Source organism: Agelaius tricolor, unplaced genomic scaffold, assembly GCF_023055355.1.
Source record: "Agelaius tricolor isolate 1412-34295 unplaced genomic scaffold, bAgeTri1.0.p SCAF_46, whole genome shotgun sequence".
NCBI lineage: Eukaryota > Metazoa > Chordata > Aves > Passeriformes > Icteridae > Agelaius > Agelaius tricolor.
Genome location: NW_027269306.1, coordinates 3,302,520 through 3,374,608, shown reverse-complemented (window position 1 = coordinate 3,374,608; position 72,089 = coordinate 3,302,520).

The following is a 72,089-nucleotide window of genomic DNA, read 5'->3' as shown; positions in this document are numbered from 1 at the left end:
TTAGGTCAGGATGTGCTCTGGCACAGATCTTAATGACATATTAGAGGCATAAAATATGATAGATAGATAGTAGCAAATTTTGTAAAAGTAAAGAAAGCGAAAATCTAAAGCAGAAAAGTGACTTCATTGCTGAAGAAATAGCCAAGATATTCTCCCAGCTATAAGTACTCCTAATCTCAGAGATCTCCAAAATCATAATTGTATTTTCCTAAGAAATATCATATATATTCTTAGTGATGTGTAAAAACTGCTTGTTAACCACCTGCAACTTTCCCATTGACTGTGGAACCACAATGCCATAACCTCCCCCAAGTGTTTTGCAAAGTCACTTAGTGCCCAATGGAATGAAAACCAATGGAAGATTTTGAAATTCATAAGACTTCATCCACACAAGATTTCAAAACAAAGAAAATTCTGTGGAATTCTTTGGAATTCTGGGGAATTTCTGTGTTCCTTGGTGGAACACAGAAAAGAACACTCCAGGTAGGGGCTCCTTTCTGTATTGCCCAATAATGATTACACAGCTGTGAAGGGAAAAGAAGAATGTCAGCACTAATAATCCACCTCCTATCAAATGTAAAAATCAGCATAAACTTCCCTACAGCAGAGGAAGAGCACTGATTAAATATCAATATTAATACCAAATATTGGGCCATTCACCCCCCCTCAAGACAGGAGGTTAGGGAATGTGTTCTAGCAGACACTGGCAGCAGTTGGAACATTCCCTTCATCTCAAAAAAGATCTCAGGCACCCACTACTGTCATCTTTACATTTATAGTAACCTGCCAGTTTCTACTTTTATTTAAAGTAAGTCCTAATTGTACATGGGATTTTAGGTCTCAGTTTAAATTTGAAATGTGAAACAGTATTCTCCTACAGATTTTTCAAGGAAAGCTGAGAAGACACTATTTTTTAAAAATACAAGTAAAAGAGATGAGAAATGGAAAATCCTTCTTTTTTTTTCCTCTCAGTGCTGGGAGAACAATTATTTAAAATAGAGATGATCCTGAGTAGTGCTTAAAAAAAGACAATTTCATTCATAAGCTTGCAATTGTATTTTATCAGCCAGAAATTACAAACTTGTCCCATGAATTGCATGATTTATTTTTTATCATTCAATATTATAAATATGAAAGATTTCCACTGATTCCTGTAGGAATATTATGTTATTTACAAAAGAAGCTCTTTGCTCCCCTTGGGTTTCCCATTCTAAGCAGAGAAATATGCTGCTAATATTTGGGTGAGCTCCAGAAGAGGAAGCAGATGAAAATCTGGATGAGAAAGGAGTACAGACAACGGGATCCACAAATGCACACCCTTACCTCAGAAAAGCTCTTGCAATAAAAATGCATTTTTACTGTCACCCCAATGCACAAGTTCTGCTCTTCACCTTTCTAGATCTTCCTTTACAGCATCATTGTGCAGGGAAAATGTTAATTGCAGCAACTCCTGACAGAAGGATTTATCCACTCTGCTTGCACTGCTGCTCAGTGGTTTAGCTGACACTCAACTTGTGGAATTAACATGCTGTCAATGGATTTCATCTCTGACAAAAGAGAACATCAGATGTTTGCTTCTTTCCAACAGGTCCAACTTGTCCTGCTGGCTCCTGGGAGAACCTTGCTAGCAACATATATTGTTCTACCAGTAGCTTATATCTACAGAGATCCCATGCAAAACAAACAAAAAAAAAACAATCAAGGCAAACAAATAATGGGACTGAAAAATAAATCCAGATTTTGACATGGCTAAAATATCCCAGTTTGAGGTAAATGGTTATCTATCCTCTTTTTCCCTCTTTAACAAAAAATAATTGATTGATTTTCATTGCATGGTATTTTTACTATTTATTTGGATATAGAGCAGGAGGTCTGCCAACTGGAGCCCAACTCATAGTCAGGACACATCTAATAGCCTAGAAACTGGAGTTCCCTTTAAACAAATAAAGGTAATTTTAAAAATTACAACAAGACCAGCAGTTTGAGGAGAGGGAGCTCCACAAGCTGGACAAAAAGTCCCCACCCTGTCCCCCAGTGTTCTTTGTGGCTCATGGAAATGCAAGTTCTGCCCCTCTCCCTTTCACCTGATGAGAACAGAGGTAGAAGCTGCACATTTCCTTATGCCATAAGGCTCCCAGCCATCACTGTAATTTTCCAGGTGTAGGCAATGTATTTGATTGTGATCATCTGACCAAAATGTATATGAAGGCAAAAGCAGAAAAAAAAATTCAGTTGTTAAATTAAGTTGTTAAGTTTATTGCCTCAGAACTCAACACCACAGTCTACAAAATATACAAGCCCAATAATATAAATGCTCTATTGCATTATGTGCCCAAGCTGGTTAACAAGGAAATAAACACTTCCCATGTAGCTTATTGTGTGACTTACATCTATACTTGGCTCCAAATTTGCTGAAGATTATTAAACACCATATAGGATTTATGGGTTTCTATACATTGTCCAGCAAGATGCATTACCATGTAGAATATTGCCAAGTCTTTATGCCCATCTTACCAAACAATTTTTCTACACTTACTTGCAGCATCATGGAATTTATTAAAAAACCCACGATGTAGTAGCCAAAACTGAAGAGGCTAAATCTCAATTTAAAGACCAAAAATGACATGAAAGAAAGATTGGGTAAAGTTTAAGCCAATGAAAGTATGAGTCATTATTATATAACAAGCAAGTTGGATATATTTTAAGCTGAAAAAAAGATAGGTTGAGAGGGGAAGAGAGCACAGAAGTGGGAGTCAACAGGGGAACTGAGGTAAAGCAAGTGGGTATGTAAAAGTTTATGAGCACTATTAGGAACTTGCATGTTCTCTTAATTCTTTGTTTGCCTCCATTCTTTAAAGTCTCAGGTAGGACTGTTACAAAACGTGAACAATTTTCACCCCAAGGGAGGGAATTCACCCATTCCAACCACAGCCACGTAATTAATGGCCACTGGGCAGCAATCAGGCAACTTCTAGGTAACTTTGACAAACTTCTTCTGTTCATAGAAGACACAGCTGGGTAGAAATTAGTCTCTAAAAATACTTTCACACAACCTGCTTGTTTTCTAGTCACTGTCTTCTTCTGTTATGCTCGTTCCATCTGTCAATAGATATGAGTCACACATTCGACCTTTCAGTTTCACTTGCGCACATAAATTTCTTCCAATTTCCTGTGAAACAAACACTTTTAACTCTTCCTGGGCCAGCCCTTCACACAGACAGCAGGCTGCAGTGGGCAGAATCAAACTCTCCTGCTGATGCTCCTCTCTCTCCAGCCTGCACTACCTTTGGAGGGCAGATTGTCTCTGCATTTCCCTGACCACCCTTCTGCCCACACTGCCACGACTTGCACTGAAAAACCAGCAAAGAGCATGGAACTCCAGTTCAAAAAACTCAGTCTGACTGTGTTCTCAAAGAATGCTAAACAGCAGAGGAGCAGATACAAGTCACTCCTGACAATGCCAGCCATGATCAGCAGACTCACTGGAGTAAAACTAATTTTACCAGAGCAAACCTATAATTTTACCATTTTTAAACCTGAAGCAGTCAACATTTGGTTCAAAGCTAAATTAAAAATAAAGACACATGCTTGCCCAAATGGTACCCACTGACATAAATCGTGATGTCTTTACCAAATGATCTACTTTGTTCCTTCCCAAACACTATAAACACCTCCAGCATGACCAAAGAATGAACACAGCCACAAAAAAAACCAGAGTAAAAATGTGAAAGTCAGAGCAGTATTTTGGGATGTCAGGGTTCATTACCTTATTTTCTTTTAGGTGTGGTGCACAATTAACTCAATCTTTCAGGAAGCTTTTAAAGACAAAGGGGAAAAAAAATTAATTGCAGTAAGAATCACAAGGCTGGACTATGGAGAGACCAAATTCTGCACAGTGGCCTGGTAAAGAGTGACAGAGACTTGATGGGTACAATTTGTTAGCAGCCCTCATTTGCAAGCTCATTTAACTCATGACTGCAGGAACAGCAGCTCTGCAGCTTTCACAGAACAGAAGACTCACAGTCTGTCTCAATTAAGCCCCACAGTAGCAGACAAGGGTTTGGCATTATGGACCCTTCCAAAACACACCAGCCTTGGACCAAAACTGGAACATTATCCCATCAAAACACCCAAGCAAAGTTGCTTTTCTACTGTGGCTGAGATGTCCCTGTTGCACACGGGAATTTCCCGATGGTAAACTGCAATTGGAGGCCAATTTTAATGGAGAAAATAAGAGTACAGAGTCCAAAAGCACAAAGCCCAGGGCTGCTGGCAGGGATGAGGGGATGAGTTGTGGCTGGGGTGGTGCTGGGGTGGCTCAGGCTCCTCTGCCTGTGCTCCAGTGTCACACCTAAAGGGGCCACCGAGCTTTCAGCACTGAGAAGCAATTTAGGAAAAACTCCAAAAGGTGGAAGCACACAGAAAAACTTCTACTCACTTTTGGAGGAAGACTTTTAGACCTTGGGACACTGGCACATGAACACTGAAATAATAACACAGGGTGGGCTGCTGTAACAGATGTGCCCCCAGTCACTCCTTTAAGTGCAGACTAAATTAATCCAAGCTGACACCATAGATGTGCATATCTGGCTTTGGTGTTAAAAAATCTTCTGTTTCCTCACAGAAAAAATCCACTTAAAGGATTGATTATTTTACTCCTGGTGTCTTACTCTTACTGCACACTTTAAGAAATAACTAAAGAAGGATTTTCAAGTAGCACTGAGGTCAGCAGCAAACAGGAACTTTGTACATTGGTTTCTTAACTGAAGAAAAGGAAAAAATATGTATATATGGACAACCAGGGCTGAAATTAGCAATAAGCAATATTAGTCACCTTTTTTTTAATTTTTTGTGAAGTGGGGGTAGTTCAGATAAACAGTTGCTATGGGTTTCTATTGTGTCAAGAACCATTCGATCAGAATTTGTACCCGGATATTTTGGTCATCATGTGCTGGTAGGCTAAATTAAAATTAGCATTCTTCAGGTTTTTTATATTTATTAGTTCAGATACACAGTTGCCATTGGCACACAGTTAGCCGACAGTAACACCTACAGTGTTAAAAAAAACCCCATAAGCAAAAAACAGGAAAAAATCTGTTAAGTGACTGCTCTGTTTTACCAGGCAGCTTTTCTGTGTCAAACTTCATCTTTCAAAAATATTTATAATATTTTTGAAATTTACAGGTCCATTTACAGATGTACCTGCAGCCTACTATAGCTTTCTTAAGGCTTCAAAGCTCTTGGCATTTTTCTTCAACTTCCAGAAACATCAATGTCCATTATTGCTTGAATTTCATTTCACTGAAGTCAATCTAATGTAGAAGTTGAAATGTTAATATGAAAATTTCAAAGAATTTTTTTCCCAGGAAACCATTATTTGTTTATAGTGTCCAAATTTATTGTTAATTGTGAGACTATGACGTGGTACAGACTGTAATTTAAGGCTATTTTAAATAAAAATATGTACCATTTGTGTTTTAATTAGTTGAAGTGAGTGGGCTTTACATTAAAAATAAATTAAGAGTAAATATACATATTTTAATTGCCTGGTTTAATAATTTTTTTTAGTTACTGGTAAAATCCAAGACAATCAGAATGAATAGAAGTAAAATGAAGGGAAAAATTAAACCTAGTCTGAACTTAGTTTTTCTTAGAGGGTTCTTCCCAAAGACCCAAACAAGTGCTCCATATATTGTTAAGAGTAACATTAAGAATATTAAGGTTGCTGTTATTAATATTAATTAATATAATACATATTTGTAAATTCTTTATCAGATATTCATTTCCACCAGTTGACTCATCCCTTGCTGCAAATTTTGCAGAGATCCAGTCACTGTAGTCATTTATTTGTGTCAGAGAACTCCTGTCCAGGGAAGGTAAAATTCAAGAGCAGTTTTTTGGTTTGGAACTCTTATCTGAGGCAGCCCACACCACACCAGCCTTTAATTCCATGACCAGGAATTAGAAAACCATTCTGCTATTAAAAGTATGATAGTAAATACAGTAAAATTTACCATAGTAAATATTTAACATAGTAAATATAGTAAAATTACCATGCTAAATATCTATGGAATTGCAATTCTCATGAAATTTCTAAAAACATTAAAATTTAAAAACAAAAGGAAAAAGAACATTACTGTGTGTTTTCCTTCTTTCCTGACAGTTGCTTAACAGGTAGAACTGGTCCAAAGCAGCCAAAAATGGCCAAGGGTTGTTTCCAGCAATATTTTCCAAGCATAGCTATCAGAATTATTAGCTTATTATTATTATTATTAATTATTATTTGCAAACATATAAGGAAAAATTTCATCCAAGTTTTCAAAGACCAACAAATTTCACACATCATTCCATTTCTGCAGGTTGATCTGGAGCCCAAAGTTTCAACAAATGATGCAGAATGTGAGTAGGCTGCTTATGATTGAGCATCCTGATATGGCCAGGCTCCTTCATCTGTATGCTGCAGGGTTTTACAGCTGCAAGCTGCATTAAAATTGATGTCACTCCTGCTGGATGATTCTGTGCATCTTTGAGTTGACAAAACAATGCAGCATGTCTAATTTCTGTTCACAAGGAAACCTCCCAAATGTTTTGCTGGTTTCATTTAATGAAATAACATTTTCTCCATGTAACTTGATTTCCTGCTTTGATGCTGATTCACTATTTCCACTCTTAGCTCATTGCATACTCCAACTGAGGACTGCAGATTAAGCCACTGTTAATAGCAGGTTAATGGCAAAAATTAATTTGCTAAAATTAAAGGATATGGGAGACAGGTAAAATCCTTCAAGTCGGATGTTGTAAAAGCCCTAGAATGAAAGATGAAAAACCCTGCACTAAAATGAATAAAGTGCATTTATTGATTAGTTATTACAAGTAGAAGACAAAGCTAGGCCTATGTGTTTGGCAGATGTGCACTGCAGGGGAGGAGGGTGACATGCATGGGGTAGCAAAGAGGTTTTGTTTTGGGATGGGAGGGCTGCAACTGCTCTGCATGCCTTCATTACACTGCAAAGGCAGTTGTGCTCTCAGAACTAATTAAACCTTGGGGAACAATTTGTTGAGGTAGCTGGAGAAAATTTGGATGAGAGCAAGAGAGGAATTTTAATGTTTTAATCCCAAGCAGAAGCAGGAACATTCAATTTCTAATGTTCTGGGGTTCCAGCAGAGGAGCTCCCTGACTGATGCTGCAGAGAGGCAGAACTGAATTTACCAATGTCTGCAGCACTTTGCAGGATCGAGTCCTTTGAATGCAGGTACATTGACACATGAAAAAGAAATTCATAACTGCATCCTTTTATATAGCTGTGTTGTCACAAAACACTCGTCAGTTTGTCAGGGTGGAATTGGAGAGTTTATGGTTGAATTCTAGAAGTACTCCAGGTGGTAGCTTTGAACCACTAAATATTTTCCTGTTAATTGTTCGAATTCTAGTGAACAAATGAAGGAACCACCACTCTTCCAGCAAAGAAGTTCCTATTGTGTTTGGAGGTTTTTTGTCACCCCACCAGGATGGGACTGCTGGGGTACAATCCTTGACCTTCATTGCAGCATCAGCCTCATCACAAGGCTGAGCCAACAGAAAGATGGCAAAGCTCACATACAACCAGCAGCAGCCAAAGATTTCTCTGTTACAGAGCATTTTGGAAACTTTCTATCCAGTGGCACATTGCTAAAGCTTACAGACAGTTGTTCTAGCCAGTCACCAAAAGCACAGGTACACCTGCTGCACACAGTGCTGGCTTGTCTGCCTTCTATTAACAATACAATAACCATTATTATACCATTACCATTATTCTATTATTATTACCATTGCCATTATTCTATTATTATTACCATTGCCATTATTCTATTATTATTACCATTGCCATTATTCTATTATTATTACCATTGCCATTATTCTATTATTATTACCATTGCCATTATTCTATTATTATTACCATTGCCATTATTCTATTATTATTACTCTTACCATTATTCTAGTAATATTACCATTACCATTATTCTATTATTATTACTCTTACCATTATTCTATTATTATTACTCTTACCATTATTCTATTATTATTACTCTTACCATTATTCTATTACCATTACCATTATTCTATTACCATTACCATTATTCTATTATTATACACAATATTCCATTATTAAGCTTAAAACCTTCTACTGTCTTGCTAAGCACATTTTCCTGCAGTCTTAAGGTCTGTCTAAGCCAAGCCTAAAACTCAAGCTGTTGTTTCATGTCCTTGCTTGCTGTGCCATTGTAACTTTTTCTGCCTTCAGACTTTGCAGCTTGCTCTCTGCTCTTTCTGTCTCTAAGGCCTGCTTTCCCAGCTTTCTAAAAATCTTCCTACCATTACTATTTCCCACACCTGTAACCTTATCACTGGCTGGGGTCTGTGTACAAATCACAAAGGGGACAGGACTGCTGGGAACGTGCCTTGAGCTGCTTTATTTTCCAGCATCACTCTCATTCCATGGTTATGACAATGGGAAGGTGCCAGCAGCTCACATCCCAGGCAGCAGACCAAGAACTTAATGTTACAACTCACTTCAAAAGCTTTTTGGCCAATCCCACAAAGCAAAAGCACGTTGACGGTAGTTCTATCCAACCACCATAAGCACAGGTACCTTTGGTTAAAACAATGCTTGCTTATTTAAAATACAATACCTTCTTGTAAGCCTTAAAACAATGCACAGAGCTCCACTAAGCTTAAAACTTCCTAATGTCTCACTGGATAAACTTGTCAGCAGCTTAGGGAGTTATTCTATACCAGCGTTAATACACAGACCATTGTCCTATTTATCCTTGCTTTTCTACATTTTACATAATTTTTCTGCTGACCAATCTCATGGTCGCTGCTTAGCTCTAATCACAGTTCTGCTGTCTCTGAGGCCTGCCTTTTGCAGCTTTCCCAAAACCCTCTGATTTTATGGATTCCCACATAACCTCTGTGGCTGCACTGCCAGGCTCTCAGGTGAGCTTGGATCAAGGATGGGCTGCTAGCACAGGTCATGCCTGATCCTTCACCTAAACGTGAATTTAAGTGATGACTGTTTCCTCTTCTGGGTTGTAGCTTAGGGAAGTGAGAACAGATAAAAGCCAAACAGGATAAAAGAGGCTCCTTGTTTCTTTGGCTGACAGAAAAAATGGAAAACTGGGAGGGTGTCTAGGGATCAAATAAAATAAAGAAAATCAACTAGCAAGGGTTCCCTGCCAAGGGAGGTGAGGAGGGATAAGAAGGGAGGAGAAGATGTTTTCTAGATTGGCTAGCTGAGTTAGAGCAAGCATCTGTGAGAGATAAAACTACAACTTTGTTACAAATTTTTAAGGGGTAAAAGCACAGGAGAAGTAGCGTGAACCATCTGAGGCCAGGAAGAGAGGAAACCAGTGTACACAGATTTGTGTATTTGGGGACAACTTTTTGCTCAGGTAATATTTTAGAACACTGGAGATTAAAGCATTAAAGCATTTTTTTAGACTTGCAAGAGCCTCAACACTTTATAATCCACATAAAGGCATACATCAGAAAAAATAATAAAGTTGAATTCTTTGCTGGGAAATATCATGGAAGAAGAACAACAAAAAAAGCCAAACAAGCCCAGTGAAAATCTTCCATTTAAAAACACAGATGTCCATCCCCATTTGGACTTCTCAGATTCTTTTAGCTGCTAAAGAGCAGTTGAAGCACTGTGGTTTACCAAATCCCACTGCTATGCTAAAGCAACCCCTTCTGGGGTTCCATGAGTTTTCCATTTGTTACAGATAATATTTCAAACTTTCTAGAAATCTTTCTTTGTCTTCACTACTTGCTTCCCTACATTCCCCATCTTCCTTCATCCCTTTCTACCCAACTTCTCTTTAGCTTCTATTTCCCCCCAGCAAATCTACGATTCCACAACCTTGGTCACAGTTCCTGGTGTTTCCTCTCCAATTGCATTTCCACACCTGGGCATTAACCTTCTCCCCTCAGCTTCCTCCTGCTATTTCAGACTACAGCCATCCTTCCTTGAACAGCATTCCTCTTGTTCCTAAAGGGAACAAGGCAGGAAAATGAAAATATAGTATAAGGAGCACCTAAACTTCTGTTCTCACAGGATGAAGGGCCATACTAGTAATTTTTAACAGTATGTAGGGAAAGGTAGTCTCTAAATTTGCTCTCTAAGCGAGACTTTTCTCTAAGTATGCTCTTTTAAGTGAGACCTTTTTGTTCTAAATGACATTTAATATTAAGACGCACATACATTTGATATTAAGAAGAATTTTAAAAATAATTGGCATACATGTCTAACATACATACAATATATTTCATATTTTTCAAGGAGGGAAAATGAACCACCAAAAAACTCCACCAAAATCCCAAACACACACCTAAATAATCAAACCCAACCTTAAATAAGTGATGTTCAACGCTGATATCCTGAGCAATATACTGGATACTTAGCAATTGAATCCACAAAATACTTTTTTCTTCATGCAGAAGTAAACCACCTAGCCCTACATATTTCTCCAATACTTACATATATCTAGAGTTTTAGCAAAAACTGGAACCACAGTGCCTTCAGAAAACCCCTCTCCTCAGTCCCTCAGGATCATAAGAGGTTGTTCATTTAAATGCCCTGTCAAATAATTTCCACTCATAACCAATAATCCAAGGACTTGATATTAAATTTAAATTTTTAAACAAAGATTGTGCTCTGAGTTGGGAAAGCATAATGCCTGTGATGCAGAAAATAAGCTGAATCTTTTTTGTCAGAGGAAGTGAAGGATGCACTCCTGACCCTAAAGTTGTCTTCTGGACTTGCAAGATGCAAACTGCCTTTTAGTTGTCATCTTCCATAGAGCCCATGCTCAGAAAACCCAAAGGCAAGATGGTAATGAAATAAATTATCAGAAAGCAAGGAAGAGCCAGTTTAGAAATTTAGAATTATGAGATCCATAATGTCATTCCTCTCAGCAGAAAAAGTGCAGCCAACAGAAAAAAAAATCTGGTTGGTCTGTTTCTCTACAAAATATTTTATTACCATGCCAAAGTACTACATATAACTTTTTTGACATATAAACCCTCCTTTGAAGGTTCAAATGATCCATAATTATAACTCTTGACAGAAAGAGGAAGAGTAAATCTGAGTGATAAAGTCTTTTGAATCAATGTTTAAGACCTCCCCTCATGGATATCATTTGTCTGTTTCAAGAGATCAAGGGTAACAAAAGAATATGGAACAAATTAAAAGCCCAAGAAATAACTGAAAAAATATCAGTGAAGTTGGATAAGTTGGGGAAATTTATCCACCAAAAGTAGTTTGGTAAAAATTGTCAGAACCCAGTACATTCCTCTGGCTGCCCTGGGTGATTGGAGACCCTGGCAGGGGCTCAGGGACCTTGGCATGGAGTCACAAACACCTGTGCCTTTGATTTTAGCCCATGGAAACAATTCCCAACTTTGTGAGAAGATTTACAAGCCACAAGAGTTTGAGTAGAATGATAGTGAATTTGTCACAGGGTGGAAAAGTGGAACTTTGGGGTTTTAGAATGGGGATTCAAGAGGGAAGATGGAGGAATCTGGGAGTGTCCTGTCTTTCTTCTTCTCCCTCTTGGCCTCCATCTTCTGCTGGGATGGTGGCACTTTTGAGTTGGTTTAGAGTAGAAGCTCACTGTCTAACATAGGTGATAGGTGTTGGAAAATTATTGTAAATAAAGTCCACGTAGTTCTTAATATAAAAAGAGAACACCCCCCTGAAAGCAAGCAGTGTGCCACTGACTGACCTGCTGGGCAGACCTCAGCAGGTCAGGAAAAGAAGGTTATAGATAACAGAAAATAAACAACCTTGAGAGCCACAACAGAAGAATCCTGACTCCTTCTTTGGTTGCCAGGCTGGGAAAAGAGGCTCTGACACATCTCAGGGTCAGCCAGGACCACAGAGACCCCCCGAGAGAAATGCTCAGAGTTAGAATGCAAAAGTTTGAGCTCATTTCAAACCCATCACTTTGCCATTAAGCATGTTTTCTGGGTGCAGTTAAAGGGTTCAAAGCTGCAGACATTTGGGGATGAGCTGACCATGTGCCAGGACCCAGAAGATCTGCAGAGAGGGACGGGAGAAGCAGAGCACAGCTGCATCTCTACCAGCAGCTGGATTAACCTCTTCACCCTCAAGTGAAATTCAGAGGTCTCAGAGAGAAAGGGCTGGTCCCAGCAGAAACAAAACTGGAGCTAACAGCAGGGATCAGAGGGAGTGCTGTGTTTATAGCAAGGCTTTCTGCACCACTGCCCAAGGCCATGTGTGTTGAATTTGCAGGGTCCCCAGGACAAAGGAGGAATTGAGTCAATCTGACTCCATGTTCTTAGAAGGCTAATTCATTATTTTATGTTCTCTAATATTATATTAAAGAATGCTATACGAAAATGATACTAAAGAATGGAGAAAGGATACAGACAGAAGGCTACAAGAATGACAGTGAAAACCCGTGACTCTCTCTTCCTGAGTCCCAACACAGCCTGACGTGACGGGTCATTAAGTCAAAACAATTCACATGTTGAGAAAACCATCTCCAACCACATTCCAAAGCAGCAAAACACAGGAGAAGCAAATGAGATAATACTGGTTTCCTTTTTCTCTGAGGCTTTTCAGCTTCCCAGGAGAAGAATCCTGGTGAAGGGGATTTTTCCAGAAAAAATGACAGTGACACCATGTGCTTTAATAGCAGTGATTTAACATAGAGACATGTGCTTTGATATATAGACAGAAAAGAAATAGGGCTAAGATTTGATGTTTGAGAGAGCCCAGGCTGAGAGGGGAGCCGAGCTATTTGGAGGCTCTGGGCAGCTTAGAAATAGAAAAGAGTTCATGGTAGAGCCTGGCACTGGGAGGCGTTAAAACCAGACTCAGTCATATATACTAAATCTGAATTTAACAGATATATTTAACAGTATATATTCAGTCATATATACTTTATACTGTAATTGACTAATAAAGCATAAAGCAAAAATCGTGAAGTATAAAGCATAAAGCAGAATTAGATTTAAAGTATAAAGTAGAATTAGACTTAGAGTAGAAAGCATCTTGATGCCCCAAACTGAAGTAATCTCTTCATCCTACAGGGATCTCAAAGCAGATTGAACACTAGAACTGATGCAGATTTTTAAGGTCAGGCCTAGGGGTCTGTAAGATTAAAATTAACAAAATTGAAGATGGATTGACTCCATTTTATTACTCCATCCCACAGGTTAAGACTGTATACTTAATACTCTAAGTATATACTATATAAGACTATATACTCTAAGTATATAAAACTATATACTTTATACTCTAAGTCTAATTGACTAATAAAGCATAAAGCAAAAATCGTGAAGTATAAAGCATAAAGTAGAATAAAACTAACAAAAATGAAGATGCATTGACAAGAGCAATGCTTATTACTCCATCCCACAGGTTAAGACTATATACTTTGTACTCTAAGTATATAGTATATAAGACTATACAGATAAATTTTGGATGTGCCAATGGATTAGGATGAAGGCTGTGAATCACTTGGGAATTGGAGTATGTCCTGTGTGGGCAGAAGTTCTAAGGTTGCATGGTTTAGGGTGAGAACAGAGATAATGTTGTGAAATTCAGTGATTTAGAGCTAGATTTATATCACAGTGCTGATGTGGCCCCAGGTCTAGGACAAGACTTAATGCTGAAGAGGCTGGGATTAAGGTTGAGAAGGGCAGAAATCCCCAAGCTTGGCTAAGGAAAAAAAATGTGAACTTTCTTAAAAGATTTAAGGCACATAAAAGGCTGTAAATTGGTAAAATAAGAGTTTAATAGAGATTTGAATGTTCCAGAAGGACCAAATATTTTGGTGGAAGGCATAACAGTGTGATACATCTCATTAGCCAGGGAAAAAGATCATTAAAAATTCAAGCAAATTACTTGAGCACCTAAAAGAATGGTAGCAAGCCCAGGGTTACTAGCTCCCTTGAACAGCATTTATTCTGCAGGTGGCCCATTTCCCCAAGACAACTCTTTGTAGGTGGAGAATAAATACAGAAGTCATAACAGCACTGTACAAGTTATGACCCAGGGCTCAGTGGGACTGTTGTAATAGAATCCCAGGTCTTGATTTCTGCATTCTCATGTCCCAGGCAGAGGCTAAAAGCACTAAGTCATGCAAAGGACTCTTTTCAACTTTTCACGAAATATTTATATTAAAATAAATATTAAAAAGTAAATGTAAATGTAGCTTAAAGCAATGAGACTATATCCTCTCTCTGTCTAGATTAGGAGAATGGGGACAATACAAGGAAAATTGGTAAAAGGAAGCATTGCAGGCAAAATGAGCTGTTTATTTTAAGGTTTGTTTTGGCTTGACTTCATTCAGAGCAGTAAAAACAACATGCATCATAGAAAAGAGCTCTTGAAAGAAGTTTTGGGTTCTTCCCACTACCTTTATGCACTGTTTCTGTGTTTCATAAATCAGTTTCATATGAGGATAAAATTTCATTATATAAACTCTCTTCAAACTAAAACACAAACTTGGCTTTTTATTTAAGTCAACTTTAACTAAAAGGAAGCAGGCAGAAGTGATTCCCAGTTAAAAAAATTAAGTTAATTTTAATCAAATGCCTTAACATGCAGAAAAGATTTCATTAGTGTTGCAAATGCTCATGTTCTCTGTATCGTTTAGAATTTGTTTATTGAGGAATGTTACTGTTTAGGACTTTTAAAAGCACAGTTCCTGATCTGACAAGCTTGAGAATAAGCACCAAAGAAAAGACTCACACTGTCTGAAGCCCAGCAAGCCTGTATAATCAGCAAGATGAATTATTTTAAAGAAAGGAGGAATTAAAATAACATGAAGTTTCCCACAAGCAGGGTAGGATATTTTTTCCATTTAAAGACCCAGTCCAAAAGCAAAGCATCTCAAATTAGTCACAGATCAGTAGGCAGGTCCTGGGTGTTTACCTCAGCCGTGTGACAGTATAAACAGCTGCATGTTCTGCTTCTCCTGTGAGCCCCTCTGCTTTCCCCACGCCTGAGGAATGTCTGTTACATCAGCTGTGTACAGCAATCACACCAGGGCCCAGCTCTGAGCCAGGCTGGGCTCTGATGGATTGTTTTTGTCCAAGAAATGCACTGCCTTACAGCCTTGCACCCCACACCACTCTTTCTCCACCTACAGAGCATTTAGTCAACTGGTGAATCACCAGATCTCATCATCAGCCGGGCTTGGCAGCATCTCCCAGGCACAGCACAGCTGCAGACGGCTGCTCAGGCCACATGGTGTGTGAGAGAGAGCCCAGAAACTTCCTATCATGCCTTTGGGGCCAGCTTAGGAGCCTTTGGGGCCAGCACAGGCCCATCAAAAACTCTGCAAGTGAGTGTGAAGCTATAACCACAGCAGCAGCAGACACAGAACATCCCAGACAGCACTTTTAGGAATAAACAGTCAAGTGGCCTCTCTTTTCTCCAGGCATCTACTTAGGAAAGTGGTGGAAAGCCCAAAAGAGCTGAAGGTAATACCTCCCCTCAAATACTCCCATAATGAAAGAGGCAGCTGGGCTGGAGGAAAGGGAAGGAAATGCAGAGCAAACACCATTTCATCTAGTTGGTGAGAAGAAAGAAACAAATCCAAAAAGAGATAAAATGATCAAGCTGACATTTCAGCCTTCTTAAAAGTACAAAGACCATGGTCCTTCAGCCAAGCAGTTTCCTGGGCAAGGCAGGCTGGGTTTGCAGTGCCCATGACAGAGCTGGGCAGCTGTGGCATTGCTCCATCAACATCTGGCTGAGGGACAGTCTGTGCAGTGCAAGGCAAGCTCCCTGCCATGGCTCCCTGACATTCACTGCCTGCAGCTGGCACAGGACATCACTCCTGGTCTAAAGTCATCTCATGGAAGTTGTCTGGTTTCTCCTCTTTTTCCCCTTTCTGTCAACTGTAGCCTTCTGCAAGCAGCACTTCAGAGGAGCATTGAGATGAAACATGGCAGTCTGCAGCTCCTCAAGAAACCCTAGACATCCCAAAAACTTTGGAACAACCTGCCAATTATAAGCTGTGTCAGGGATGCTAAAAGTTTTAGTTTTCCTATTTTTCCCATTCTGTGCTGCTTTAGTGTGTGTGTCTGAGCTTCACATGAGGGGATGGTGAGCTCTGTGCACAGAGCAGGGAGACAAAACAATTCCTGCTCCAGCTGGGCACCAAGGACAAATGATCCCAATCTCAGCCCCAGAGCACAAACCCCGTGGGCTGGAGAGAGAAAAACAAGCAGGGTGGGACTGCAGGGGCTAAAGCTGGGATGGGACAATGAACTGCAAGATGCAAATGGAGCAGAACTGATCCCAGGGAGAGAGCCCGGGAGCGCTGGGGCATTTTGGGGCCATTTTGGTTCATCTTGGGTGCAGGCCTGGCTGGGCTCTGGTGCTGCCCAAGGTGGATCCATGGAGGAGATGCTTTGAATCAATCCCTGCTTGATTCTTTAGCTCTGCCCAGCCTCTGCTCTAGGGCAGCCTTCCCTAGAAATCTCCAGAAATAAACATTTGAGCTTTGGTGCTTTAAGAAAGGGACCTGTGTGTCTGTGGTGAGACATTGCTACTGCCAGAGCTCATTACAACGAAACAAACAAGGTGTGAGGGGTCAATAACTAAGCAAGTTCTCCAAGACTGACTCATTTACACCGAGGGGATTTTTGCTATGCAGCAGTCGGTACAGAAAGCTAAGGAGTAGTTATGACTGTACACTACGCACGCAGCTGCATGAAAAAATTATTCTTTATTTGCCATTTTTTACCTTCTTCACAAATGCAGCCACAGGACAGTTTGGATAGCAAGTGTAGGGTGTGGGTTTGTGACAGTCAGGCTCGAGCTATCTTGGCAACTACTTTGCTTCAGAGACAAATTTCTGGATGCTTTAATTCAAAGGTAGAATTTATGTCTTAAAATTTTGGCTTTTGACAAAGATAGATCCAACTGACATGATCGAGTCCTAAACCCTGGTTCACTAGCAAGTCCATGAACCACCCAAATTACCAAATTATTTCTAAATACAGGGACTCATTTCTGCATTGCCTGAATTTCATTCCAGCTGACCATAAGAAACAGCTGTTTAATACTTTTCTAATATCTCAGGTAAGACATGGGACATCTCCAGAGCATTCCTTCAAGTAACAAAACTGCTTGGCTGTTTACATTCCATGCTTTTATCTTCATTTTCTAAGTTTGGAGCCCCCAATTTACTGGTCTTACTAGCCAAGTAAATTCTCTTTGCTACAACTCCAACGTTTATAAGGTGCAATTATCCTCTCACCTTGACACAACAGCAAGGTCATGTGTTGGCCTTGGAGCACAGAAAACATATTAAATCTGAAAAGACAGCGTAAGCCATCTGACCTTTTCTCTAGCAGTGCCAAACATCTCTCCTGTTACTCTGCCTCTGAAGGAAGCTTTGCTGGAGAAGCCACTTCACACCTGCAGAAATATCTTCCCTGAGTGATAGGGTGGTTAAAAGCATAAAATATTTTTATTGCTCAAGTTTCCTCACAGAACCAGCGTCTGGCTGCAGGGCACTTCCACCTACAGCCCGACATAAAAAAGATCCTGCTGTATATAAGCTGTCCTCCCCCACTGGGCAGGGGCAATGGGAGAAGGGAATTCTTTAGTTACTACTCTGCCTCGCTGGAAGACAGACATTCCCGTAAAACTGTGTGTGGGAGCCTTTCACACTGAAACCAAAACAGTGGTGGAAGTAAATTCAGCGAGCTGCTTCTCATGCAGTGCAGCTGCTCTGTGGAGGGAGGAGGATATTTTATTGTACACACACCAAGTGCCAGACAGCAGCCCCACTGCAGTGCCAGAGAGATGGCTCTCCCTGCCTCTGCCCAAGGGATGCTGTTGTTAAGGCTCTTGGACCTTCACATGTCAGTCCCAGCCTGTCCCTCACCACCCTGAGGAGCTGGGAGCAATGGGTTGTTTCTGATTGCAGCTGTTTTAGTCCAATTAAATCCGTGTTTGGGGACTTGACAATCAGCAGAGTGAATCGATGTGGCGCTCTTGACTTGCTAATTGCACCAGATTGATGCTGCTAGGAGAAGGAACCCGGGCCAGCCATGAACTCATGTGACAAATCTGTTTCATGGGAAAAACTCGTTGCACCTCATTGCTTCATGCAGCACCACTCCAAGGACACAGTGATGCCAAAACCAGGTCTTACTGCAGCCATGAGGCACCACACTTTAAACAGAAAGATCCAGGTGAGATGGTTAGGTACCTGAGTGAGACACAGTTTTGTTTTGCAGGTTTTAGCTTCAATATGGGAGAATAGGAAAGGTTCATTCTCTTAGCCCAAATTGACAACATTGAAATACTTTATGTTTAATAGAATTGATTTTACACCCACCAAGAGAATAGTTAAGCACTAAAAATCAATGCCAATCTCCAAACTCCTATTTTTTTGATCACATTTGACTGGCCTGTAACAAGGTATATTGAAAAGTGTCAAAGCAAAGGGAAAAAGGTAGCCAAGGGTATAAAGCAGTCAGGACCATCACACCCTTCATAATAAACAGAGTATCAAAATATCAATGACAATATAATTCTGCCTGGCAATAAAACTACCTTGGCAGTCTAGGAGACTGGTATCCTAGAGCTGGCCTGTATTCCCATTTCACATCAAAGGGAAAAAAACTTACAATATGGCAATTCTGTGAACATCAGTGGAGTCCAAGTACGGCTTCATGCTTGGCCTGAGCAAGTCCAACTACTGTTTATCTGTAATTTCTGGAATTGCTAGCCCAGAAAAACCTACTCTTCCATTAACCACCAAGGTAACTTCCTGTCTCAAATATTTGCAGCTTAGATTTCTCTGTCCTTCAAGGCATAAAGATGATTACTATTTGCAAAAAATATTTAAAAGGAATGTTGACTTTTTTAACTCCAGGAGCATTACCAAACTATTTTCCAAACACGTTCTTAGGGCAATATAAGAGAATGACAACAATTAGATATTATTTATAAGGGATGCCTTATAATAAATATATGCATAATAATAAATATATACATTTTTGGAAGGGAACTGCAAAAGTTACATGCTGTTAAAAATTTAAACATAATAAAGAAGCAACAAATTGATATTAGGTGCTAACATTATCATGATCCTTTACTAGTATTAGTTCAACCACAAAATAATAAGCTTTGTATAAGAAAATGCTACACACTCTGTGTCCATGCCACAGTTTCATCCAGACAAACCAAGAGAAGCTTCAGCTTCTACTATTTTACATCTCTGCATCATTATTTCTGCAAGGAAATCCAAATATTGTTTTCATAAAGAATGCTAAAGCTGCCCTCACACTCTGAGCACTTTAGCCAAGTACTATGCCTAGAGCCAGCATAACCAGTCAGGAAAAGTCAGGCTTCCACATTATTATTAGCACTGGATAAAGATACTTTTAATTTGTATCAAATGTTTGAGAGTTCTTGATTAATTCATAAATGGGCATGTTACTTGAGCTAGTGATTGCTCCTTGTTGACCCGTGGCATTCACATTCTCTGAAAAATCCTTTGCCCAGGATTTTTCTCCTGGGAAGCTGAAAAGCTTCAGAGAAAAAGGAAAACAATAATTCTCTGATTTGCTTCTCCTCTGTTTTGCTCACATGTGGAATGTGTTTGGAGCTTGTTTACCAACAGGTGATTGTTTCATTGGTTTCATATGAATTGTTTTGGCTCTCTGGCCAATCAGTGCCAAGCTGTGTCGGGGCTCTGGAGAGAATCACGAGTTTTCATTATTATCTTTTTAGCCTTCTGTGTGTATCCTTCCTGTATTCTTTAGTATATTGTAGTATTCTTGAATATAATAGAGTATCATAAAATAATAAATTAGCCTTCTGAGAACATGGAGTCAGATTCATCATTCCTCCCTTCATCAGGGCACCTCACAAATACAATATTCTCCTGTCTATTAACTGACCCTAACAGAAAACAACTCAAATTCTGGATTGATGTGGGGATAAGGAAGAACTGCAGGGCTGTAGACACCCTGCACTTGTACAGAATTTAAAGACATGATGCCATAATGGAACTTGTGCCACCAGCTCCAGCCCAGGGCAGGCCTGTCTGCAAGGTCTGACCACTGAGATCAGGATGGTCAGAGCTGTCAGTGCCCATGCCAAGCCCACCAAAGCCAAACCTCCCCCCTGTGGCAGTGGAAACTCCAAACAAAGGCACTCTGTGAGCCCGAGAGCAGAACTCCCATTGATCTTTACAGGGAACTAGGTCAGAGAAGCCCCAAGGCCTCTCTGAGCTGCAGAAGCCTACAAAGGGCTATTTCTGCAGCTGAGGGTGCCTTGTGCCAAAGAACAGCCCATTGAGGGTCTTTTCCAGGCACACCCATGCACGGGGAAGCAGGAGAAAGGCAATGCCCCAGCCACCCCTCAGTCCAAAAACATCCTGTGGGCTAGCTGGGGGCAGGGAATTCTCTGCAAATAAATCCCAGTGGATGCCAGAGAGCCTGAGGCTACCCTGTGGCACCAGCAATAGCCAAGGATTTTACCCACTGGGGTTTGAGGGGACACCAAACAACCTGAGAGCTGTTATAGCCTAATTGCAGCGTGGTTCCAGTGCACTACATGGAATTTTTATATCAGCTCGCAGTTAAAAGGTTCTCTGACCACTGTCCAAGTCATGGGACAGCCAGTAATCTCTGTGTTCTCTTAGAGCAAGTTAAGACACACCAGGATTTTTTTTTTCAGACAGTTTAACAGGTAGATAGAGGACAACATTTATTTTTAGGCATGACATAGAATGCACTTGCTGGAATACCATTAACGCTAAGAATGCACATATACAGCAGAACAACTAAGAAGGAACATGAAATACAGCTCGGCACAAAGGAGGAAACAACTTCCTTAGACTTCAGCATCTTGCATTGCTTCAGCCTAAGCAAATGTTGTAAGGAAACAAGACTGCAATGTGGGTGTCAGGCTACCTGCATGGTATGACACAGAGGGGCACTAATATTAACATGATACCTGAATATATTCCCTGGGAACACTGCCTCCTACACACCAGTAACTTGTATCAATAGACAAACCTTTCTAAGCCTGAATTTTTTTCTTCAATTAGCCCCATGAAGCACACCTTCCCCACACTCACAAGCACAAAACTCCCACAAGGATCTCTCACTGTTTTGGAAAACCCAAAATTGCCAATCACAGGTGAGGACATAGCAATGGCAAAGCCTGTGGCAGGTGAGCATCCAGATCCATCCAGCCCTTCCTTCACAGCACACAACTGTGTGTGAAACAATTCCCATCCTTCTGCTGCTGCTTCCCAGGAGTTATAAGCAGCACAAGTGCTCTCTCTGCTCCCCCTGAGCAGCCCTGATGGCTCTCTCCAAAAACACCCAGGAGAAGTTTGAGAAGTGATTTTCCCCCACCTATTTCTGCTTGCCAGTGCTGAAGAAACAAGAGGGCAGCAGTCTGAACTCAAAGAGACACAGGGCCCCCCTGTTCTTTCTCATGGTGTTAATATTGAAATTCTGGATCATTTTGGAGTCCAGGCATAGAAGGAAATCAGACAGTAGGAACAACCACAAAAAAAGTGCCCTGGACTTTTATTCTGAAAACTTCATTTTTTTTTTTTTTCATTAATTTCAGCTATATTTTCAATGTGTAGGAAACAGCCAGCCTGCCATCCTCAGTCTCCCTTCCCTCCAATCTAATATATCACTTTTTCCATCATAATTATCTTTTGGAACACTTTCCCCTCATTGTCCCTGATATGGCATTACCCTAATTTGCAACAGTCTTACTTTCTTACCTAGCTTTTACAGTGGCAGCTGTATCTGAATTCTCTTTTTCTTTTTGTTTCTCCATGTTAATCACGTTAAAGAAGACCTTTTTTCCTGCTCTTCTATGAATGGGGGCTAGCAGAGGAAACTCTAGTATTGGATTATCTCTGTTCTCTACTAAACAACAGATTTTACCTGAGTTGAATTGGATGAGGGGAGAGCAGAGATTAGTTTTTTTATTTTCATTTTTTCTAACCAGGCAGCACAAGCAAAAAAAATCTGATGATACCCTCAATGGTATCCTCACTGGAGACATTTGAGAACGTTTTGGCATAATCCTATTCAGTGTGCTCTGGAATGACCCTGCTTGAGCAGGGAGGTTGGACAAAACCTCCTGTGGTGCCTTCCAACCTGACCTATTCTGTGATTAATCTGTGGAATTAATGGGAAAACTTCCTGCTGGATTAATAGCTCAGTATGGTAAAATGTGGGACAGCAACGTCATTAAATACTCCTGGCCTGGCCATGCAGAAATGGTGGGAAATTGAGATTTTTTTTTTTTATTTTAACAGAAGAGGTGGGGTGAGGGAACAGAAGAAAAAGACATTTATGAAGTTTTGAGGGGCAATTTCTAGCAGTATTGTTTGTAGGCTACCTACTGAGGGGAAAGTGAGATGTTCAAAAAGAACATGACAGAGGTAAGAAAGGGTAAGAGAAAATGAACATTCCATCAAATTTATAGGAATTATGGGGTCAGAAAACTCCCCAGACACTGAAGACATCAGGACTTCTCCCATTAGTACCAGTCATATGGAGACATAGGAATGAGGTACCACAGCACTTCTGGGGGTTTATTTTTAGGTATCACTTTAGTCTTAACTCCAAACACATGGGAATGTAGCATGCCACTCTAAGTTCCTATATATAAAGTTCCTATATAAAAATATAATAGATAAAATATAATATAGAAATAAATAAATAAAAATATAATTAAATATATAAAAGAGATAAACCTCCTATACTTTTATATAAAGTATAAACAATGAGAGCAAGGACTTACATCCCATTACAGATGGCAGCAGGTAAAAGAGATGCATTACAAGAAGATTCATTAGCCATGGTAGCCATACAGGAAGCCAGGAAGGATTAGCATTGTACAACATTCTGCAACCTGGGAAACACAAACTCCAGCTCTGCTACACAAACAGCAAAGGATTACTCACCCTGGTATTTCAGCTGCTCCAGTTCTCACTTCTTAAACTTCATATCTGCAGGTCTCCAGACATCCAGAAGTGCAAGTTTTTCAAGAGCCAAAGCTGCACAAGTGAAACAGTACTGCTGCAATTCCTCATTTATCAACAGCAGGAAAAAAGACAAGGACAATCACATCTGTTAAGACTGAACTCAGAGTTCCAAAAGCCAAGGAAAATGAAAGAAGTGCTGCTTGTGCTCCCAGGCTCTGTAATCTGATCAGGGGTACAGATTGGTTACAGGTGTAAGCAATTGGTTACAGGTGCCACTCTCAAATTGGCTACAGGTGTCACTCATTGAGACCTGCCCCAAAGGAGCATGATGGCCCTCATGGATACCTCTCATTCTGGCATTTGGGCTGACCTGAGTATATCTGTTTCATCTTTTTGCAGTTGAAAGCACACAGTTCAGCTATTGACATTTTCTTATCTGAAACTGATGTGGGAAAAAAAAAAAAAAAAAAAAAGAAGTTTAAAATTAAGTGTACTAGACTTTTAAGTTACATTGCACAGAAAATTAAAAAAAAAAGAAAACATGTCCTTAAGTTATGTCAAAGCTCAGAAAAAGAAGTGGTTTTGGTTGGGTTGTGTCTAGAGGTTTGGGATTTTTTGTTTTTCTTTTTTTTAATGTTGTATTGCACTAAATAATTATTTATTTCTTGTTTTTATGACATGATATTCTTACCTTTTAACATTATTAGCTTTAATCTGTGACTACTGACAAAATTCAGTGGAACTCTAATTCCACCCAGTAAACACACTGAGAGCCCCCCCCACACACTCAAACTCTCTTGATTCAGCTTTCAATTAGATAAAGAGCTTGACAAATTCAATGGATTTTGTTCCTGGTATAATCCTTCTGAAGGAATGCCTAACTTTTTTTGCAGCTGGTGTCTCAATAGTCTGTCTGTTTAAACTCTCTGTGCTTTTACCAGAGATGAAACACCCAGCGTCCAGCTGCCTCAAACCTCCAGCTCTGCACTTGAAAAACCCGTGCCAGGGAGTGGCCATTGCCCTTCAATGACTTTATTGACTAGAAATGATTAAGGCAAGCATGACTGACAAAGCTGAAGTGACCACTTTTATTTTTAACCCAGCACCATTCTGTGCCCATCCCGAATTAGCTCCGTGTGGTTCCTGCATGAAGCAATGCCTCACCACTCCTTGTGTCTCTGGGGCTTGGACAATAAGAAGAGTTATCCTTTCATAACTGCTCATAATGGCTTTTGGAAACTTCTCATGGCTTTTTGGGGGGAGCGCAACACAACTCTGTTGTTGTAAAGCTATCCTTTTTTATGATTTTCTTCCTTTGGATTAACTTACACTGCCATCATGTGGGCAGGAATCACACAAGGAAGTATTCAGTGAAAACTCCCAACCTGAAAGCCTTACTTTGCTTTTAAAACATTCTTCTTGCTACCAATACGAGCACTTACTCAAGTTTATTGAAACAGGGGGAAGACAAACCCCTGATTATTGGGTTGTTTTTGTTGTGACCCCACAGAAAACGTGCCAGTGGAAGGAGCTGTGCTGGAGCTGGGCAGTAACTGAGGAGCACAAGTGGTAAAGGTGCTCTCCTGGATGCCTTGTGCAGGCTGCCCTAGAGCAGGGGCTGGGCAGAGCTAAAGAATCAAGCAGGGATGGATTCAAAGCATCTCCTCCATGGATCCACCTTGGGCAGCACCAGAGCCCAGCCAGGCCTGCACCCAAGATGAACCAAAATGGCCCCAAAATGCCCCAGCGCTCCCGGGCTCTCTCCCTGGGATCAGTTCTGCTCCATTTGCATCTTGCAGTTCATTGTCCCATCCCAGCTTTAGCCCCTGCAGTCCCACCCTGCTTGTTTTTCTCTCTCCAGCCCACGGGGTTTGTGCTCTGGGGCTGAGATTGGGATCATTTGTCCTTGGTGCCCAGCTGGAGCAGGAATTGTTTTGTCTCCCTGCTCTGTGCACAGAGCTCAGCATCCCCTCATGTGAAGCTCAGACCCACACACTAAAGCAGCACAGAATCTAGTACTGCTGAGGATAAAGCATGAAAAGACAAAGAATGACCCAAAAGTATAAATCTTCTCTTTTTTTTTTTACAAAGAAACATACTTTGAAAGAAAATTGCCACAGAGTTTTAATTTTTTTATACATTCCTCATTATTTTGAAGAACTTAATCATTTTGGAAAAAAAACCAACTTCAGTTGTCAGATAAGCCATTATGACCAGTTAATTATTTGTATGGACTAAAGTTACTTTAAAAAATTGTAGAAACTGTACAGTTTAAAAAAAATAATATTAACACAGTACAGTGCCAAGAACCCCAGAACACAGACTGAAATAAGAATATGCTGGAGTTCCAGAAATTATTCTTGAAAGACCAACAGTTTTCAAGGTCAGCTACAGGATAGAAAATCAGGGCTGGGATGTTTGCTTCCATATATATCTATTGATAGATTATCTCTCAAATTTAGCTTACCAAAAACCTGTAACAGTCTTCAGAGAGGTAACAAAATGTCCAAGTAAAGGCTGAATTTGCCAGCTTCATGCTCTCTTTCTGCACAGCCCTCATAAGCTGTTTTTCATGGCCCCAGTAAGTGGCAGCAGCCTCACAATGAGCAGCACTGTGTTCCTCAGGGTCCCACTGCTCACCCTGGGCTCAGCAGGCAGCAGAACATAAATAACATATTGATTTCCCTGGCAGAGAAGCTTTAGAAGAAGGATGCCTCAAAATCTGTGGAATATTCTTATTCAGGAGTCTAACCTATAGCAGAAAATGACATTTCACAGAAGGAAACCACATCCAAAGTGTATAGGACCCCCAAGTCTGTATGCCATGATCAGTTTGTAAACAAACTTACATTGTCTAATGTAAGGAATGTACACAAAAATATCCATGTACTGCCACACAAGTGCTACGTAAAAAATCAATATTATTATGTAATAAACACTGAAAGACTATTTCCTCTACATTTAGGTACTGTGGTTACCATAACTTTTTTTCTTTACAGCAACTATTAAAAACTGTTTTATTAGGAAATGTTGATTATAAAATCTTGATCACTTTAACAGCTTCCTGATTGAGCTTTTAAACTGTTTAATATGCAGGTGTAACTTCATTCATTCATTTTCTGGGTGCCATTTTCCCCCTGTGTTAAGATCAGATATATTCCCCCAGCTGTTTTGGGGCCTTCAGGACTTCTCATGTCACATCTTGCTGTTATACATGTTACAGCTAGAGGTGAGAGATAATTGAATTTATACCAGGTGTATTTATTATTGGAATATTGTAGGTAATAGGTAATTATGGTTACTTAATGTAACAATAATTCTTTCCCTTTCATAGCATTAATTTATATTAAGATCAGGTTCGTTCTCTCATTCATTAAAAGTGAAAAGCACTGTTCTCTCATTTGCCTTTAGACACAAGCTTGACAAATCAGACTAAAGGAAAAAACATATTAGGATTAATAGATTAGATAAATTAGAATTTTAACAAAAAATGGTACAGTTGCAAAACCAGAGGAGAATTAAAAAAGGGAGGGGTGCAAACTCTATGCCAAGAATTCCATCAAACAAACTGACAAATTAGTTATCTCTGGTACATAACAAATTTTCTGTCATAAGGCTGAGGTTCAAGCTTGACAGAAAGCACAGGACTCCTCCTAACCCATGGATCAAGCCTATGTACAATAAAATAAACAGGAAAAAAGGGAAAAGAAAGCAGGCAGCCCTTATTTAATCTACCCACTTCAGGTTCACTCAGTCCTAGTACTTTACATTAACAAGCTCACACTCCTCAAAGGAAATACCTTGATAAAAAAGCCTTGTGAGCAGTGGTGCTGGAGGGCATCCAACATGTGCTGCTCATTTCCCACTGAAATGCTCACCAGCCTCAGCTGCAGCCCCTTCTCTGTCCCACCACTGCCCTTGGAAGCAGAAATCACTCTCAAGAAACGGTGTAGGGAGCTCAAGGGAAGCAAAGAGCAGCACTGATGTATCCCATCCCACTCCTCACACAGTTTTTGTGCTGCAGAATGTTGAGAAACTCTTCTGGCTTGGCCTGAAGGGAGCTCCATGGATAATAAACACACTGCATTTTCACATGGAGTATGCTTTTAGCCAGCTTGAGAAGGATTTCTCTAAACACAGGGCAGAAAGAATGTTTATTTCTTCTTTTAAGAGAGAAGAAAGAAACATTCTTTTAAATTTCTCCTTTTAAATTTCTTTAAAAGATTAAAATTGCTATCTGGAGTTCTGGGTTTGCAGCTGAAAGATGACAGAAGTAATTTTGAAGTCTCAGCAAGACTCATTCCCTTCAGTTACGTCCAAGAAGAGTCTTGGAGCACTAAAAAGGGCATATCTGGTTAATTACCCACCAATTCCACCAGAAAGGCTGACAGAATATCTCAACTCTGGTAGTTCCACACTGAAATGCAGCCCCTCCAGCAAAGAGGGACCAGACAAAACACACTGTACCCTCAACAGAAAAGAACACTTTACCAACACTCAGAGAAGCAGCAAGTGCTCAATATTCCCAGGCAAACTTCTGCCTAGATAAAACACACAACAGAGAAAATAACTCTTCATGCCTTTTTCTACATTTGATTGTAAGGCAGCCATCTCTAAAGGCTCAAAGAGGCTTGGGTCAGTATCTCCTCACCTTGCCTTAACATGGAACAGTCATTTAAAGTGCTTTTCTTCTTTCCTCAATCAGACCACAACATGCAACAGTGGTGAGATAAACAAATTATTTTGGCTAATCAAACCTAAAAAAGTATTTTCCCTACTTTCCATGAAGAAACCGACATATTTCCCTTCTTCCCTAGCCATCCGAGAGGTGAGCCCATATTTCGTGCAGTGTTTCCTGGGGCTGTCTGGCCATTTCCATTTAATGCTCAGAGCTGGTTGAAAAACAGGCAAGGGCTCCCCAAATCTGAGGGGATTCACTGCAAAATGGGCTCCCAAAATGTGAAGGGATTCACAGCACAATGGAGCTCCCCAAATGTGAGGGGATTCACTTCAAAATGGGGCTGCTCAAATCTGAGGGGATTCACTGCCAAATGTGGCTCTCCAAATGGGAGGGGATTCACTGCAAAATGGGCCTCTCCAATTCTGAGGGGATTCACTGCAAAATGGGGCTCCCCAAATGTGAGAGGGGATTCACTGCAAAATGGGGCTCTCCAAATGGGAGAGGATTCACTGCAAAGTGGGGCTCCCCAAATGGGAGGGGATTTACTGCAAAATGGGGCTCCTCAAATCTGAGGGGATTCACTTCAAAATGGGGCTCCCCAAATGTGAAGGGATTCACGGCACAATGGAGCTCCCCAAATAGGAGAGGATTCACTGCAAAATGGGGCTCCCCAAATGGGAGAGGATTCACTGCAAAATGGAGCTCCCCAATTCTGAGGTGATTCACTGCAAAATGGGGCTCCCCAAATGTGAGAGGTTTCACTGCAAAATGGGGCTCTCCAAATGGGAGGGGATTTACTGCAAAATGGGGCTCCCCAAATGGGAGAGGATTCACTGAAAAATGGGGCTCCCCAAATGGGAGGGGATTCACTTCAAAATGGGGCTGCTCAAATCTGAGGGGATTCACTTCAAAATGGGGCTCTTCAAATGGGAGGGGATTCACTTCAAAAAGGGGCTCCCCAAATGGGAGGGGATTCACTGCACAATGGGGCTCCCCAAATGGGAGAGGATTCACTGCAAAATGGGGCTCCCCAAATGGGAGAGGATTCACTGCAAAGTGGGGCTCCCCAAATGGGAGGGCACTCATTGCAGCTCTGGGAAGAACAGAACCTTTGGGCACAAGCACCAGCCAGAGGGGCTGCTCAAACTGGGCCGTGGCCACCCACACTCTGTGTCCTGCAGCTGAACCTCTCAGCAGGGCATTTCCCCAGAGTTACAGGGAAGAAAGGAGTTAATATTTCACAATCTTTGCATTCCTCAGTGGTGACCTTTGGGGTCTGGCTGTTTGCCAGCTGACCACTCACACAAACCTGAGAGGGATCCAGGCACTGGTGCTCCCACTCCAGTGCTTCTGGGGAGGAGAGTTCAGACCAAACTGATAAAATCCAAGCTTGATAAGCTCAGAATCAGCTTTATGATAAAGACAGGTGGGGTTTGATAAGCTAGCTGTTCACAAGGCTCAGAATTAGGCACTGCTCTCTCACCGTACATTTCAGGGATAGGAAGCTCTATCCAGGTCTGAAACTTTCAGCAGCAAAACCAATCTTCTGAAACCATAGTTAGACAAACAAATCCTGGCACAAGTTGGGTGTGTTCATGCAAATACATGCAAGCAGCTGCAAAAGTACAGAAAAAGTGTCTTTAATAAAACCCCCTCAGTTCTCTTGCTTTCTTCTGAATGCTGTACTCCTCTTTCTCAAACAGCTTGGGTCTAAGTGATTAATCTGCTTCCTGGGGTGATGGAAAAGAATCCCAGGTGCTTATGTTATACTCAGTTAAGAACTGAGTTGTATATACAAGGCTAAAACTGAAAAGACTGATGAAGAAAAATTTTTTTTCCCAATGTTTCTGAAATTCCTACCTGAGGGACAAAGGAGATCTTGTAATAACTTCTCTTTATTTAAATAATATTTATCCAATTGAATCCCATAATTAACTTTAAAAAGCTGTCATTTAGTTCTTATTTTTCTTATAAATTTCCTGGAGGTCCAGACCTAAGGACAATTAACAAAACATGAGCCAAAACTGATTGTCTATGCCTGACTATATAGAATATAAGCACTACTCCACCTCTTTAAAAAAACCTGAGGGCTGAACAAAGCCTTGAACCTGGTGTTGTGCCACCAGAGAGTGCCCAAGGTTTTGTCATGGTAACCACTCTGTCCTTAGACACAAAGATTTATCCATGCAAGTGTCCAAGCAGACTTGTAAGCACCAGTCATTCTACTTTCAAAGGCTGGAAGCCTGGACTCCAGGGGAATTCCATTGTTCATGTGGGTAAGGGCAGTGCTAGCTCAGAATAAGGCACAAAATTTGCCTTTCTGATCTGAATATACAGCTCTTCCAATGTTCTATCAGTAAGTGCTGGCAGCAGCCACAGTTTTGGGGCAGTTCTGCCTTTATACTATTTCTCCACATCCAGTGAAGGAGCCATCCTTAGCAAAACTTTTTAATCTAGAGTAAAAGCCCTAAGCTCAGCTCTGCTCCTGGCAATTTGGCCCCTTTGGAGGGAACAACACAGCCAGGAGCACATTTCTGCAAAGGGCTTTAAAAAGAAATTCATTTGCTCCCCCTGAAGGCTGAAATGCAAACTGACTTGGTCTGCAAGGTTCTCCCAAGGGCCCATGCCTTCTTCTGGGCTCTGCACACTGCAGCCCAATGCTTTATGAGGCAGGTGTGGGGAAAGGGTTTCTGCAACACTATTACTACTATTATTATTATTATTATGAATTATTTCTAGTGTGACTGGGATGGTTTGCACAAGTCAGAGTAGTCCAGCTGCGCCAAAAGCTTTGATGTGGGACTTCTCTTCTGTCCTCTTTCTGGGTTTGTATTACCTGCTGCTGGGTTTATCCTGCTCTGGGACCTCCTTTCTGTCCTTTCTCTGGATTTGCATCATCTCCTGCTGGGTTTACATCATATCCTGCTGGATTTATCCTGCTCTGGGACTTCCCTTCTGTCCTTTCTCTGGGTTTGCATCACATCCTGATGGGTTTATCCTGCTCTGGGACTTCCCTTCTGTCCTTTCTCTGGGTTTATCCTGCTCTGGGACTTCCCTTCTGTCCTTTCTCTGGGTTTATCCTGCTCTGGGACTTCCCTTCTGTCCTTTCTCTGGGTTTATCCTGCTCTGGGACTTCCCTTCTGTCCTCTTTCTGGGTTTGCATCACATCCTGCTGGGTTTGTCCTGCTCTGGGACTTCCCTTCTGTCCTTTCTCTGGGTTTGCATCACATCCTGCTGGGTTTATCCTGCTCTGGGGCTTCCCTTCTGTCCTTTCTCTGGGTTTATCCTGCTCTGGGACTTCCCTTCTGTCCTTTCTCTGGGTTTGTCCTGCTCTGGGACTTCCCTTCTGTCCTTTCTCTGGGTTTGCATCACATCCTGCTGGGTTTATCCTGCTCTCATGCCCAGGTTGGGAAGGAACAAGACCCTGCTCCAGTGGAAGTAGGGATGAAATTGTGGCTCTGCCTTTCATGACTCTGGAGAAGTCCTGTCTACTTTTCTGACCTAGACAGAATATCCAATCCCACTGCTGGGTAAGTGGTGGCCCACTGAAAATCAAAAACCCATCAGAACTGAGAGTGTCTAGGCTGAGGTTTGGGCTCAGAACCACATGTTCTCAGTGCTGGCTTATCTAGAATTAAGGCTAGATAAGGCAGGGGACATCAGGCTGCCATAGACCCCACAGGGAACAGGAGAGACAGCACTGGCAGCCAAACTGGGAAAAGGTTTGGAGGGTGTTGCCTTCTCCATTTGGGGATTACCATAAGAAGAGACACACTATGGCAGATGAAAAATAAATTAGCAGTTTATAAATGAACAAATAATAGTTTTTTTTCTATTTGTTATCTTATAATGTTGTGGATTGCATTTGCAAAACATAACCACCCAAGCTTTAAAAGCCATTAAATTGTCCAACAGGCAACAATGTTTTCTTAGGATAAACAAGAGAAGAGAGATGATGCAGAATGAAATAAACCCATCCTTACTGTTCCAGAAGATGGAATGGCAAATTGTTGTTAAGGGAATTCCCAAATGAAGATTTCATATGAGCTGCTACATTTAGTAGTCATCTGAAAGAGCTCTTCTGTCCCCTTTTTTGTCCTTTATACTTTGGCCTGGCTACCTCCCTTCCTACTGTTGTTTTTAAACAACATTTAATATATAGCTTCTTCTTCAAGAACCCTTTCCAGGACTATCTTTTTTGTCTTTCTCTGTGATTTTTACTGGTACTAGGAGTGAGGAAGTTACTGGTGACCATAGTCAGGAAATGCTTTCACCAGACTGCTTTTTGAGATTTCTTTTGCAGTAAAATCTGGGAGAAAGCCACCCATCCTTTTAAGTGACTGAGGTGCACTTGGCTTTGAAGTGCTACTTTATATCTGAGAAGGATGGGAGGCAATGCAACAAGTGCACATCAGCTGATGGAGCATGAGATTCTAAAGTAAAACCCACTATCCTTCCAGATTGGAAGAGGCAATATTTCCTATTACACACAAGGAGCTCCAGAAAGGCTCATGCCTAAATGCTGCTCCTAGAGAAACAGGAATCTCAGATTTAATGCGTGTTGAGGGACATTGTCTGATGCACTGCAAATAGAAAAGAGCAAACTGGTTGCCATCAGGCAAATTTTCACTTTATCAGGACGATTGAAGCTGATGGGCAAATTTTTATTTTCTTCATGATACACATGTGAAGCAACCCTGCTGAAGGCTGGAGATGCTAAAATGAAATCTTCACGAGGTATGAGTCAATAGTGTTCACTCAGAGCAGAAGTTTAGCTCTTTATCTCTCTGTAAAAATCCCCCATAACCAGGTAGAAGGTAAAATCTGGCCTTTTGAAGGCACACTGAGCTAATGATTCATTAGTGTAACTAATTGAAACACTTAAAACACCGTGATGAACTGAGGGCTCAAAAGACTTGTCAGGTAAATGAAGAAAACTATTTTGGCTTGGTTGAGAATGCAGACTAGGCAGTGACAGGTCAGCACAAACCCAGTAATGTGGGAGACCTTGTGACAAATCCTCAGGGAGGCAGAAGCATTAAATTTAGATGGTGGACAAAAGAATTAGTTACATTAGAGTAATTGAGATCAATTGGAACACCAGGTCCTTTCTGGAGTCACGGTTTCCCTTGTAGCCTTGCAGAACAATTACTGTTTTATCAGTACAGGGATTAAGATAAGAGCTTCAGAGCTGCTTAATTGAGGTGATATACAGCTTGTACTGGAAGGTTTCCTCACAGAAAAAACCCTTGAGTTTCCTAATGCATCACCTGAACTGGTCATGAAAGAAATGACTTGTTAAAAACTCTGTTCCTAATCACAGAAAATGAGAGCAGGCAGGCTAAAGTTTCATTAAGAATATAAATAATTGAAATCTTGGCCTTATATCACGATGCTTTCCCTGCCAACAATCCCTATAAAGTGTTCTTAGCCCTGCAGCCTAAATAAAATATTTTCAGATTTTCTTAATTGCATGTTTTTTTCATATCTGCGATCTTCCCCATGGAATTGGGCAGAGTAGAAATTCACAAAAACTAATTTTTAAGGAAAAAAAGATTTTGGTCAATCTTTGTAAAAAAAAAAAAAATGGGAAGAAGAAGGGAGACATTTTGAAACTGTTGAGCAAATCACTCTCTATTGTAGGGAGCTTATTCCCCACAAAATAAATGTTTTTCTGTAACAAAAAACCCCCAAAAAACTAAAAAAACCAAAGCCAAAACCAAAATCAAAACCACCAAACCTAACCACAACCTATGCCATTTATTTGAGCTAAACCATGTTTTTGTGAGTTATATTTAATTCTTATATGAGAAAACAAAGTTTTCTTCCCTCTATTTCTCAGCATGCATCTACTGGAAGCAGAAATAAATCTCATCCATAGGAAAATTTTTTCATCTGCCTATTAGAAGAACTCATTTGTAAGGACTTTTGCTGCACCATTAGTGCAGCCCCTAGAACATGAGACTTGTTTATATCTTCTACTGCTTTGTAGGTACCAGTGATTAGAATAATAATCAGCAGAGGAAAAGCTGAGATATGTGAAAAAAGAGCTCCAGCATCTCCAGCTATTGGTGACCATACTCAGGCAATGCTTTCACCAGACTGCTTTTCTGAGGTTTCTTTTGCAGTGAAATCTGGGAGAAAGCCACCCATCCTTTTAAGTGACTGAGGCTTAGAAGAGCTCCTTCACATTTGAGAAGGATGGGAGGCAATGCAACAAGTGCACATCAGCTGATGGAGCATGAGATTCTAGAGCAAAACCCACTATCCTTTCAGATTTTAGGAGGCAATATTTCCTATCCTAATTTGTGTGCTTAACACTGCACACAGTTACCCCTTAGGCAGAGAGAAAGAGATAAAAACGTGGCAGAATGGCACAAGGAGCTGCAGAAAGGCATCCTCATGCCTAAATGCTGCTCCCAGAGAAACAGGAATATCAGGTTTTATGCATGTTGAGGGACATTTTCTGAGACATTATCTGCAAATAGAAAAGAACAAACGGGTTGCTGGGAGAGGCTGAGCTAAATGAGGAGGACAGGAAGAAGTTCAGTGGGGGAGAGGAGAGGCTGATGGGAGAGAACTGCCAAAAAACCCCAGGTGAGCAGTGTGAGACATGCATGAAATTGGAGTTTTGTGCTTGTGTGTGACACAGAGCTGAAGAGCAGAAGAAGCTAGAGGTGGTGGGAGCAAAAGGAGAGTGTGCAGCCTGGTTCATATTTCCTGGAATAGGAACAGCTGCCAATGCCAGGAGAAAGCTGGAACAAGGACTGTGGCACAGGTGAGAGGTGACAAGAGGATTTCTCCTTGCCTGTCTCCTTTGGGTGATCTGCTGTAAATGCAAACCTTCAGAAACTTGATGCTATCATCAATGCCTTAATGAAGGGATGGGACTACCAAAAAATGGGCTCAATGGGCTAAAACCCATTTATTGCTCAGATAAACATCAGCCACAGGGGCTGTGAGATTTTAGAAGAGCAAGAGCTCAGCTGTGGCGATGTTTGAGGGTGCCCAGGACAAGGGAAGAGATGAGAATCTTGACTCCATGTTTTAGAAGGCTGATTTATTTTTTTATGATATGATATTATATTCTATTCTGTTATATTATATTATATTCTGTTATATTATATTAAAAATGCTATACTAAAACTATACTAAAGGAATAGAAGAAAGAATTTCATCAGAAGGCTAGAAAGGAATGATTAATAAAAACTCATAACTGATCAGAGCCTCGACACAGCTGGACCATGATTGGTCATCAAGTAAGAACAATCCACATGAGACCAGTCACAGATGCACCTGCCACATTCCACAGCACCAGATAATTATTGTTGACATTCCTTTTCTGGGGCTTCTCAGCTTCTCAGGAGAAAAGATCCTGGCAAGGGGATTTTCATTAAATATCACAGTGACACTCAGCCACAGCTCAGAGCAGTCACAAGTTTTTTCATTACAAGGCAATATAGAACTTTCTAACCCAATGGAAAGCTGCCACAAAGTTTATTTTGTTTTTTCTAACCTATCACCTTTACTTCATTCTGCTGCACTGTGGATACTTTTATCCACAGTGCTTTTATATACTTTGTGGATACTTTTATCCACAGATACTTTTATATACTTTGTGGATACTTTTTTTATGGGCTGCTATCACATGTACACACACATGTGCTTCTATTATAATTTATAAACTCTGGGCTTACTCCATGTTATAACATTACTGCACTATAAACCCTTCACCATCTTATCAATGCAATGAAGTATCAATTCTTAAGGCATATTCTTACTTACAACTATAGAAACATAAGTTTATGATTTTTCTGCTTTATGTCTGTGTACTTTTATTTTTATGTCAACCCAAGGCTGCAAATCAAACCCTCCAGTATGTGTGGAAGTTTCTGTCTTTCCATTTCCTACAGGAGACAACCAAAAAAACCCAGACACGTTTATCTGCCTTTTCCTGTCGCTCCTCATTCACTGTGTTACTGTCATATTTTAAGAAAAATCCTTTTGCCAGGATTTTTTCTCCTGGGAAGCTGGGAAGCTTCAGCTTCTCCATGTTTATCTCCTCTGGAATGTGATTTGGAGAATTCTTTCCCCAGCATGTGAATTGTTTTAATTTAATGTCCAATCACAGCCAGCTGTGTTGGACTCTGAGTCTTGCACGGGTTTTTTATCATCATTCTGGTCCAGCCTTCTGATGTCTCCTTTCTCTTTCTTTAGTATAGTTCTAGTATATAATTTCTTTTAATATAATATATGTCATAAAATAATAAATCAGCCTTCTGAAAACTTGGAGTCAATTCTCATCTCTGACCTCATCCTGGGGACCCTCAACAACACCCCAGCAATTAATAACCACATCACTGAAATTCCCAGTGTCTGTGCCTGGACTGGAACAGACAGAACAGACCTGGACCAGCACAAGTTGGTGGAGAAAGATGTAGTTCATATAAGAGAAGCAAACATGAGGGAAGGGAAAAAAACCCAACCAAAAAAAAGAGCAGGCGCTTTACCAAATCAGGTAAAATAAGGAAATGTCAGGTGTAAACCTTGATATGATCTTAATTTGACTTTCCCACATACAGAATAAAATTGCTTTTATGCTTAGTTTAACTGAAACCTTCATGACTGAAATTAGAGTTCAAGCCCTTCTTTGCTATCATTTTATAATTAATTAAATACATATTAACAAGGCAGCAGTGAACAATGTTTAAAAACTTGCTATTTTGAAGTGACTGAAGCATGATTATGATTTTGCTGCCTCTAGACTAGTGAATGGTAAATAGTTCCCAATCAATGATGCTCATTTGAATGTGGAGTAAATATTTACATGTGAATGATGAAGATCTGAAAAGCAGATTTGTCATTATAGGCTGTTAATTGCAGCACTATTCAAGTTGTCCCAGAAGTAACATAAATCACACATTTGAAAATGAGAATACAGGCATTTTTGATGCTTCTTTTAGATGAATTTACTATAAACATTATAGCTTCTTACAGCAAATCAACACAAAAGAGGAAATCTGATGGTTGTGATTAATTACCATAAAATTATCACTGGACAGTGTCTCATCACAAGCAATGGGTGTCTTTTCTTGCTGATGAGATGAAGTCAAACATTAATAAACAAATCTATTTCCTTACTGCTAGGATGGAGATGGATATGAAAATGAAAAATTTGCTCAGTGCCGCAGAACAGAAATATTCAGGTCCCCTCATTTTTCAATAGCTTTCCTTAGCCAAGTAGAAACCTGATGAGGTCTTTATTTCTTCTAAATATTTCTTGCCTTTTTTTCTAGAAAAACACTAGTTTTGGTGCATTTGTTAGTATTAATTTAGCTTTGAAGCATCTCATGCCATGCTCTCAATTTTGCCTATTAACTGTGTTTATTCTCACTGTTTTTTTCCCACCTGCTATTGGTGGTTAAAGGCCATTTTCACCAGTTTTCACTATTATATGACACATCATTTTAAACTCTAGAACTTTCATCCCAAATACAGATTTTATTATTTAAAAAAGTGTCACTTAAAAAGTAACTCAAACCAGAAAAAAAAATGGTGCTACTTCTTTCTTTGGTGGGAAAAAGGGACTATATTACACCTAGAATTCAACTTACTCACAAATTCCTTCAGCAAAAAATCTGCACTTTTGAAGGAAAAATTCTGATATGAATTCTGGAAAAAAAAAATAGGAACACGTTCAATTTTTTTTCCCTCTCTATTTTCAGACAGATTATAAAAAGCTTGGATCTAATGAACACCATAATTATGTTACACATCTAGTTTGAATATTTCCTGAGTTGAAATCAACATCATCTGAGAAAGAACAGACTCTCAAAGTCTCCAGAAACTTATACAGGGCAGAAAATACCAATTTAGCTATATAAATCTATGTATACATGGTGTATATATAGATATTCATGGAGCGTATATATATATATACATATATATACATATATACATTTATATACATATACATATATATATATATATATAGCTATATATATAGCTATTTATTGCTATGAAAGATATTTTTCTGGGAAAATACCTCTCATCTGTTTGAAAGAAATGTTCTGGCAAGGGAAGGCATTGGAGCACTATTAATGTTCCTAATGAAAAGATTAATCTTGAAGTGAGGTCACTGGTCACTCGCTGCCACTTGGGAAGACAAGATGAAAACCCATGAGAAGCCACTAAAAGAGTGGATTTTTGTGTTTTCCTGCTATATTGACCCTGGTGAGCTCCTCCTGAAGTTGTCATGAATTGGAATCCACAGTGCAGCAGATATTTCCCAACACTGCTTGCTCTTTGTGGGAATAGGTGAATAAAAAATACTGTCTAAATGAGTGAAGAAAAAAGTTCATTTTTCATTTTTCTCACTGAGGACCATTTCATGCTGATAACCCCCAAAGTCATGCACTTCTAACAGGTGCTACAAGAGTGAGGGAGTGTGTGAAATGCTCTCCTGGCTAGCAGATAAGCTGCTGGCTTATCTTGGCTACCTGGGAGCACAAGCTCCAGCCAATGTCCATTCTCTTGCATTTCCACTGATGGGAAATCATTTCAATCAGGCTGGTAACCAATGAGATAAAAGAGACACAATCCTTCTCACTTTTAAGTCACACAGAGAGCACCCAGGCATTGTCTCAATAATGACCACAGATTCCCCTTTTATGTTTCTGATTGTAGCTGAAAAGCATGGCAAAAACCCCCAAATCTGCTCATATTCTGTGCAAGCCAGAATTACCAGGATAATAAAAATATAAATAAATAAATACATAAATAAGTAAATAAATAAATAAGAATAAGAATAAGACTAAAAATAAGAATAAGAATAACAACCATATACTCTGTGCAGCCAGAATTGTCTGGATAATAATAATAAATTAATGATAATGATAATAATAATAATAATAATAAATTCTGTGTAAGCCAGAATTGTCACAATAATAATAAAAAATTAATAATAAATAAATAAATAATGATAATAATATACTCAGTGGAAGCCAGAATTGTCATAATAATAACAAAAATACTATTATTAATAATAATATACTCTGTGCAGCCAGAATAGTCAGAATAATAATAATAATAATAATAATAATAATAATAATCTCAGTGCAACCCAGAATTGTCACTATAATAATAAATTAATAGTAAATAAATAAATAATGATAATAAAATACTCTGTGCAAGGCAGAATCATCATCATAATAATAAATAAATTATAAATTAATAATAAATAAATAAAATTCATACTCCAGCAGGAGAGAGGGGGGAGTTATTTCTGCTCACACTGAACCTCTTAGTACAGGTATGACCAAATTGTTCAGAGGGAAAATGAATGTGCCAAGCTGAGCTTTGCAGGCTGCAGGGTCCCCAGGCAGCACAGTGCTGTCCCTTCCCCTGTCTGACATGGGACAGCAGAACATCAACTCTGCTGTGACAGTCTGGGGCTGCAGCATGGCTGGGACATCCCCTGTGACATTCTGGGGCTGCAGCATGGCTGGGACATCCCCTGTGACATTCCAGAGCTGCAGCATGGTTTGGACATCCCCTGTGACATTCCAGAGCTGCAGCATGGCTGGGATGTTCCCCTGTGACATTCCAGAGCTGCAGCATGGCTGGGACATCCCTGTGACATTCCAGAGCTGCAGCATGACTGGGACATCCCCTGTGACATTCCAGAGCTGCAGCATGGTTTGGACATCCCCTGTGACATTCTGGGGCTGCAGCATGACTGGGACATCCCCTGTGACATTCCAGAGCTGCAGCAGGGCTGGGACATCCCCTGTGACATTCTGGGGCTGCAGCATGGCTGGGATGTTCCCCTGTGACATTCTGGGGCTGCAGCATGACTGGGACATCCCCTGTGACATTCTGGGGCTGCAGCATGACTGGGACATCCCCTGTGACATTCCAGAGCTGCAGCATGGCTGGGACATCCCCTGTGACATTCCAGAGCTGCAGCATGGCTGGGACATCCCCTGTGACATTCCAGAGCTGCAGCATGGCTGGGACATCCCCTGGGACATTCCAGAGCTGCAGCATGGCTGGGACATCCCCTGGGACATTCCAGAGCTGCAGCATGGCTGGGATGTTCCCCTGTGACACTCCAGAGCTGCAGCATGGCTGGGACATCCCCTGTGACATTCCAGAGCTGCAGCATGGCTGGGACATCCCCTGTGACATTCTGGGGCTGCAGCGTGACTGGGACATCCCCTGTGACATTCCAGAGCTGCAGCATGACTGGGACATCCTCCTGTGCCATTTTGGAGCCCAAACTCAGGTCCAAGAGAGTGGCTAACACTCCCTGGTGCTGATGTCCCAAAGTCCCACCAGGCAGTGCTTTCCTCTCTGCTCCTAACAAGTGTGCCAGGGGCAAAATTGTGATTAAGAGCTCTGAGGTGACTCCTCAGATCCCTGATTTCAAACAGTACAAACTGAAAACAGCCAAGAGGTTGAACTTTTCCCAGCCTGCTGTGCCACCTGTATGTTCCATTGCTGCACAGGAGGGCAGATGTCACGCCAGGCAGAGCAATATTCCTCTGAGCTCTGAATGCTAGATGTGCAAAAATGCAGCCCAGCCTTCAGCAAAATCTTCCTCATTCTCATGTTCTGTCATGCAATTTTACACATTTGAGAAGAACAGGTTGTTGGAGGAGAGGAATGAAGGAGGCTCAGATGATTTCATCAGGGTCATCAAACTGCTGCTTAACTTATGGCACAAAAGTTACTGATAATGTTTAAAATTATTCCCTTGGAGTAATTTGTCCAGTCTCTTTTTCCTTCTTTTAACTTCATGTATATATGAATATATATATTAAGTTACTATATATAATAATGAAATTAATATCTATAATTTCATATATATGCATATGAAATTATATATAGATATATATACACATCACACAAAATGTAAATGAGAAAATAAGAAGCAGGTAAACACTACTTAAGAATTATATCTAAAAATGAAATTAGGACCATGTTATTTTTGTCTAAATGTAAAAAAAACCGCTATACTTTTGGCTGTTGGGAGTTTTTGTTAGAAAAAATAAATATGGTTAGGGTATAAAAGTTGGGGTATAAAAAAAAAATAAATGTATGTACAAAAAATGTAAGTGATGATTTTGTTCCCTTCCCTTTGAAAGCAAAGGATGAAACTCACTACTATGAAAGAAAAGAGAAAAGTTCAAACCATGTTTGGAAAATGAAAAATGAGAGTGAAAATTATATGCCAGGAGAGAAGGAATTAGCAGTTCTAAGGTCTCACATTGCAAATTTTTCTTTTGTACATAGTCTAGTAAATCACAGTGGGAGCCTTGCAATGAGACAGAGCTGTCAGATTAAACCCACTGTGTTTCCTCAGCTACGTATCACTTTCCTAGAAGGGCCACCCTTTTTTTTTTCCAGGCTGAAAAATATCCCCTAGTGGCTTTTTCCTGAGCACAACTGTTTAATTCATGCCAAGAACCACGAAATGGCAAATACAAAAATGCTTCCTGAGGCTGTGTGCCACTGTAGTGCTGTTTGAGCTCATGCTCTGCTTTCACTGCTATGCCAAAGAGTGCCAGAGGAAGGCAGAAGATGAACATATTTTCTACATCAAATTGTAGCAAAAGCATTCATGACTACTCCACAAACAAGTTCTGAATAATCCACAGATAGTATAGAGTCCCTTAAAACTAAGAACTATATACAAATTATAAATTTCAGCCTTGAAAAGAAAATAATCTAAAAAATGATCAAGACTAAGAGAGAAAAGCTAATTACAACAGGGGAACAAAATTACTTTGCCCACATAATGCATTTTAAACTTCAGATATGTGTCTGCACAGAGCAGATATCCCTTTGCCCTATGTAAAATTGTATGTCAGCTTAAAAATGACAATGTTGCACAGGCTGGGGCCTCATTATGGGGAAAAACAACAGGTCCCTGTGCTGACTGTACTTTCATTTTATGTTATTGACTGGACACGAGAAGTAAAAAGGCTTTAGCACTTGTGGAACTGATTTAAAAACTGACAGTAACACACTTGTCTTCTGACACACAATTTCTATGTCAGAATTTCTATTGCTCTGTGAAAAGTTTACACAGTTCAGAATTTTACAAAAGACTTTAGGAACCTGTTGCTACAGTCAAAGAACACAGATGAGCTAGTAACTGCAAAGAAAGGAAAAAAATCCAGAGCAACCCATCAAAAAATTATTTTTAAAATAATTTTTTAAAAAACTACACCAATTCCCACACTTGATGTGTGCACACAGCTATTAGTGCCTGCTGCACAAAAACTCCTCCTCACTCTACAGTATCCTCAATAACCACCCTTAAACAGCATTTTTTACCACTCCAAAGTGACACATTTCCACTTTCCAGCATCAAACATATAAAATACCTTTCAGCATGTGGAAGATGGAGGGCACATGAAGTCTTTTACCTGAATTTTTTTAAATGGAATCAGCTGTGGTGTAATAAGCTGAAGGCAGTGGACTGCAGTGATTCTCTGCTGTGGTGCTGAATACAGACATGGAAAACCCTAAGAGAGGAACAAGGTATTCTTTCAGTGCTGCTGGCTGTGCTCTCTCTATATCATGACACCATTATAATATTATAAAATATAACATATTATTATATAAAAATATACTAGAATATAATATACTATAATATACTGTAATATACTATAATATACTATACTATAATATACTATAATATACTATACTGTAATATACTATACTATAATATAATATACTATAATATAATATTCTGTAATATAATATACTATACTATAATATGCAATATAATATGCAATATAACATGTAATATAACACGTAACATAATGTAATTAATATAATGTAATAAATATAATATATAATAACTATAATATAATAAATGCAATGTAATGTAATGTAATGCAATACAATGCAATGTAATGTAATGTAATATAAAATGATATAATATATGAGGCATAATGCTGGGGGAGCAGTGATGTGGATGGAAAATGGGATGAAAATTCAGGCCCAGAGTCAGTCAGAGACCACTGGTGTACCACAGGGCCCAGTCCTATTTAAAACAGAATCACAGAATCATTTAGGTTGGGAAGGACCCTAGAGATCATTGATTCCAGCTCAGCACTGCCAAGTCCCCCACTAAACCATGTCCCCAAGTGCCACCCCATGGTTTTAAATTACCTTCAGGCATCATGACTGCACCAGTTCCCTGTTTTAGCCCATGGCAATCCTTTCAGAGAATTATTTTTTTCCTAATATCCTATCTAAACTCCTGTGGGTCGACTTGAGGCTGTTTCTCACAGACTGAACGATGGGGCAGAGTGCTCCCCCAGCACGTTTGTGGTGCCACAACCCTGGGAGAGTGGCTGCTATGCCAGAAGGTCGTGCAGGACCTCGATCACCTGGAGGAATGGCCTGGCAGAAACATCCCCAAACTCCAGCAAAGTGTCAAGTCCTGCAGCTGGAGAGCCGGGCACCAGCAGGGAATTGGGACTGGAACTGTGAGCAGCTGGAATGCAGCTTGGTGGGACAGGACCTGGGGGACAGCAGGCTGAACACGAGCCCCCGGTGCACCCTTGCAGCACAGCAGGTTAATAACCCTGCCCTGGCTGCAGCAGGGGGATTGCTGCCAGCAGGAGCAGCCACAGCTACAGAAATGAGGGGATCCTCTGCTCTCCTCAGCCCTGCAGAGGCCAGGGGACTGCTGTGTCCAGGGCTGGCCTTCCCAGCCATCAGAGGGATGTGGAGAGACAGAGAAAACCCAAGCAAGGGCCTGGAGCCTCTCTCCTGAAGAAAGGCTTTTTGTATTTCCAGGGTGCTCCCAGATGAAGGGAGGAATGATGAATGTGACTCCATGTTCTCAGAAGGCTAATTTATTATTTTATGATACTATATTATATTAAAGAATGCTAGACTATACTAAAGAATACAGAATGGATACTTACAGAAGGGTAAAAAGATAATAATGAAAACTCATGACTCTTTCCAGAGCCCCGACACAGCTTGGCCCTGATTGGCCAAAGAGCCAAAACAACTCACATGAAACCAATGAAACAATCACCTGTTGGTAAACAAGATCCAAACACATGCCACATGTGAGCAAAACAGAGGAGATGCAAATCAGAGAATTATTGTTTTCATTTTTCTCTGAGGCTTCTCAGCTTCCCAGGAGAAAGATTCTGGGCAAAGGGATTGTTCAGAAACTGTGAATGTGACATAGGCTGACAGCTGGAACTGTTTAGCTACACTAAAATTACAGAAAACTACATTTTACATGCTAGATTACATGTCCTTTCTTTGCAGTTTCTACAACATGCTGTGCACCTAAACCCAATGGACAGATCTCACAGGACTGTGTTTCTGGCTAAGAGAAATACAGCATGCTGCTAAAGCCCTACTCATAGTGCTTGGGCTTTTCTGGTTTTCTCTTAGCTGACAAATGATGTATTATATGTACGTATTCTTCCAACTTCACACTCATATCAGCTCCATATTAATACTCCACATAAAGTCAAGTTGAAGGTTTTAAAGTGTACTGCAGGGGTAGAACAATTGATTTTTTTTTTTTTACTCCATGTTAACTGAAAGATCAGAGGTAATATTTTTTTATTATCACAAATAATTTTGAAACATAAAAACTACAGTTTCTTTTACAATGTAATTTACCAAACCCTGGAGGACAGATTCCTAGATCCAACTTGCAGTTATAAAAGCTCAGATTACCTGGTGCTTCTACCACTGACCATTACAAAGCCCTTAAATGGCTCCACAGGTGAGTTCAGCCTCATGGCACTGAGCTGCTTAAATTCTACGAGTAGCACCTCAAAGTCCTGTATACATTTTCCAGGTAAGGCTCTAAATAAAACAAAACTAAAAAAGACCCTCTAGGCCATAATATTACACCAAAGGCTCACAGTCTGTCACAAACCTCTCCAGTTCTGTTGTCCCAAGGACCCAGGAACCACTGTATCACCTGCAAGGATTTTAAAACCAGATGTCATTCACTTTAATTTCCACCCCCATGTTGTCATTTTCATGGTTAGTACATTTCTCTTCTCTTTGAAGACGCCTTGTTATTTTCTAGTTGGATTAGTCACTCCTGTTGGAGTGACTAAAACCAATGACTAAGAGCATAGATTATTCTAAAAATAAGAAAATACAACACTAATTACCAGGCAAGAAATTAATGTTTACAGATTTTTCACTCTTCTTTTAAACGTGCTTAACACTTTCCCAGCTTCAACAAATCTAAATGTACCCAGCCAGTTCTAGAATATTTACTTCCAAGAAAAAAATGGATGGACAAGTGTGGGAATAATCTTTGTAAAAACTGTCAATGTTCTCTTAAAGGCAAATGGAACTACAGCAGTCAGAAGATGTAGAAATCTGCAATTTTGCAGCAAGTACATTTATTTACTTTGAGTTTTGCTTTATGTCATGTAGGGTAACGTTCAACAGAACATACCACACATTTCCTGGAAATAAATCAATTCCTATATTTATATTGAGAAGGCTAATGTCCTTGAGTTCTTTCAGGGCCTACAGATACATCCCACAATTTGATACCTTGCCTAACGGGAAGGTTTACCACAATAGTGCAAAGGATTACAACTACAGTGCAGTTCAGGCTGCTGTTTTTCAGCTAGAATGATGGTGTTTTGCATTAGTGGTTCAGGCAGTTTAAGGAACCACCATGGTGGTGTTCTTTAAATTTATATCCAACATCCATGTGCCACCAAATGGAGCCACCAGCAAAGGTCCTGGCAAATGGAGCTTGGATAAAAAATTGGTGAAAGCTCAAACTAACAGAGTTCAATGGCAACGTTTATTCTGCTATTTATTGTAGAGATAAAGCCCACAAAGCAAAACTGATTACACAATCAATGTAAAATAACTCACATGGAGACTAGAAAAATAAAAGTGCAAAGGGTAAGGGAGACCCTTTGAGCCATGAGGTTCACCTGGGTCCCCTTGCCAAACTTGCCTCAGACTTGACCAAGAGATGATGTTTAAAGGATTTAGCACCACTTAATCATTTAACACTTACCCGTGAGCTCTGGGCAGCAGAGGGGCACAGGGATGTCCAGGGATGTCCAGACCTCTGCTTGTAGGGCTGCAAGCTCAGTCACCAGCTTCATTCACTTAGAGACTAATTAGTATTAATAGTAGTAGGCCCAGCACAGGCAGAAGACAGAAGAATTATTAAAGAAAGGCTTTTTGAAGTCTTTGCTAATTTGCCAAAGCTGCCCTGTCCCCTATCTCCCCGTGCAGATACCAAGCAGTTTGCACATTCCCATGTGAAGCTATTTTGAGGATGAGAACTTTGTTAGCACAACAACCTATTCTGAGGGTGAAAAAACAAATGAACCTGCAACAACAAGGGGTTTGTCCCATGAGAACCAGTAGAAAAAAAAAAAGTAAACAATCCAAGAATAGAGAGATCTGACAGACAAGTAAAATGCTATTTACTAACCAATGAATTAGGTGGCAAGAAAACTACTAACCACGGGGAGCCAAAGATGAGGTCTGTGCAAACTGTATGAAAATGAGTTGTGTGAATAAAGAACCAGCTTTCCTGCATGAAGAAAATGGAGTCCTGGCTGATTGATTCCATCATTTCAGGCAGTAATGTGATGTCCCAGGGACATTGGGGGTCACCAAACACCCCTTGTGCTGCTCCTTGCCCAGAATGGACAGGGCTGACCCTGACTCAGCTGTGCTGGAGGTTCAGGAAAGGTCCAGGGAATAGCACAACTCCTTAATCAAAGGATCCTGGGATTCATGGGATTTTAGGGTCTGGATGCCTGGGATTTTAGGGTCTGGATCCCTGGGATTTTAGGGTGGTCAAGGAGAAAGGAGGGGGAGGGAGGGGGCCAGAGGAGGGCAGTGCACCAGCACTGGTTAGTGCATGTTCTTGTAAAATTACTTTTCTACTTAACTTCACCTACTTTTCCACTTTCACTTCAGTGTAAGATTACTTTTCTACTTAATGTTAGGTCAATCAGGGCTGGATCCAAGCTAAGTGGCAAGATTAGGCAAAGATTTGGTGCAGTCAGAGCTGAGCCTGTAACAGCAGAGAGTTCATTAGTACATCCTAACTGAAGGAAAAAGCTCAGGGTGGACAGTTGTTTGGATAGTGGATGGATTTCACTGCTGTTCCATTACTATTTTTCTTAGAAATACACAGATGATTATATTCAGAATAAATTCATCAAAAAGTATAAATTATTTAATCCAATTAGTGGTATATGTTGTATGATAAAAAATAATTAATATGCTTTTCCTCTTATGTTTATTCCCCCAGAACAAAGCTAAATTGATATTGTAATAGTGCTTCAGGCATCACCTAGATAACTTAGAAATTAGAACTCTGCAGCATCATTTGCAGCATAAAAGCAGGAATGGTGCTGATCTTAGAGCAGATAGAGACAGCAAGATGAAAATGAGCAGCAAAATTAAATAGTGAGGAAAAATGGCAACCTAACAGGCAGTACACCTAACACTTTCTGTACCTGCTCCTTACAATCCCATATATCAGTCACAGGCAAAATATGAGGGCAAGAAAAACTAACTGGTTTGACTGAATAGTACCCAGAACTTGTTCCCAGCTGGGAGAATTTGAGGTCAAATTTGAGGCCTTTGTCAGAGACAAAGAAATCTGTCAGTACAGTAAGTGTTACTGCATTTAGAATATTTAGAATATATACATTTAGAATATTTAGAATTCAGTTATTTAGAATAACTACCTTACACAACTGTTTTGGTAGCAAGATCCAATTTCATCTAAGGCAAATTGTGAGGTAGAAATGATAGCAGAGGAAAGTATTACTTTGATAATGATGGATTTTATTGAATACCATCTAATAAATATAAAACATAACATTATCATATTCTACTATTTCTCCTCTGAGTGAAGGACTAAGAAGTCATAATAAATTCATCTAATGAATCTTATGATTTTTACCCTTGTTGCTTGCAGATCAGGTAAGCACAGCTGGAAAAGTATGAAGATGAATTGATATTGCAATATCAATATTGATATGTTTGCCCTACCAGTTTGATGCAGTTATCTTCTTATTCAAACAGTTCATAAAATTACACGGCAACAAAGCAAATTGAAGTTTTATTAACTATTGGCTGCTATTCCACATGTCATGTTTCCATTTTAACTAGTGTCCACTCACTTTTTTTTGGAACACTTTAATTATTGATACTGTTGCTGTTACTGTTCATGTTTTTTACCTCATTTCTGCTTCCTGTAAATTGTTCTTATCTCAACATGGGATTTTTTTCCCCTTTGGGAATTCTCCTCTTTGGCCACCTTTGGGTGGAAGGGAGGGGGGAAAGGGAAGGTTGTGATTCTGGAGTCTCTGTGAGGGTGTTACCAAAAATCAGTAAAAGAAAAAACTCCTTAACCCTAACTTAGGGTATTATTGTTTTACTGTATATTGGGAATTAGATCCAACATTTGGGACAACTTTTTCTTTTTTGCTACTGGCATCATTCCAATTTTTAGGTTCAATACTACATTTTTAGTGGAGTAGGCATGAAATCCTGGAGAGCAACATCGTTGACTGGGATTTATTTGGGTTGCAGACAATTGGTGACACAATTATAACATTTTTTGTCCAGTTTCATGTGCACTCCCAGAGGGATGAAAAGGCAAAGGAAAACACAAGAAATAAATCAGTGTTGACACTTATTGCCATGGTAAACAATTATGTTTTCACTGCTATGAATTGGATTTTGGGAAGTAAAACAAGATATCAAATTGCAAAATGTTGAAGTGCTAATCCCACACACTCTCTTGTGCTCTTCCAGTACAGATGGAAAACTTCTGTATCTAGCAAATTCAATCAACAAATAAAAGCTAAACTTTCCCAACCCCTCTAGGAATGCATGCAGAGAAGAAACAGTTTTATTTCAGCAGAAGGAACATAATGCCTTGTCATTTTTTATAGCCTTGTTGCCTGTAACTCATCTGCAACTTCAAGACTTTTCTGTGCTCATTGGCAAGCAAGAATATGTTCAGACAAACTCACAGGAGGTAAAGAAGTGAATGAAAATTTTATTTGAAGTGGGATATTTTTCCTGAATGCTCTAAATCCTACTTTAATTTTACCTGAGACTTTCTGGAAATAAATCTGATTTTCAGCTGAGAAATGGAAATCTCATTAAAGGCTATTAAAATAACATTATCTACATTATCTAATCAGTGTAAATGATACACATATTATATAAATAATATAATGCTCAAATTCAAAATCAACATAATTGATATTAGTTTTCATCATCATCAGTTTCATTCCACCTGATATTTCAGAAACATTAAGTTCATCTGAAATTTCATTCATTGATATTCTCTATTGTTTGAACAACTTAGTATTTAAATTCTTTCATCTGAACTACTCTGACTCTGTCTGGTTCAATTGAAAAATGAAATATGATCATAAAGACAAAAAATATTCAGTGATTATTGTTACAGCACCATTTTTTCAGCTGCTGGGAAAATACATTCAATGGCAAGGTCAGGAAGGAATTGCATACCTAGAAACAAAGACATTTATGAAAGGATTTGGAATGCTAGCCAACTCCTTCTCCAATGATTCATGCTTAATTCCTTCAGCAGATAATGACACACAGCAATAATAATATTGCCATTTTACAGCCAGCTCTAGGGAAAAATTGACTTTCTTAACTCTGCTGTTTGAAAACAAATTCAGATTTTGTTTCAGGGTGGGTAGGTGAGAAACACTATAGAGTCCTTCCAAGTTCTGAAGAGTCCCATTCTGCTGTGTTTACACCTTTCAAATGTAATTTCCATACAGACTTGCATTGATTCCTGTGACTGCTTTTGTAGATGAAAGCAGCAAGATCAGCAGAAAGAGGCCATAATCTTTCCTCACATTCTGCTCCTCTTAAAAAAAAATAAAGCAATTCAACAGACTTACAGCAGCATTGCTGAGAACATAATCCTTTGGGCTCTTTGCCAACTGCATTTCAAGCCAAATACTAAAGGTTAGTCATTCAGAAATACCTGAAACAAACATGGAAAAATATCTTCAGTGAAGAGCACATATTTTCATATTTTCACATGCCTGATTTTCATTCAGCATCATGATAGATCATGTATTAGTTTTTCTGTATCCGTGGATCATATCTCTGATAAGTATTCAAACAGTAATGTCAAGTTTATTTTTAAATTTATATAAATCTGTATTTAATTATATACCTATACCTATTTCACATGACTTATAATACATTGCTGTACATTTGTTTATGTATTACCATCAATGATATCAATATATTATCACTATATTGATATAATTGATGGCAATATGAAACTATATCGTCTCTAATATATATAAAATATATATTTTATATCTCTTTAATATATATATGAGATATATATTATATATATTATTATATCTACTTTATATATTATCGTATATATTATATATATTATTATAATTTAGATATCTCTAATATATAAAAATACATTTTATAGTAATATATAACATATTAAATATGATACTATTAATATATAATAGAATATAATATATTATCATAATATATAACTATATATTATATAATATATTATATAATAATATTATATTTTTAACATATAAAGATATTTTTCTATAAATGAAATATATATAGAATATATATTATGACAAATAAATACATAAACAAATAGTTATTTGTGATAATATATTTTTATATATATTTCATTTCATCATATACGATATCAGCATATCAATTTATTATTTAGATAATGTTTTCATCCAAAAAATTACACTTCCACCTCAGCTTTCTACCCATGGGAATCCACAACCTGCTCTCATTGAGGGATTTTAGTTCCTGCAGGGTAATTCACAGATACATGCATTCATGGAAATCCAAATGTTCCATTGATCTTCCATAAATATGGAAGAAGCTATATATAGCTCATGCTATTGTGGGCATATGTTGTGCCTCCAGGAGAATGTGATTAGATGAGATACTTGGAATAATTCCATGAAACAACAAATTGAGATAATGAGTGCACTGAATAACCAAAGCCTTGCAGACATTTATGGACATGCTTAACTTCATGCACACTGCTAATCCCATTTAAATCAAAACGTGCCTTTGCAGGGACACCACGGAGCTGGATGCTAAATTGGATATTTTTAGTGTGCATCAGGGGAATATCTCTGCACTCCTCAGTCCTACAACGCTCTGAGATAGAAATGCACTCACTTTAAACAGAATACTCTGTATTGGAATCTGGGCTGGACCACATAATGAACTCACATCTCACAAAACCCAGTAAGGTACTCTATATTTTAGATTATCCTTGCTAAATTAGACCGCTCAACGTATTCTAAAGTCATAAACAAAAGGACATGAATTCATAGATTTGTCAGATTTTGCTAAAACATTCCCAATCACAGAATTGTAGAAGACATATTCATAATGTGCTGAATTTCATCTCTTCAAGTTCACAATATATTTTTTTTTTTAATTGACTTTTTTCACTATTATCTAATTAGCAGATTAAGGTCTCTATGTTTTATGAGTCCTTCAGATACCAGGAGCCAAGAGGGGCATCCTGAAGGAGCTACTTTTCATTTTCCATAGAAATAAAAAGCAAAACAATTTCAGTTCCAAACCTCCAGACACATGCTTCTCCCATGCATGCACAGTCATTTAGTGACTGGAAGGCTTATTCTGTTTAGAGAATCAGAAGTGTTGCAGGCTATGCACAAAACTGAAATTAAGAATACTCTTTTACTTTCATGGGATTCTTACCCAGAGGAAATCAGCCCTAAGATCTGTGGAGTGAGGAAAAGATTGACATTCCTTTTTCTATTTCTTCATCATCACACGAAATGACAGCTTTTAAGGATGAAATTCTTACAGTCCAATAACCATAGAATTGTTTCTACTGAAAAGGACCTCACAGACCATCCAGTTCCAACCCCCAGCCATGGGCAGGGACTCCTTCACTATCCCAGGCTGCCCAGAGCCCCTCCCAGCCTGGGATGGGACAGTCACAGCTGCTCTGGGTAATGTGTGCCAGAGCTCCCCACACTTGCAGGGAAGGATTTTCTCCTAATATCTCATGGACACCCACTGTCCTTCAGTGTGAAGCCATCCCCCCGTTCCTGTCACTGCATCCCCTACAAAAAGTCCTTTCCCATCTCTCTTGTTGGCTCTTTTCAGGCACAGTTAGGTGACCCCAAAACCTTCTCTTTTCCATACTGAGCAATCCCAAATCTCTGACTCTTTCCTTGTAGATGAGGTGCTCCATCCCTCTAAACTTGGTGGGCTCACTCCAGCAGCTCCCTGTCCTTGCTGTGCTGGGAGTCCAGGGCTGGATGCAGAGCCCCAGGTGGGATCTCCCAGAGCAGAGCAGAGGGGCAGGATCCCCTCTTTATCATCTGCTCACCCTGCTCTGGCTGCAGTCCAAACCCAGCTGCCCTTCTGGGCTGCCAGTGCACGCTGCTAATGATTTACTCTGGTTTTGGTACCTTGAAATGATCCCAGCAATGGTCCTGGACCAAGCCATGTGGCATTCACATTGTCTGAAAAATCCCTTGGCCCAGGATTTTTCTCCTGGGAAGCTGAGAAGCCTCAGAGAAAAAGGAAAACAAATTCTTATCTTATTTGCTTCTCCTGTGTTTTGCTCCTTTGGAATGTGTTTGGAGATTGTTTCATTGGTTTCATGTGAACTGTTTTGACTCTTTGGCCAATCAGTGCCAAGCTGTGTCACGAGTTTTCATGATTATCTTTTTAGCCCTCTGTCTGTATCCTTTCTGTATTCTTTAGTATAGTTTAGTTTAGTATTCTTTAATAAAATATAGTATCATAAAATAATGAATTAGCCTTCTGAGAACATGGAGTCACATTCATCATTCCTTCCAAGTACAATAAAGCCATGCCTCAAATCTTTCAATAATTGTATAGAGTATATTTAGAATTGTATAAAGTATATAACACTTTTCTAAAGTATGTATTACTTTTCTAAAGTATGTATCTGAGATAAAGCCATACCATGTATCTTTCAATAATTGTATAAAGTAAATATTATATATAAAGTATATCTGTATAAGTATATAATATTTGTGTAAAGTATATAATATTTACAGTATATTTATTTATTTAAAGTATATAATATAATAATTGTGTAAAGTATATATCCAAGATAAATTCATGCCTTGGATCTTTCAATAATTGTATAAATTATATATTATATATAAAATATATCTGTATAAAGTATATAATATTTGCATAAAGTATATAATATTTTTGTAAAATATACATCCAGGATAAAGCCACACCTTGAATCCTTCAATAATTGTATAAAGTATATATATAATTTTATAAACTATATAATATTTTTTGTAAAGTATGTATCCAAGATAAAGCCATGCCTTGACCCTTTCAATAATTGTATAAAGTATATATTATATATAAAGTAAATCTGTATAAAGTATATAATATTTATATAAAGTATATAATATTTTTGTAAAGTATGTGTTCAGGATAAAGCCATACTTTGAATCTTTCAATAATTGTATAAGGTATCCATTATATATTATCTATATATGTATAACGCATATAATACTTTATATATTTTTTATATATATATACACTACTATATGTAGTTGTGTAAAGTATATAGTATTTTTGTAAAGTATGTCTCCAGGAGCAAGCCATACCTTGAGCCTTCAATAATTACTCTGGCAGCTCTTTACAAACTGCAAGAAGCGGCTCCTCATCCCCTCTCTCAGAGGGGTCCTGTCTGAAAAAAGCCCAGGTCAGTGGCACAAATGGGCAGGAGAATGTTTTTACAGACAACACTAAGTGAAGGCTGGTTTTTTTTTTGGTTCCTATAAATGATAAAGTACAGTTGCAGATGAATGACCCTTAGCAATTAAAATTGTGTCAATAATATCTACATCAATTCAGTGTCTTAACTGAACCTCTGAGTCAATATCTTCTATGTCAAGGTATTATTTCTGAAAGCTACTTAAAATAAAAGCTCTCATTGTTAATGTAAAGCATCATATTTTTTTTTTAAGACAACTTTCAGAGGAGAAATAAATAATCATATTTTTATTACATCAATGCAAACTTAGCTACTGTGACTGGAAGGAATTTTCTGACTAAAGGAATAATTTTTCAGTCAGGTCTAAAAGTGTACCCATTAATTATCCGCCATGTTTGCAGAGAATACCAATAAAAATGATCAAAGGCAGCATATAATAAACAGATCAAGATAAATGTGTAAAGAAAGTAAAATTGGGGTCTGAGAGTTTTTTAACAACATAACAAAAAGAAAAGGTAGAAAACTTGAAAATGACTGATTTTCTTTTGCAAAGGTCAATAATTTGATAAAAATCAAGCTGAAACTGTACATTTGGGTAAATATCCATGGATTTGATAACAACACGACTGTAAATCATCAAGATTCACATTTTAAGATTTAGACTCAAAGTGATTTTAATCCATTGGAGATTCAGAGTGACCTAATGTAAATCACATTATCTGTCTGCCTGCAGAAGCCACCTTACAGCTTCCAGTTCTAGATGCCACCAACAAGCAGAAAACTATTGGGAAATCTTTTCTTGATATAATTTATAAAATATTTTCAAAATTTGTGTAATTCCACAAGGACAGATAAAAATTTGCTAGAACTGTGTTTTTGCATAAGAATTAAAAAATAATTTCATTATATAAATAACAATATAAATAATATTCCAACGGATAAAATAATATATCAACTAATATTCTAATATTGGTTGAAATATAAAGTTTGAAGTTGAAAAAGAATAACTGGAGTAGATAGCAAATACACTTAAACAGAAGAGTTTAGTTATTGTAGAAAAATTAATTCTCTTGCAAGGGAATGACATCATTGTGCAAGGTGACATGGAAAATAGCAGTGTTTGATCATGTGCTGCCATTTCTTCAGCAGGTTGTAAAAGGCTACACATGAATAAATTCATATTGCTGGATCTTTCTCTTTAGATTTCAGAATAGGAAAGTATGTGAGATATAATGAATGGTACAGTTCAAAATATATTTCTCTCTTTGGTGATTTGGTGTTCCATAAGTCTTTCTCAAAGCTCTAAATGCATTTTAAAGACGGACAAAAAAAATGAGTCAGGCTGTGATCAACTGAACTGGAAGAAAAAGCAGTGACAGCTGCCTTGGGTTAACCAGCAGAAGTGATGTACATTCAACAACAGCTCTAAAAAGACTCATCTGAAATGTTTACCTCAAAAGATTGATGAACCTTTCCAGCTTCCTTAGAAATAGCAGCAAGAGTTTGTTATAAACCTTTCCTTGATTTATTCCAGTGAGCACCAGAACAAGAAATCTTTGAGTACACAACCTCCCTAAAGACTGATTTCTAAAATAATGATATTTAATGCAGCTGATGATTTTCATTAACCACCTTATTCAAACATCTTCGGTTTGCCATTGTGAACACAATGATTAAATCTCCAATAAATCAGCATCTGCAGAGAGCCCCTCACTATGAAAAATGGTGCAGCCTTTAGTTATGAGGGTCTGTTATTTTAATCACTATCTACCACAGGCCTGTGGCTTTGTCAAAGGGTGACAGTTTCTTCAGGCTCTGCAACAGAAATCTAATGGAAAACACAAGGGCAGTTCAATGACTGAATCAGAACTTAGCTTCAGTGCACAAAACCATCAAATAATTTTAGAAATATCACCTTCACTACTTAAATACACTGAATTTAGTAACAGGCTGCAAAGTGCTGTTGACCTTGCAGAAAACCTGTTGGGGCACCCAGAACTGCTTAGCTCAGAGAGGAGCTGTGCACCTCCGTGTCTTTCCAAAACAGCTCAAAGAAGGTAAATAAAGTTTCATAGAAGAACCTTCAAACGTTAATAAGGAAGAAGCTTTAAAGGTTCATAGAAGAACCTGCAAAAGAAGGTTCATAAATCTGAGCAGCTAAACACAGTCACTGCTGTTACCACCACATCCAACATTTTGATTCAAGGAAATCAACTGTTTTGCCCAAACTCCAGAGCCACTTCTAACAGCAAGGTATCTTCACTTGGAATAATTCGCTAAAAATTCACTTTAGTGAGCTGAAGCAGAGCTGTGGCAATGTTAACCTCTGTAGAGCACTGCTGAGAAAGCACTCTCTGAAACTGGAATTTTCTCCACAACCACAGGAGCCTATATGAAATAGAAGTAATTTCAAAATGGCACCAATTATATATATGGGTACCGAGGCAGTGCCACAGGATTTACACGTGGTTGATGTCATGGCATTCATCACAGAACTTGAATTGTGTCCACCTTCATTTTGTCTTTTCACTCTAAGACACAAATTTTACAGGTGGCAGGAAAATTTTCTAGTGTAGGAATTCTAGGAATTTTTCCAGTATACTTTATAGGTTACAAAATAATACCTTTGTTCAACAGAACCCTTTTCTTGAAGAGATTTATATTGCATTAGTGAGGGTTTCAAAAGAGTCTCTGCAGCCAGCATTTGGTTTTATGCTTGCTTAACCTCTTAGACGTGAGAAGGTGGTAGACTTGAGGATAGCAATTACAGCTGAACAAACATAACAGATTAAATACTAAACAAAGTTCCTGTCCAACTAGAAAATTTCAGTTTAATATTTGGATACTTGAACAAATTAAAGGTCAGTGACTATTCAACAACAACCTAACCTTTCACATCATCTGACCACTCTTCTGGTTGTATAAACCAATTGCTCTTTACTCTTCCAAAACTATTTCTTAACTTACTGGGTGTTGAAATAATCAATCTTATCCACATTGCCATTGATTAAAAAACAGCTTGAATTTTCCCCTGCATTATTGTGAAAAATGCATATTTTACGATTGGCTTTTGCAAATATTAAAATGAATATTATATGTGTTATGTTAGAAAGTTATGCTGTATTAATTTTCTTAATTAGTGTGTTAAATATAGTTTTAGGTTATAACATAATGTTAAAATAGAAACTATGCTATGTAAGATACTTTTTTTAAGAGAGGACTCTCACCAAGATAGCAGCCACAGGACACCTAAATCTTGCTGAGAAAAAGAATTTATTGCTCCCTTATCAGAAGAAACGAACTTCTTCCTGCCTCTCTCGGCCCTGAAGATCTGTCAGGATTAAGAGGAAGAAGTTGACACTGTCCAGACAGAATCCTGTGTTTGAATGGAATTTATGCATCGTGCATGAGATGTATGAATATGCAACAGGCTGTTGCTTTTAAGGGTTAATCCTCTGTTAATGTGGGTCCTTTTTCAGGCTTTTTTTGCCCAGAAACGGTACCCGGACATCTGTAACTCTTTGTTTCTATTATCTTATGTTGTCCTAATCTAAATTTTCCACACTTTTATTACTCTAATTATATTGTTATTTTTATAACCATTTTATTACTATTAAGCTCTTAAAATTTTAAAAACAAGTGATAGGCATTTTTCACAGGTATATTTGTAGAATAAGGACTTTTCACAATAATAGAGGACGTTAATTCCAAAGTATTATTTTTGTAGAATTAGGATTTTTCACAATAATGAAGGATGTTAATTCCAAAATGGTGTGCAACCACTTTCATATTAGTTATGGAAAAAATTTTCCATTGTTTGGTATCTGGAAATTCTTATAAAACTCTGCTAAATGCAATTTTTTGCTGTGGAGTTGTTTGGTGGTTTTTTTTGGTTTTTTTTTTTTTTGGTTTTTGGGGGTTTTTGGTTTGATTTTAATGCTGAAAGATTTTTTTTTTCTTCCAAACAAGCCAATAGTAGTAGCAGTCTGATCCTACTTTAGTGACACTACTACTGTAATCAAGATCAGAAGGGGTTCCTCTTCAAGTTTTGCTCCTTATTTGCCTTTCACAGCACTGCAGATATTTTCCAGTGATATCTTTTTTTTTCCCAGCTCAATATTTTCCAAACTAAATATGCTATAAGTAGAATTGTGGCTCTTGGCCTATTTTCTGCTGGTTGTTTTTGTTTTTCAGATTGTTACAAGGCCAGAAAACCGATATTTTTCAGATATTTTATTCAGATATTTTTCTCTTTTCTTCTTCCATAAGAATATCCAGACTGGATTTTTTTAAAAAACATCCAAGAAACTTGAAAGATGTCAAAATGGATTGAAAAGAAATATATATTATTAATTCCAAAGTGCTTTTCTAACAGAAAATCTGTTTAGATTTTCTCTTTCAAAAACTGAGAAACATAGAAAACAAAATGAAAAGAAATTTAAAAAAAACTTCTGTTCTTACCAGTGTTGATAAGTCGCTCTGTTCAAACAAACATTCTTTGAGAGAGCTGATAAAAGAGCAATTGGAAAGAGAAGGCATTTGAATGCACTTAAGGTAGTCTCCCTTTCAACTTTGAACTACAGGTGGATAAAATTAAGTCTAAATCTCATCTCAAAATGAACTTTAAATAAAAATGTATTTGCAATTTGGATACAATAAAACGCTAAAATACTTTCTCATCACCAATTTAATCTCACAGCTTGATAGACTGCCCTGTTCTATACACAGATAATGAATCAGCCCTGCTGGAGAGGGCTGGAAATTTGCCAGCACCCCAATAAATAGGTCAGGAAAAGGTAGGAGGAGACTGAGCAGTGGTTGCACAATCCTTGGTGGTTTAAAGAGTGATAATGGGAAAAGACACATCAGTGGGGAAGAGAAAGGCCTGGGTCCTTCCTTTGGGGTGTATCTTAAACTGTTAGCAATCTTCTCTGCTTCAGAACTAAATTGTCATGCTCTAATTGCCAGTTAAGTTAATAGAATTGTACAGATATCTTCAGATTGTTTCTCTGAAAATTCTCATCAAGATTTTCACCTCAAAATCGATATCATATTCAATTTGCATCTATTTCACCAGTGCAAAAGGTACTTAAGGTTTGTGCAATGATTCATTTATTTCAACTGTTACATGGTTCTTTTATTAGTTGTCCTTTGGTATCTAAACCATATAATTCTTTAGGGGCTGATACTGTTCTAGCCTGCCAGAGAATTTCCACTGGCATTAATGAGAGACAGATCTGTGAATTTCTCACAGAATAGACTTAGCATGAAGATTGCTCATTTGGGATTAGGTTGGCCTTATATTTCAGTATTCTTGGCCTGCAGAAGCAGCTTTTTAATACTCAGTACTGCCAGCCTATTAAAATGTTACTATTTACCATGGCAGGAAGGTTGCCAACTGAAACGATTCTATGGCTGTAGGATTGTTAAGAGCTTCACCCCTAAAAGCTGAATAAGTTGTCTGTCACTGTCATATTTTCTGCAAAAATCCTTTTGCCCAGGATTTCTTTTCCTGGGAAGCTGAGAAGCCTCAGAGAAAAAGGAAACCAATAATTATCTGATTTGCTTCTCCAGTGTTTTGCTGCTTTGGAATGTGGTTTGAGATTGCTTATCCAACAGGTGAATTGTTTTAACTTAATGACCTGTCCAGCTCTGTCAGGACTCGGGAGAGAGTCACGAGTTTTTCTTTAGTATCTTGTTAAGCCTTCTCTAAGTATCCTTTCTGTATTCCTTAGTACAGTTTGGTATAGCATAATATAGCATAATATAAGATAGCATAATATAGCATAATGTAATATAGCATAATATAATATAATGTAATATAGCATAATATAATATAATATAGCATAATATAGCATAATATAGCATAATATAATATAATATAATATAGCATAATATAGCATAATATAGCATAATATAGCATAATATAGCATAATATAATATAATACCATAAAATAGTAAATTGGCCTTCTAAGAACATAGAGTCAGATTCATCATTTCCTTCCCATGACGGGGGACCTCAAAAGTACCACAGTTGTTGTTTCAGCGTGATGATGAAGAAACAGAAAAAGAAATGTCAATTTTTCCTCACTCCCCACACCTTAGGGCTGATTTCCTCCAGGTAACAATCCCCCCATAGAAGGAAAAGAGTTTTCTCCTTATTTTCAGTTTTGTACATAGCTTGCAACACTTCTGATTCTTTAAACAGAATAAACCTTCCAGTCACTAAATTACCGTGTATGCATGGAAAAAGCATGTGTCTTGGGGTTTGGAACTCAAATCCTAATAGATTTCTGTGGAAATATATATAAAATATATTATATTTATTTAATATATAATTATATATAATATAGAATTATAGTTATATATAGCAATATTATTAATAATTATATAAATCTAAATTAAAATCAATAAATATAGATATATAGAAAATATGATCATTATGATAAAGTTATCATAATTATATAATTGTTCTTAATTATATACATATAAATAAAAATAAATAAATAAATATAGATAGATAGAAAAAAATTTCTATGGAAAATTAAAATTTGTTCCCCCAAATAGCAGGCTGCCCCTCTCAGCTCTACATAAAACACAGAGAGCCTAATTTGCTAATTAGTGAAATTAGACCTTAATTGGCTAATATTTAGTGAAAAAAGTAAACTTAAAAAAATATAAAATATTGTAGAATTGAAGGGGATGAAATTCAGGATTTTAGGATTACATTTTGGGTAGCAACTCTAGGGTTGAAGATGAAAAGGCAAGCAAAGGTTAGCACTCAGCTATCCCCCTTTATCAGGCATTTTTACCTGCTATCAGACATTTCTCATCACCCTTCTCAGTAGTTCCACTTGCTGTCTAATCTCAGTTCTGGTGTAACGAATTTTAGGCTCCTTTTAGCTTCTAGGAGGTAACTTTCATAAAACAGTGAATCAAATTTGAACACAATTTCCATTATTCCTTCTTACATTTACTGTAATCCTCAAAAGCTACAGAAATAGCTGCTTTCCCTCTTTTGTCTGACTCTAAATGGGAAAAGAGGTTTTTTTACCAGGTTTTATGCAAACACACAAACCAAGAGGCACAGAGTAAATGAAGAAGAAAACTCCTCACTTTATCAGTGGCAGTGCACATCCCTGATTCTCCAAGGTTCCTCAGCAAACCTACAGATGAAAAAACCAGAAGAAAATTAGGATGGTAGAGAAGAGTGTTGAGAGCTCAGCTCACCATTCCCCCTCATATTCTGCTCCTCCACAGAAAGGATCAAGACTTTTTCTTGACTTAGAAAAAAAATCAGAATAGATACATTTATACATGTATATATATATATATAAAAAATTAATCACTTGGTTGTATGTGTATATAATTCTTTCTCTCTCCCCATATATATTTATTTTTATATATCTGCCTGGACATGCAGGCACAAACATGGGCACATTTCAGGGGAGTTAACACTTTGATTTGGCTGTTGATGTTTCCTGAGCAGCAATCAAGCTGCACAGTTGGCTCCCAAATCCTTCTTTACCAGTCTATGTTATTCAACCTGTTCTTACGTATCAGAAGTGTTCAAAAAATTATGGCCATGTTAAACAGCCAAGGCATTGCCTTGGCTTCTAATATTTTCCTCCATTTTCATCTGAGGGAAAAAAAAAAAAACAAGTTGAGAATTATGTCATTCTGAATCAGTCCTGCTCTTTAATTTGTGAAGATTTTGGGGTCATTCTCAAACAATTTGGTTCTCTGGTCACTTACTGAATTCTGAGCTTTTTGGTCAAATACCACTACAATAGATACCTGTTTAAAATGACCAATTAACACCAATTAGTATAACAATACCACAGGTCCTAATTATTTCATTACAACAGCTTTGTGAAAAACTCCTTGGCCAGTAGTGCAAAGGCAGTGCAATTCATTGCTTTTCACTGCAGAAATAAGAAAACAGGGTATGAATACATCATTTAGCCAGATGGCTTTTCCTGCTATTCCTTTTTAACTTAAAATGAATTCTGATCTTACTATTCTTTCAATAACCTGGTTTTAAATATTGGGAACCTTTCCATTGCTTTTAAAAACCAGGTGGGCTCATTGAAAATGTTCTCCCCTCTCAAAAAGCTGAGCAGTTCCATCAGCAAACAAAAATCTCCTCATACCTTGTGCCTCTGCTGGGCACAGAATCTCTCACACTAGGCCAGACCACCCAGACCTCTCAGCACCTCTTTTATTGTGCCACCCAAATGTCACTCCCAGCTATTTTAATCCTGGGCCACATGAAATATTTGTGACTATTTTAGATAGTAAGTAGGGCAGGTTATTTTCTGCAGAAGTAGTATTTACTGTGCGTATGGGTGGTTGTTTTTGTTCCTTGGTTTTATTTCCACAGATCAGGTCTTCCAGCCTGGGGAATGTGGCACAGGAATTTCCACATCCTCACAAGGAGCAGCACTCTGATCCCCAGCTGGCAGTGGTCATTCAGGAGTTAAAGATCAGTAAAAGATCAATAGAAAGATCAGTTCAAGATCAATAAAAGGGTCTAAAACATCAATCTGGAAACAGTTGTATGGAGTGAAGCTTGTTAGAGGACGTGACATCCCATTTTGCAAAATTGCAAGCTGATGGGTAATACTCAAAACAATTTCCTAGCAGAAAAATGATTGCAGAAATTTAAGGTAGGAGCAGCAGCAATCTGATATCTAAAGCTAAGGGAAAGCTCTTTTCATACAAGCTGCAATTTTAAATTAGTCAGATTTGATAGATTGTTACCAGCACAAACTGAAGGGAAAAAAAAAAAAACAAAAACAAACCCAAAACCTTACCCAAACAAGACCAGTTGTTTCAGATATTTTGCTCAGTATTTGTGCATATTCACCAAATTGACTGGTCAAGCATAATCACCCTGAGGGACTCAGTTATGCTTGACAAATCAGAGATGGTATGGCTCTGCTTATATACTCTTGAAGCATGAACTCACTCTCATATTTTCATTCTTGTTTGCTGGATTTCATTTTTAAAATTTATTTAAATTTTTTTATTACATTTATTTATTTCAATTTTTCATTTTTTTGTTATTCTCAATTATTTATTTCAATTTTTCATTTTTTTGTTATTCTCAAATATGGAATAATGTTAATGTTTATTGAACCTGAAAACGCCCCTATAATCAACACTTTCATTATCCCTAAAAATTATAGCAGACTTAGGGAAAGGGAATTGGAACAAATACCAAGAGACTTTTAAAGCAAAACATGTTCTGACTGACTAGATCAGTGTAAAAAACACCAGGGAAATTACTTCCCTTCAATGTACAGTCTTGGCCTACTACTCTACAAGCTCAATAAAAACAAATTAACATCCCAATTGCACTTCAAGGAATGGATATCCATTTACATGGATAATGCAAAACATCTGGCAATGAATTCTGAAGCAGCCTATGTACACTTCTGAGTCTACTGAAATATGGTAAAAAATACTTGCTTTTAATAAAAGAAGGCTTCTTATGCTGAAAACATTCTTACTATTCCAGCTTTTTGCAAAGAACCTATAGACTGCTCAAAATGACTATATATCATATTAATTATATATTATATATATTCTGTATGTTATATAAAATTAGTATAAATATAATTACATATTGATAATTAATATTATGTATTAGTACACCATATTATATAATTTTTGTTGGCATGGAGGTCAGAGAATTGTTGATTAAAAGGACTAAACTACTTCCTGTGATGTGCTGTAATGTACTAGGTTATAAGTACCTAGCTAAGGCTGCAGCTCCAAAGTAAAATTAAAAATAAAAGTATCTAAAATGAAACATACAGACATTGTCAGATGTCAGCAGGGAGACTTTAAGGAAGCTCAACTTGCCTCTGAATCCTTCCCCCCAAAAGTCTCTGAACAAAGTTAAATTTACTCTTAGCAGCCATATTTTCCACAGCTTTCAGGTCTTTCACTTCTCTTTCCTGCACCCTTTGTAATGCTTTGCTTGAATTTTTGTTGTCTGGAGCTGGAGGTGGAATTCCAATAACATTCTTGTCACTGTAGGGGTAATACAGATTATTTTGCATTTTCTCCCCACTTCCAAAGGACATTTGGAACTCTCTAATAATTTAATGATTACAGCTGTTGATTTTAATGTAACTCTGCAGAACATATTGACAGCTCCTGACAGTTTCATTCTGAGTTTTGTTTCCATGAATGCAGGATATCCAAAACCAAATTACGCCTCATAAAAAATACATTAGGAATGTTTTTTTCCCCCTGATATTACAGACACAAGGCTTCGGATTCCAATGCATTCACTCCCTCAATGAGTTTTCCTCGTGCATAACAGCAAAATAAATAATTCTTTGCTGCTTATGCCTCATGAAAAAAAAGGAAAATGGAACAGATTCAAGGCCATAAGCCTTCTCCCAGAAAGGACTAATGCAAGTCATACATCCTGAGTGGCCTCTCCATCTCCATAATGAATAAACCAACGAATTCTGAAAGAACCAATTTGGCCTTGACAATGTCAAGTGAACAAGTCCAGTCTTTGTTACAATTTCAGCCGTCAGTCATGCTTCACCAGTGTCACTGCCTGAAAATATGTCCCACACCAAGCCCTGATTGTATTTTTCTCATCTGCTACTTACAGCATCAGAAATGTCCTTCAAGTTCCCCCTTGACATCGTGATTATTCTTGTAACATAACAGACACTCACGACAAATCTCTGTAGCAGCAAATTTCCTCTGGAAAACACCCTACAGGTTTGGTCTGAGCTCTGAAGATTGGTGAGTTTGCCCAGGGTAAAGGGCAAAAAGCCTGAGAACCAAGCATGGATTCTTTCCATGACCATGAGGCTCCAGATCCCTTCAGAAAACCTATTCAGCATCAATCTGTATCAAGCTGGGTTTAGGAAATGTGGTGATGTTTGAGGGTCCCCAGGATGAGGGAAGAGATGAGAATCTTGACTCCATGTTTCAGAAGGCTGATTTATTATATTGCGATATTTATTATATTAAAAAATTATATATAAAACTATACTAAAGAATAGAAGAAAGGATTTCATCAGAAGGCTAGCAAGCAAAGGAGTGGAATGCATAATAAAATCCTGTGACTGACCAGGATTGGTCAGTCCAACACGGCTGGACTGTGATTGGTCATCAAGTCAAAACAACCACATGAGACCAGTCAAAGAAGCACCTCTTGGTAAACCATCTCCAGACCACATTCCACAGCAGCAGATAATTATTGTTTCATTTCTGAGGCCTCTCAGCTTCTCAGGAGAAAAAAATCCTGGCAAAAGGATTTTTCAGAAAATATGTCTGTGACAAGGAAACATCCGAGAGACATCAAGATTATATGGAAAATTCACTTGGTGAATTCCTACAGAAATTATTCTTGCCTCGCAGGCTGCCCAAACCAGCAAAAACCTCAAGATGCTCTAAGTAGAGGCATCGTGGAGACCCATCCCCAGTTTTTCATAGTGTTGAAAAGGAGAACACAATGGCACTGGCTTCCTACATTTTTACTATAAAACCAGGAAGCCCAAGTCCTTGGATTTTCAATTAGAATCTCAGCTTTGGGATTTCAGACAGCCAACAGCAACAATAAGGCTAATAGCTTCAATTTCTTCCCTCTGTTCCAGAGGCCTTGAGAGAATATTTATTTAAGAAATAACATATATTTGGTTTCCATAACAACATTTTTCTGCATGACAATAAGTATAAAAACAAATTAACCCTGCCATTCCTGGTGTTCTCTAGCAGCCAGTTCTGTCCTCAGACAGCACTTTTAATTAGCATTTAAAGAATAAGCTGATTTTTCATGCATCACACATTGGTGTTATGGGGGCTTTTTTTAATCCTCAGAGTATGGCTTTTCTGGATTCATTCCTTTTTTTTTTTTTTTCCCCTCCCATAGAGATCTAACTTCCAAGTTCAATACATCTCCCTTATCTACATCCTGCTGGGTATTTCAAAACATCTGCCCACACATAACAAGCAACTTGTTGCATTTCTTTTATTACTTGTATACTACCTTAAGGGTCATATACTGTTTAAATATGCCTTCAAATTATCAACAATTACTTACTCTACAATATACTTCATTCCAGTGTTACATTTAGGAAGGTCTGGGACAGCATCCAGGCTGTCAAATGGTTCTGATGAGATCCTAAGCTCATTTTTAGAGTATTAAATGTACTGCATTTTCTGCAAGCACCAGACAGAATTCCTGGTTCAGATATTTCTTACTAAAATAGAACTGGGTTAACAGAAGGTGGTGTGCAGTTGGTGTCAAAAGAATGACATGTTCAGAAAAAAAGGAAAAAAAAAAGGAAAAAAAAAAAAGAAGAAAAAGAAAAAGTAATGACTTTTCCTATTCTAGGCTTGCTTTAAAGAGAGACAAAGTGTTTCTTTCTTCTATATCCTGTACATATCTTATATACACCTATATATATATATTTATATATATATAATCTTCTATATCCTGTATATAAAATCATAACATCTGAGTCTTGGGGTCTGTTGGTGGAAAAGTTCCATACACAGTCGTGGCAAGGGCACTGATTTATAATTTTCAAAGTCTGATCCAATTTCCCAAGTATTTTATAACCACAATAGGCTCCACCCAGCAGCCTCCTGCAATAGGGTCCTGTCTCTTTTTACCCACTGACTTCCAAATTTTTCCCAGTAGGGGAAAGATGGATGGCAAAATACATCATTACTGGGATGCTATGCTGATTTTTGTAGAGGAAAGTAAGCAAAGAAGCCATAAAACCATCTCTACTTTCCATTTTCTACTCAAGAAAGACTCAGAGAAACTGATGATAATAAAAAAGCAGTTCCTTAGTTTCTTAGAAATAGCACGTGGTTTTAAGATGGTTGTTGTGGATGTGTACCTTGAATTTGTGTTTTGAATGTCTGCTTTTATAGAATATGAGTGTGCCTCCCACGAGTGGAGCACTTGAAGATCCTGCCACCTGTGGATTCTGTTCTCGTTTGTCAAAGTGATGCTGCCTGAGAACAGTTTGCACATGGAAAGGGGGAATAAAAAAAAATTAAATTCATGGTCACTGAAATCAAAGTCTTCCAAAAATCTATGTCCAAGAAAGCTGCTGGCATCCACTCACGAAGGGGTCCAATGCAACAAGTGCACATTAAAAAAAAAACATTTATACTCTCAAGGAGAAATGAGATTCAGATTGTGGTTTTAATGGCTGCCCCTTCATAAAGTGAGCATTTACCTTGTCAGTCAAGAATGGCACTAAATTGCAAAAGAACTGCAATTTCACCAGTGAGTGATTTCTAAAGGCTGCAGAGATCAAACAGAGGATAAACCAGAGAAGCTCCAAATTTGTTGATTGTGCTGTATTAAAGCAGTTAACAACCCAATTCACTGATGAAAACACCTCAACTCAAGCTCTTTGCAATTCTGAACAAAAACTATTCCCTTCGATCAAGTGAATATTTCCATTAACTTTCCTGGGATTTAATTTTCCTACTGTTTCAGTATCTATTTATGCCCTATTTAATACTTATAATGGAAATTTCACTGTTCACAAGTACCATGGTATGCAGTTGCAGTAGCTGAGATAGGCATCAAATATATATATAATACACATTTTAAAATAAATAATATATCTATAAATGTGTATGTATATATACACATTTTTAAAAAAAGTGTGTATACATATATGTATATGTGTGTGTGGGTGTGTGTCTACAGACACATATGTTTTTTATGGAAAAACTGCTAAATTCTGCTAAATCTGATAAATTCTGCTAAATCTAAATCTGCTGCTGCTGTAAACCAGAAGGGACAAAAATACAAAGCAGTTCCCTAAAGTGACCAGTGATTACTATTATATCCACAGAGGGCAGTGAAGCAATAATAGCAAAAAGAAAAAAAAAATCAAGTAGAAAAAATAATGCTTTTGTACTTTAGAAAGTGTAAAAACACGTGTTGCTCAGCCCCTGCTCTCCAGAGCACACCTGCCACTTTTCTATCCTATTTCTAGCAATAGTTCAGATCCACTTGCATAGAAGAAAAAAATAAGGGAGTATGTTACATATAAAGCATTCATATTTTTGTAATTTTTACTTCAGCATGCACGCCTACCTGTGCATGAAACAGAAATAACCAAAGATATTTCTTCAGGTGGCAGGGAGAACAACCTCAAGATAAAACCACTTTACTAGGGTACAGCTGTTGACATGAAGCAGTAGATTTCAAGAATTGTCTTTGTGAAATGTACTGCCATTTGCAAATAATTGGAATTATCTGTAGAAACAATCCCCTATATGGCATGTGCATGGGGATTGTTTTCAGTCAAAATCATTGCAAATAATTGGAATTATCTGTAGAAACAACCCCCTATATCGTATATGCATGGGGATTGTTTTCAGTCAAAATCATTGTCAATAACTGAAATTATCTGTAGAAACAATCCTCTATATGGTATGTGCATGGGGATTGTTTCCAGTCAAAATAACTGAAATCATCTGTAGAAACAATCCTCTCTATGGTATGTGTATGGGCATTGTTTTCAGTCAAAATCATTGTAAATAATTGGAATGATCTACAGAAACAATCCCCTATATGGTATGTGTATGGGGATTGTTTTCAGTCAAAATCATTGCAAATAATTGAAATTATCTGTAGAAACAATCCCATATATCGTATGTGCATGGGGATTGTTTTCAGTCAAAATCATTGTAAAGAACTGAAATTATCTGTAGAAACAATCCCCTATATGGTATGTGCATGGGGATTGTTTTCAGTCAAAATCATTGTAAAGAACTGAAATTATCTGTAGAAACAATCCCATATATGGTATGTGCACGGAGATTGTTTTCAGTCAAAATCATTGTAAATAATTGAAATGGTATGTGCATGACATTTATTTTCAGTCAAAATCATTGTCAATAACTGAAATTATCTGTAGAAACAATCCCATATATGTTATGTGCATGGGGATTGTTTCCAGTCAAAATAACTGAAATTATCTGTAGAAACAATCCTCTCTATGGTATGTGTATGGGCATTGTTTTCAGTCAAAATCATTGTAAATAATTGGAATGATCTGTAGAAAAAATCCCCTATATGGTATATGCATGGGGATTGCTTTCAGTCAAAATCATTGTAAATAATTGAAATGGTATGTGCATGACATTTATTTTCAATCAAAATCATTGTAAAGAACTGAAATTATCTGTAGAAACAATCCCCTCTATGGTATGTGCATGGGGATTGTTTTCAGTCAAAATCATTGTCAATAACTGAAATTATCTGTAGAAAAAATCCCCTATATGGTATATGCATGGGGATTGTTTTCAGTCAAAATCATTGTAAATAATTGAAATGATATGTGCATGACATTTATTTTCAGTCAAAATCATTGTAAAGAACTGAAATTATCTGTAGAAACAATCCCATATATGTTATGTGCATGGGGATTGTATCCAGTCAAAATAACTGAAATTATCTGTAGAAACAATCCTCTCTATGGTATGTGTATGGGCATTGTTTTCAGTCAAAATCATTGTAAATAATTGAAATTATCTGTAGAAACAATCCCCTATATGGTATGTGTATGGGGATTGTTTCCAGTCAAAATAACTGAAATTATCTGTAGAAACAATCCTCTCTATGGTATGTGTATGGGCATTGTTTTCAGTCAAAATCATTGTAAATAAGTGGAATTATCTGTAGAAAAAATCCCCTATATGGTATATGCATGGGGATTGTTTTCAGTCAAAATCACTGTAAATAACTGAAATTATCTGTAGAAACAATCCCATATATGTTATGTGCATGGGGATTGTTTTCAGTCAAAATCATTGTAAATAATTGAAATGGTATGTGCATGGGGATTATTTTCAGTCAAAATCATTGTCAATAACTGAAATTATCTGTAGAAAAAATCCTCTATATGGTATGTGCATGACATTTATTTTCAGTCAAAATCATTGTAAAGAACTGAAATTATCTGTAGAAACAATCCCATATATGGTATGTGCATGGGGATTGTTTCCAGTCAAAATAACTGAAATTATCTGTAGAAACAATCCTCTCTATGGTATGTGTATGGGCATTGTTTTCAGTCAAAATCATGGTAAATAATTGGAATTATCTGTAGAAACAATCCCCTATATGGTATATGCATGGGGATTGCTTTCAGTCAAAATCATTGTAAATAATTGAAATGGTATGTGCATGACATTTATTTTCAGTCAAAATCATTGTAAAGAACTGAAATTATCTGTAGAAACAATCCCCTCTATGGTATGTGCATGGGGATTGTTTTCAGTCAAAATCATTGTAAATAATTGAAATGGTATGTGCATGACATTTATTTTCAGTCAAAATAATTGTAAATAATTGAAATTATCTGTAGAAACAATCCCCTATATCGTATGTGCATGGGGATTGTTTTCAGTCAAAATCATTGTAAAGAACTGAAATTATCTGTAGAAACAATCCCATATATGGTATGTACACGGAGATTGTTTTCAGTCAAAATCATTGTAAATAATTAAAATGGTATGTGCATGACATTTATTTTCAGTCAAAATCATTGTAAAGAACTGAAATTATCTGTAGAAACAATCCCCTATATGGTATATGCATGGGGATTGTTTTCAGTCAAAATAACTGAAATTATCTGTAGAAACAATCCCATATATGGTATGTGCATGGGGATTGTATCCAGTCAAAATAACTGAAATTATCTGTAGAAACAATCCTCTCTATGGTATGTGTATGGGCATTGTTTTCAGTCAAAATCATGGTAAATAATTGGAATTATCTGTAGAAACAATCCCCTATATGGTACGTGCATGGAGATTGTTTTCAGTGGAAATCATTGTATGATTTCCTGGAGTGCTAAAAATAAGGCAGATTTCACAGGGCACAGCTTTCCTCTTTGCCTTTTCCTTTTGAAACCTCTGTTCACCACATAACCCTAGGAGCTGCTAACACTTTGAAGGCACTCAAAGACAAATCCATCCTTCAGTGCCTCTGCAGACAAACTGCAATAAGCCCTTCTCTCATCATGCAGCAGGCATAACTGGCTCCATGCATGCACAGGGATGAAGCATCACCTGGATGTTGTCCTACACAGCATTCATTGCACCATTCAAATCAAGAATAGGAATCAAAACAGATCATTTTTCTGGGAAGCACCTGATGCACATAGGTTTGCCTTCATGACCCAGGTCTGGACAAAAACCATGAATGAATTTCTGTATTTTGTTATTCTTCATGACATAAAGGGCCACAACACCTTAATGGGAAGCAACACATTTTTTTCCCCTACTACCTCCTTCTCTTCCAAAACAGCTTGTGCAACACCAAGGGAGCAGAGGAAAGGGAGCAGATGGTGAGAGATGCACCCTTTAGCAGAGCAGCCCCAAAGTCTCAATTCAAACCCTCCAGAGAAGGGCAGGTGCTGCAGCAGCTGCTGCTGCTGATCACAGGAGCTGGGCCAGGCAGGCTGGAAGAACCCAAGGATGCCAGCACAAAAGGTTTCTGCTCTACCTGCAGCTCAGCAAGGCTGACAGGTGGTTAATGCCTTTTACTCCTGGGGTGAGGATTCTCCACCCTCAATACTTTGTTAATAATGCTGCCTCACTGAAGTAAAATAAAAACTCCTTGCAGTACCTGTAAATATAGGTACTTTGTGCAAGAGGCAACAGAAAATTCTTATTTTAGGAGAATGCATACACGCTTAAATACCTTAAACACATTTAAGACAACGTGCTGTCCTTCCCAGACAGAACTTTTCCAGATTTCTCTGCAATTCTTTCCAGTCTCAGGGTTTCAAGGACTCCTGTTCATAGAGGAAAATTTAGAGCATTTCCATTCAAATAAAGCTTAGCATTAGCATATGCAGTCCTCAGCCTGAAAATGAGGTTGCCAGGGGATTACAGTGTGCTGTTCCAAGAGAAAAATAAAACAGTAAATCCACATGCTGTAAGTTGCTAACTAGAATCAGCTGTAACCATAAAGATCTAGTCATAAAAATGGCTTTTCTTAATGAGAGAATAAGAAAAATAGGAATTTTTCTTATGTTTTAACAGCAGGTATTACTAACTCAAGAACACAGTATTACTTTTAAAAGGCAGGAAGAAAAAAAGCATAAAAAACTTTCATAAAATTCTGTTGACAAGTTCCCCATGCAACATTGATTTTGATGCTGGGTGCACCAGTGCATTTCTCAGTCACACTTTTCTGCTCATTTTATTTTCTATTCTTGCAGCTGGATGTGCACTGGACCTCCAGAACCACAAGGAGTCCCAAAGGAGGAATTTCTGTGAATGAATGCTTCTCCCACAGTTCACCCAAGAGCACTGCATCCATTCATCACTGAAAAGCAAAATATAATCTCCTCCATCCCTCCACTGGATTAACACCAGTCTTCAAAAAAAAAAAAAAAAGGTTGGAACAAAAAGATTGAAAACAACTGCCATATGATGGAATGAAGGGATTATTATATTTGCAGTAATGAAAATTTCCCCCTTTTTTTAAGAATTAGTCTCTTAACATGGGACATGACCATTGCTCCTCTGAATATGTCTAGGAGTCAT